We start from the raw sequence: 58,030 nt of genomic DNA on the forward strand, positions 1-58,030 counted from the left end.
CGTATTTCAACTAAAAATTCACATACTACCTAATCTGCATGATTACTTAAAATTTATTGAGATAGATTATGTACCATTGAAGCGATGCATAGTGTAAAAATATCCTAGCACTAGAATATTTAAATGACAAGAGAAAAAAAATTAAAGAAATCCAAGAACACTTTGAGTAGGCATGAAATTGCAGTTATACCTGCACACTTTTTCCCCGATAGACGATGTAGTCAGAGCAAGAAAAGAAAATGTATAAAATTATGAAAACAGAATACATCCATGTAACCAGGGTTCATACGCTCCTTCAAAACTCTTCCAATACTCCTTTGTTTAAGAAATTTTTCGGAAGGGCCCTTCAGACTCCTTCATTTTGGTTTTGACTCCTTCTTTTTCAGTTTAAGACTACATAATCTTCCTCTATGACAGTAACATAAAATACTTTGATCGATAACTTAACTTCGTCATAAGAATGAAGGTATAAGGGCGAATTTAATGTAGTAATTTTGTGTATTTATTTTTTTCATAAAGATGTGATTTACAAATTGATCATAGAAGTGATAAAAGTTGAAGGTGAAAATATTGTTGCATGACTAAAACATTTCATAAGTGAAATAAAACATGCCTAAATAGTGCTTGACTTTTTTTTCCTAGTTTTATGATTATATTGTTTTTTCTCCACCACACTCTGAGCAACATAAGTCAGGTTCTCTAATCATTATTTAACTATTCAAAAATGCATAAGAGGTACTACATTAAGTGATTGTGTTTTAAAAAAAACAATTGTTTAGTAAATTGCAGTTATGATATTGTAAAAAGGGCAATGCTTTGAAGGGGAGACGGGTTTATGAAATTGTGACAAGGGGAAGAGAGAGGGTGACACCATACAGTTATTATATCAATATGAATACAAAAAATATGACATGTCCAAAAGGGGAAAGGGGTCAAATATGTTGAAAAAAAGTGCAACATCATTTAATGACAGCTTATTAATACTCCTTCAAAATCTCATTTTACTCCTTCAAAACTCCTTCATTTTATTTCTGAAATTGAGTGCGAACCCTGTGTAACTCTGTGCTCTTATAAAAAAATTTCATGCCAAATTTTCACCTTTCAAATAACTTTTTTGATCCCAATATAATCTCCTGTATGAATAGTGGAAAAATCAACAAACATTAATTTTTATGACAGTCTTCATTATTAAAATATGTTAAAAGGGTATTGCCGTTTAAAGTTTGTACTGAGACTTTTAATTAAAATATTTTTTTTTTCTTTGATGAAAAAAATTGCATCTCTAAATGCATTAAACCAGGAGAAATAATATCTAGCAATGATTTTCTTAAAACATGTTCTATTTTTGTAATTCTTAGCACTAATACAGTAGGTAAATAAATTACATGATTTGTAACTTCTTTTTAAATCTTTGAACAAAATATGCGTTGATCTTCTGATTTTTAAAGTTGTATAATGTACATCAGATCAGACTTATGATTCTTTGTGGATACTGCAAAATACTTTCCATGTTTAAGAATGCGTGCTTTTAATTTTACTTATATTTTTAATTTCATAGTAGTTAGTTATGATTATGAGGAAATTAATTTGCTAGAATTTATTCTTGGGGATTTGTAATTAATAATGTCTGAACTATCACAGTAAATTATTTCTTTCATTATTTATACCAAGACCCATTTACTTGTATTTTTTGTAGTTAAAGATTTTCTAACAATATCCTCCTATAGAAATCTCTAAGTGTATGAGGAAATGAAATTACCAAATTTTATTCTTAATTATTTAATTAATTACAGAGAAATTAGGTACAAATATGAATATTAAACATTCCGTAACAATTAATTCATTAAATCTTCAGATTTTCCTAAAATAAATTTTTTTTCTTACAAATGGGAATAAAAACCAAATAATCCCGGGTTTAAACCAAAAAGACCTGGTTTAAACCGAAAAGTAGTTTTTTTTTTCTTAAAAAAAAACCGGTTTTTATTCCAACCCTGCAGAGAACGCAGATATGTGCCATGATTTCTGGGATATAATCCACAGGTAGCATGCATTTGAATTTTTACTCATTTACCGGTTTTGAAGATTTCAAGATTAATCTAAATTGGTTTATTTTCCAGACTATTTTTGGGATTTTCAATTTGAGCCCAAGTTAAATTTCAAAATTCGTTGACTCTGAAAGAAATTTTGCTGTCCCCCCCCCCCCCGGGCATGTAACTATTTATATCTTTATTAAGTAATCAACCTAAGTAGTAGGAACTTAATTTTTTTGACAATTTTCTCAAAATATTAAGCTTTAGTAAAAGACCATTTCAAGTTCAAGTTATGATATATGTTAATTGATAATATGATGTATTTGGATAAAATTTAATGTACTGATGTTTGTTTTTGTTGTACAAGGCACTGTAGGCTCTTATGTTCAAATCCTAAATGCATGTATAATATTAACTTAGTTTTTTGGAAAAGGTTTTTGCAATCTTTAGCAGGGTTGTTTTTAACTGGCAAAAACTGATGTCAGCGTCATAAACTGAAGTTTTTTAATTATAAATCAAAGGCGAAACTAGCATCTAAATTCAATTACTGAGTATAAATTGAAAGTACCTTATTGCGGTATTGGCTCTTCAATTATTGGAATCCGAAGGTCCGGGTCTTCTTTCCTAAGGTAAGAAAAAATCTTTTTTCCCCCATTTCAAACATTTAAAACAGTTAACAACCAGCTTAGTTGTTGGAAATACCTAACAGCTTATTTTTACGTTTTTTCAAATGCCATATGACATGCATAATACGAGGATCATCCAGAAATTAGAGAACAATTTTAAGCATGGTTGCAAGGGCGCCCATATAGGGGGCAAGGGGGGGATCTAGCCGCCAGAGTCGGATAAAAATATAAAGTATCTGCGCACGCAACTCAAAAGTATCTGCAAGCTAATAATTGTCTAACACGTTTTAAAAAAATGTGGGGGGGGGGGGGGTCGGATTACGAAAAAAAGAAACATTTTTAATCACAAGAAATTTCTTTATTTTGTAAAAATTCAGTATCTAAAACAACGTTATAAAGCACAAAATTGCAAATAATTGCAAGTAAATGCTTTAAGGTTACAATGAACTAATTTTCATGCCAATTATACGAACCTATGTATGCAAAGACCCAAGTTAAATTTCAAAATTTTAAAACTAAGCTTAATTTAGCGATATCTTTGCATTCGTAAGCTCACATAATTTTGGGTATTATATCTCCACTGCATATTGGTGCATTGTGGGACTTTACTCTTCTTAGTCTGTCAAGTCAAGAAATTAATAGGATACCGTAATTTCTGAGAACAAAGGAAAAACTAGCAATTCCCTGTTTCTGGAAAGTTATTTATGAAGAAGAGAGATGCCACTTGGAGCAAGTTCCCTATTTGCCTCCTTAGGTTCCTTAATAGCTCAATACACACGAAGATTCCAAAATTTTTACCGCATTTGGCACCGTGGCACTTACGAGAAAAAAATGTTTATAAATTGCCGATGTGGCGGATACAGCAGGTGCAGCGAATAAGAGTTTTTTTTTTTTTTTAACAGTTTACAACATTTTACAGAAAATAAACTATTTTTAAAAGAAGGAAAATAAAATGTTTGGAACTTTCTTCGAAATAGTCCGAATTGTGTTCAAAATGTGTTTTGAATATTTGAATTTCTGTTAGAATTATTAAGCACGCTTTTTTCCCCTAATCGATTAATTATGCAAAAATTTGATGAATTCACAATCGGCGTGTCCTGCTTTTTTTGCAGTTTAGATTCTACTGTAATTTAAATCTTTAATTAACGGAAGATAGTATTAAATTATACCAGAATGTGTTTTATTGCTTTAGTTTTTTGTTAAAAGGATTGAGCTAAAATCGAAAAAATGTTCAAATGTTTGAGTATAGATCGGGAAAACGGAATTTTTATTTCGCGATGAAATCCGAATCTCTTGCTTTAAGCATCGTTGTTGGGACTAAAGTGCTGAAATTTAAGCGAGTTTATCTTGTAAGTAAGTTCATAACTTTATTAAACATACATAAAGGCGATTGTTCAAAGTTTTTTTCATGCGCAATGTTAAAATTTTCGGCAGCGATCCGAAACTCGGCAATGTCCGTGGTTGTCGGATTTGGGGTAATTAACTATTAGCAAGTTGTTAAGAAATTCTTTTTTTTAAATACTTAATCTGTTTGAACTGCGTTCTAGATACCTTGACAGAAAAAAAACTAACAGAAACAATTTTTCTTTCACATTGTTTGTTAAACTTAAAGCGCGGCGCTTACGCCGGGTGCGGTGCAAACTTCCAAAAATACGGAAAGTGCGAACTTGCTGGCCTCATATGATAAGTATTGTGCGATGAGGTTTTATCAATGAAGTTATCGCACCGATGACTAATTTAATTAGTGCATTTTTAGATGCAGAGTGTAACTGGAGTCCTTTTCAGAAAACAATACCTGTGTTTGAAATTATGAATTTATTTCCTCTATGATACAGTGTTATCCTGGGTGAGCTATTTACATATGAAATATGATATTGCAAAGTAAGTTCTCTCGAAGCATAGACAGATTTGTAAAACAGGCAAAACCATTATTTGTAAATTTGCATTATGACAAATGAAGAATCATTTATGCAATCGAAGTTAACAGTTATTTAAACTTAAGGTTTGCAGATAAAGTTTACAGTTATAAAATGCCTATTCGAGAGCATGACAGCAAGTAGCCGACTTGGCTGACTATGAAACTAAAATATGGCGCCTTAAAAATAAGAGAGAGAGCAACTGAGCTACAGAAGCAACATATATAGCCAGCCAGAGTCATTTGCATGTGAAATGCGCATTTCCCGATATTAGAACGGCGGCCAATCAAATGGATAAGGAACTTCGTCATTTCATGACGTAAGGCACGCACGTGTCTAAGATCGGGAAATACGTTACATACATTGAAATTAGCATTTGTGACTTTGCAAGATAAAAGAAAATGGGGATTTAATTAATGCCAAATATATCAAAATAAACGTGAATTATTGATAATATTATTTGGAATTCCCAACAATAAGCTTTAAAGCCACAGGTCTTTTGTGATTTGATATAAGCGCCAAAAGAAGAGGAAAAAAAGAAATACTAAGCCACATGAAAAAAATTGCTCAGTTATCACCACTTGATGCATAGGAGAAAAGAAGGGAGGATTAACATTTTAGTAATTTTTTAACACAAGGGGAAAAGGACAGGTGGGAAACTAGAACATTACTCGCAATTACGGCGAGATGCGCATGTCCGCAATGAATGTATCCGCACAGCACCAAATATTTTCTTACAGCAGCGAATGTATCAGCGTCCGTCTATATTATTTAGCTATGATTACTAGTTTTTACATTAACAATTTTAATTTTAAACAAATTAGAAGTAAAGAAGGAGAACTTGAATGATTGTCGCGAGGTGCGCTTGCCCTCAACGAATGTATCCACTGTACGCGCTTACGTATACGCTATTCATTTATAACTTTTACAAGTTAAATAATATCAGTTTAAAACAAATTAGGAATAAGAATTTGAACGATTATCGCGAGATACACGTGCCCGCAGCGAATACATCCACCACATGCACGGGTGTATATACTATCTGGAAATATTTTTTACAATCTAAATAAATAACAACGAATTTAATATCAACAATAATATCAACGAATTTAATATCAACAATAATATCAATGAATTTAATATCAAAGAAATTTAAAACGAATTAGAAGAAAAGAGTATGAACTTTTACGATTATCGGACGACGTGCAACTCCGCGGCGATGTATCGCACGTCAGTTGAAGTATCCGCGCGCGTGCGCGTCTACATTATTTAGCTCTGCTAGCCGCCCCCTAGAAATTAGAACTTCCTTGCTTTTAGTACTTTTTTCTTTGCAAAAATGTAAAAACATTTCTTCTCCAGCCATTAATGAATACTTTATTAAAAATGTCAAGTTTTAATGACTAATCTGGCCTGAAATCAGTTTCCATGGGGGAAAATATCCTGCTAAACCATGATTAAAGTATTTGAGCCCCTCCCCTTACAAATTTGCATATGGGCATCCATGCATGGTTGAATTGAAACAAGATACTGACACCAAACTTGCTTTTTTTAAACCTTAAAAAATAAATTAAATACTACTTTTCTATGTAATCACTAGTTTTGAATACATTTGTTGCAACTTGGACCACTTTTTTTCAACACAATTGTTGTACTCATTTGCCGCTAAAGATTTAAGCCAAGCTGTCATTGTTCGCTAGGAGTAAATAAAACTTCCGGAAAAGATTCATACATCAAACTTATAACTTACTTTTTTCTAGAAACATTTTAATTAATATGTTTAATAATATGTCTTTATGTCATTTGTGGATTTGTGGGAAATATTATCAAAAAAATATCAAGTTTGAGGTTTATACCCTTATTATTATTTATTATTATTTTTTTTGAAACATATGGAAATAAAAAAAAAAAAATAATAATAAAAAAATAATGGTACATTTGCTCAGTTAACATTTTGAACGTCCCAAAATTTTTAGCAAAGAAAACATTTTTAAAAATATTTGAAGAACATTTTTTCCATACTTTATGTCAATTCTTGTCCCTTTACACACAGTAAATTATAATTTTACTCGAAAATATTTGTGTGAATTGAAATAAAATTTATTTGGTGTTAATGCTTCAAAATTTAGTTCTGTGTTTGCTCCCACCTTTTGAGAACTGCCCTCGTAGACTGCTCAAAGTTTAATGTTGGCTCACATGAATTGTGTCATGAACTTTTCCTTTGGTTCTTCCATAACAAATGATGACCTCCACTTGGCTTGTCTTTTCAATTTTTCTCTGGGGAGGGGCGTTATTTAAAAATATGAAATTTTTTCATGCAAATTGCATTAGACAACAAAATAACACTCCCACTTTGTAGATATATTAATTTCTCAAAGTTTGGAGGAGACCCTTCTACATGATAAGAGCCTTTCTTGCACTCAGATCTTCATCATGCATGCTGGTTCTTTCTTCATTGAACATTATGCACCATGTCCTCGCTTATGCCTCAGGCTCATTAATTACATTAATTACGAGTTCATCGTAAACATTCTTTCCTTGCTAAGCACAAAAGTCGTATCTGCACTTTTTATCAAAATTGAGTTACGGCCAATAGGTGGTTCTTTGTCCCATATTTCAACTAAATGCAATGTTTTATGGTCATTTGTCAATGGAAAAACTTTGGATGAAAGTTGCATCTGAATCAAATACAGTTGGCTCTCTGTTCAACGCTCTATTTAACAACTTTCTCTATTTAACAATGGTATTTCACAGTCCTAGATGGTCCACTATAGTGTTAAAAGCATTCTTTTTAAGGACGCTTTCTACTTAAGGACGATTTTTTGTCGTCCCTTGAAAGTCGTTAAACGAGAGCCAACTGTACATGAAATTGCAAAACTTGAAATGGCACTTTCTCATTTTGAACTCTGCTGCAGACACAACTTTTGTGCTTAGCATGGCAGTATAAATGTCAATAGAAATAGACTTTATGTTATGAGCATTCAGAAAATGAATGGCACTTTCAGGGGCCAATCCAGGATTTTTTTCTCGCTACCTATTTTTGTGAAAGTATTGCATCATTCTATTTTTGTGAAAGTTTTTTTTTTATCAGCATTGTTTTTGTGAAATTTTAGCCGCATCCTAATTTTTGTAAAAGAGAAGTAGAACAAGTGAAAATGTCATCTAGTATTATTTTTAACAGATTTCGTTTTTTTGGAGGGGGGGAAGAGCTAAAAACCTAAGAAGTATGAAAAATACCATCGTAATTTCAGCTTAATAGGGTAGGTAGTGTGTATAATATAGGAATTTATGAGAAAAACGGTTTCCCAAAACGGATGTTGAAAGATTGCGATAATATTGCATAAATACACTTAGGCGAGAAACAGCTAAAAATTAGTTAAAATACTACAAAAAGTTTTCTATTTAAGCGATTGTTCATATAAACCTGCTTAGAATTTTATTTTATGAATAATTTTGTTTCAAACAGAGAAAAATTTTATATTTTAAAATGCTAATTTTTGTGAAATGTTCGATGTTTTTGTGAAGCTACTAATTTTATTACTTGATTTTTGTGAAAGTACCGATTTCAAAACATGATTTTTGTGAAGGTACCGAAAAACGGTAGCAAAATCAGCCTGTATTGGGCCCTGACTTTGTATTTTACATTTAGTGGGATTTTCAATTGGCAACTCCTTCTCAAATCCCTACAAAAACATAGCATTCACCACTTAGCAATGAGACTCATCTCACATTGAGGACAAGGAATAAGCTATGTATCGCTAAGACGAGTTGTTGGGCCTGTGCAGAGATTGAGTTTGCATACGATTTTTAAAAACCTTGAAAACAGCTTAAAGGAAAATTATTTTCAAAGGTTTGGAAAACATCAAAATTTTGTGATTATTTTTTAAACTGTATCATGGTCAACTTTTCAAAAAAAAAAAAAATTGCCACTGTTTTTTGCAGGGTTTTTGTCCGATTTTGCGTACTACGCAAATCTGTTTTTTATTCAGAAAAGTTCGATTTTTTTTTTTGAAAAGTTGTTGTCAAATTTAGTGCATTGAAAAAATTAATGAATTTGACTTCCACTTAGATGAATTTTTACAACAATAACACATTTAATAAAAATCTTATTTTTGGAAACTTGCTAACATTGAAATTATACTTTGTCAAAAATTGCTCAGTATAGTGTTTGAGATTTCAATCATTCTGCATGAGGTACTACATTTTTTTTATTTCAAGTTGGAAGCTAATTCAACATGCTACCTAAAATCTGATTATTTGTCTTTAATTTTTAACAATTTATTTATTAACTCGCGAGAACTCGCGCCGTTATTCGTCACACAAGTACTCGCGCGGGGTCGAAAACGACCCCAGTATTTCTTTTTTTTCTTCCTTTTAATTTTTGCACGAATTCTTTATTTTATTTTATTTGTTTATGTTTCTCCACCAACAGAGACTTCTACAATAATTTTTTTTTATTTGAAATGCATAAAGAAAGATTTTTATGAATTGTACTATGCACGAAAAAAAATGTTTTATATGTTAAACAATGCATAAAAAATACTTTTCCTAAGCTTTTACAATGTTTTTAAGCATATTTATGACACATTTTTCAACAACTTTTTCAAAACGTTTGCACATTTTTATTCCTATTTCAGTTAGTATTCAGTTAGCAAAAGTTGTACAAAAAATATAGAATACCTAAAGAAACTTACTTACAGTTGTTGCAAACAATATTTTGATGTTCTTTGCATGCATAATTTTTGCACAATACGCAAATCTGTTGACATTTTTTGTCTTTATTTCTTGGGCACAAAGCACACCTGAATCGACCCGAAACTTTGGCCTTTTTAGTTGGGGGTTCTTCACTAACAACACGGTTTGCTTTTTTTTCTTCAACTAAACACAATGCAAGCTTTTTTAGAAAATGTCTTCGGTTCTTATATTCCACAGGAGGGTCCTTTTTGGACAGCAGTATTATCCGTGCGTTTATAGCAGCAACATTCAGAATGCAAAAAAATACTACCATGGGCCATCGATTTGTTATCCTTGCCGTGGTGTAGGATGCCGCCATTTGATCAACAACATCCACTGCGCACTTCGTCATATTATAAAATGTAATTATCTCTGGTTTCTTTTTCTCAGCTGAATCTTCATCAATAGTGTCATCGTTATGCATCGTTGACAATAGTAAAACACATTTTCCTTTCTTTGGAACATATGAGACGATTGTGCAATCTTTTTGGAATCCAAATAATGAAGAATGTATTTCACGTTTCTTCGTATTTACGAATTCAACAGGGATTTCTTTTTTATTTTTTCGCAATGTTCCTACTATTGTAAGATTTTTAGAAATCAAATCTTTGGCCAAAGGATAACTAGTGTACCAGTTATCTGTGGTAACGTTTCTACCTGTGTTGTACAGAGGCTCTACAAGTCTTTTTACAACGTCAATCGGCTTGTTCGATTTGTTGCTATTTTTACCACAGTAGATTTCCATAGATGAAGTGTAAAAAGTTCTTGCATCGACTAGTGCAAATAGTTTTATTCCATATTTCGCGGGCTTGTTTGGCATATACTGTCTAAAGGCACAGCGACCCCGAAACGGTTCCAGTTTTTCGTCAATGGTCACATATTCCCCTAAAGTGTAATTTTCTTTGCAGTTTGCATCGAAAGCTTCAAATATTTCATTTATTGCAGCCAGTTTATTGTTTTGTTTCCTTGAATCTCTGGTATGTACATCGTCAAAGCGTAAACATCTCATCAAAAAAAGAAAACGGTTGTATGACATTACACAACGAAATATTTCGATTCCGGTTCCGTCAGTAGCCCATAAGTCCCTTACATTTAGATGAGAAGACTTGTGAAGACCTGCTAAATATAATAGGCCAAATAAAGCCTTAATTTCCACCGAATCTGTGCATTTTGCGTCCCTGAGTCTTGAGTAATTTTTTGAAACGTCATGTATAAAAATATTAGTGCATTCAACTATTTGGTTTATCATTTTATCATCGATAAAAACGCTCCAACTCTCAAAGACATCACTGACATTTTTGGCTTTTCCTTTTGGCCCAGGAAGATGCGTAATTATATTTCGAGCTGGAGCACGGACATTAGCTCGGAATTGTGTTTTTTGCCAAATAGTTTTTGCATCTCTTCCAACAAAGGTGTCATCTCTATCGGGATCAGCAGAACTTTCACTTCCTGAAAATTCGCTCTCGCTGTCGTGGTCACTGAAGTTTTCTTGATCACTAAAACATTCATCGTCTGGAATGACCTCTTCATCACTCTCCACATCGGCTAATAATTTGCGGAGACGCTCCATCTCTTGCTCATATGGAGTCGGCATGCTTTCTTTGTAATAATTATTACAAATACAATTGAAAAATATGGATTAGAAAGGACAAAACTAAACTATCATGGTAAACCGCACGCGTGTGCACTCAAAATCATGACTAGAAGAAGGATTGCTGAAAACTACTTCCGTTTCCCAACCTTTTTTTCTAAATTCATTGAATGCATTGCACTGGAAATAATTCCAAACACCTGTTCCGTTTCGAGAATTTTACTGACGTCAGTACTCGTGCGGGGTCGAAAAAGACCCCACTCTCAAAACCCCCCTTGTTTACAAGAATTGAAAGGAGATAAGAAAATTCCAACCACACCCACACATCAATCAAGGACACAATCCCAGCTACTCAGAAAATGATTTTTTTATCTGTCCATGAAATTCCAAGAAATGGAAACAAAAAATGGCTGGGGTCGTTTACGACCCCGTGCGAGCTCTCGCGAGTTAAAAGTAGCACATATTATATACAAGAAAAAGAGCGAAAATTGTCTGATTTTGCATAGGGTGCTTACAAATAACTGACCAAAAAATTCATTTGTGCATAATTTGCATTCAATATGTTCTTTAGTTTTGTGAACACTTAATAGTTTTTGTTTAATTCTATGAGCAATAGCAAAGACGATTTTTTGAATTAAAAACCGTTTTATTCTTTGCATTATCAAGATGGATGCTAAACAGCGTTTGATTCTCAAATTGCATTTAAAATGTAAGCAGAATTGTGAAATTTTTAAAAAATGAAGTATTTAAATGTGTTAAAAGATTAATTGAAAGAACTTTAAAACGGTTTAAAGAAACAGGTAGTGTAGAAGTAAGGCATAGTGATGGAAGAAAACACAGTGTCCAATCAAAAAAAAAAAAAAAAATGTCCGCGAAAAAATTCAAAGAAATCCTGCACAATCTGTCCAAAAAATTTCACGAGACCTAAATTTATCAAAAAATATGGCTGGAATCATCATGAAACAAGATTTAAAATTAAAAGCTTACAAGAAAATGACAGTCCATGGATTAACAGAGAAAAATAAAGTTGAAAGACTAAGAAAATGCAAACAATTGCTGAAAAGACACGCTGATAATGAGATTTTTTTCGAATGAGAAGTTATTTTTACAACAAGCATCTCACAATAGGCAAAATAACAGGATTAAGCAACATCAATGCAGAATTTCCAGTTCAACTAAAAGAACTGTTCAGAGGTTCCAGAAACCATTTTCAGTAATGGTTTGGGTGCTATAAGCAAGAGAGGAAAACTGCCCCATCTTTTTATTAAAAATGGTGTAAAAATCGACAAAAATTATTTACAAAAATTATTGAAATCTCACATGATTTAAGAAGCCCAAAAATTATTTAAAAAGGATTCATTCACATTTCAGCAAGATTCGGCACCTGCCCACAAAGCAAAGATTGTTCAACAATGGAGCAAACAGAATATTCATCCTTTATTTCCACAAAAGAATTGGCTGCATCCAGTAGTGATCTCAATCCATTGGACTATTGCATATGGGGATATATGGAGTGTCAATTGAAAAGCCTAAAACCAATGTCCACAATTAAATTAAAAAATTTACTACTAAAGATACGGAATGAAATTCCATTCTCTGTAGTGCATGCCGCTGCGGAAGCCTTTCCGAAAAGATTGTCATCTGTGATTGTCTGGAAACCATTACTTAAACATTGATCAACAATGAATGTTACTTGATTTAACAGTTATTTTATCATTATAGAAAAACTTGTATTACAGTAATAAATTTTTTTTATACTGTCAGTTATTTGTGGACACCCTGTATACTGAATTAATGCTAATGTTCCTAATTTAGAACATAAAAGTTTGATTATCTTAAAGGAAGTACATTTTTTAAATTCTTGTTTGATCATCAGCATGATCCCTATCATAAGCACTAGGCCTTTTTTTTTTAAATAATTTTACTTGATTTTTTTTCAAGTCATCTAATAAAAATCAACAAAAATGAGTGTTTTAAAGAATTTTTGTGGGCAACTTTTTTCAAAGGAGAAAATCTTTTTTTCAAAAAAATAAGTCTACTTTTGATAACAAATACATATTTTTAAAAATTCTCATAAGCGAAAATTTTTCTTAAACTATTTTTGTTTAATGACACACAAAGGAAAGGGATTGTCAGTTTAACGTGTCTGTGTGTCTATCTGTGGCACTCAAGCTCCCTAAACGGATGAACCAATTTTAAAAAAAAAAAATTGTGTTCGAAAGATGTGTTGATTGAGAGTTCTTAGATGGGTTGTGTCTTCGGATGACATTAATTAACGAAGACACTTAATTAAAAACCTATAAAAAGTTTTTTGCAATTTTTGCAGCGAAAACATACTTAAAAATTTAGTTTCAAAGTAAAGATAAATACTTTCTGCATCTTTCTATTTTATGAGTTTATTGTTGATGAAATCTTGTTGCAAGTAGACATCAGGGTTTTGCAAGATTAAGAAAATTTCAGTAAAAGAAATCGAAATCCTGACTGAGTCGACCCCCCGACTGAGTCGCAAATGTAGAATCAAGAAGGAAAATTGAAAATCCTTTTAATAGCCTTATACTATTAAAAATCAATGCAAGAATTTTATTTGTTAAGAAATTGAAACAGGCAATATATATTTTTTTTTAAATCATTACCCTTTAAAGGCTTTACAAGAAATGAGGATCTTGAGATACAGTGCTGGAACTTCGGCTTCAATGTCTTAGCATAGCGGGACCTCTCAATGTAATTTCTTTACTGTATGTAATCGGCCAACAATGAATTCGGTTACCAATCGTATGAATAAAAACTTAGCCGTGTTTAAAATTGCTTTAAAAAAAGTGTTATAATTTGAATTTTATAAATCGTTGAAGTTCCAAATTCATTCTATCAGATGCAGGAGAAATTACTCTTTATTTTGGTACTGAAATTTTAAATGTTTAAGTATGTTTTCACTGCAAAAATCGTGAATAACTTTTTAGAGGTTTTTAATTAATATCTTTGATAATTAATGCCAGCCGAAGACTCAACCTAGCTAAGAACACTCTTGATCAACTCTCCTTTTGAACAAAGTTTTTTTTTTCCAAAATTGGTCCACCCGTTTAGGAGCTAGAGTGCCACAGACAGATACACAGACATGTCAAACTTATTACCCCCTTCCTTTGTGTATTGGGGTTAAAAAAATATAATGCATTTTAAATTTGAATTGCTTTTACAAGTGCATTGTACTTTACTTTTAGTCAAATAATTCAAATATACCTATGCCTATTATTTCCAAGGTCTTAAGGAGGGGAGGGGGGGGGCAAATGTCTGAGATTTTTAATTAAAAACACATTTTGCATGTTACTATAACTGATCAGGAAGTTATTCAAAATACCTAATTTAAGTCAGGTCATATCTGATTTTTTAAAAGTTAATAGATTTATAGCAAAATGCTTTCTATTCAAAAAGCATCAACTTTTTTTTTTCGCATTTACCAGGGGATACACTAATTTAAGAGTAAACCAGGACCTTTTCCATACATTTTTTTTCTTCAGATTTTTTAGAAATAAATAGTATTTGCGAACAGTGGGGCAGAAAATAGAATGTGTGACAGGGTGGCGACAGATCAGGGAGATCAGGGAAAAGTCAGGGAACTTTATTAATCAGGGAAATATCAGGGAATTTTGAAAAAATAACAAAAAATCAGGAAAAATTGATTTTATGAAGAAAAAAAATTTTTTTTTAAAATTAAGTACTCCAATTCCCTACGCATTTTCCGCCAAAGATTTTTTTCGTTACATGCTGAAATCATTTGAAATAGAGTTAACTTGTGAACTTAAGTAAATATCTTTATTTTTTTATTGTTAAAATGCTGTATTCATTCATTAAAATCTATATTCTTGATTCGAGAAAAGCTCCCTACGAATGGATGTCAAATGATTTCATCTGTTTTGCATAAATATGTCAGTTATATAAGAATAACTACATTACTTCTATTCTTTCACTATTACTTGTTATTCTTGCAACAATTATTATACTGTTTGAAAACTTAGTTCAAAATAATTTCAATTACATTTTAGTCCTATCATAAATCACATATGTTTTTAAGAGTAATTTTAATAGTTTCTTAAAATTCTTATGCTTAGTGGTTTCTGGAAGTAAATTTTTTTTTTTTTTTTTAATTTTCTATAATCTTTCCATGTATATAAAAATTTAATATACTGTTTTGTAGGTTTTTCTTACCTTCCAAAAAAAATTGTCTTTTTTTTAAACCATTTTATTAAAAAAGTAGCATCTTTTTAAAATATATCTTTAGTTCAACAACTTTACACAAAACGTTTAAAATACTGCATTTAATACAATCATACAATGGATTTCAAGTAGAGAAAAGAAAGAAAACCATTATGATTGGTAACGTAAATCAGGGAAATTTGGTGAACTTAATCAGGGAAAAGTCAGGGAACTTTTTTCACAGTTCCTGTCGCCACCCTGTGTGAGCAGATTTTTTTTTTTTTACTGTTTTAAAAAATGTACTATTTGTTGTTCTTTGCAAAGAAACAATGATGGAACCTAAAGAATTATCTTAGTTGAGTTGGAATTTAGTTGAAAGGAATCTCTCTCTCTAGACGATTTTTCTTTTTATATTTTATTCAAAGGAAGAATCCTCTAGTAATTTTTTTTTCTTTCATCACTGTCTTCAAAAAACATATCCTTCGCAAAAGCAATGATCTGCATTGTCTGCTTCCTAACGTCTGCCATCTTTACTTTTGACTGAGCAGCGTTCAAAAAGTAAATGCGGTTAACGAAAAACCGACGAGTTAACGTTCGTTAAGCCAGTGTAAAGAAATATCTTAGTTAAGTTGGGATTTAGTTGAAAGGAATCTCTCTCTCTAGACGATTTGTTTTCTTTTTATATTTTATTCAAAGGAAGAATCCTCTAGTCATTTTTTTTTTCATCACTGTCTTCAAAAAAACATATCTTTCACAAAAGCAATGATCTGCATTGTCTGCTTCCTAACGTCTGCAGGGCAGAAAATATTCTCCCTGCTCATTAATCTCTTGGGAAGCCTCTGGTTAGAATGTCCTATATACAGGGCCGGCTCTAGCAGTTTTGACCAGGGCTGTGGAGTCGAAGTCGGACAGATTTTGGGGTTAAGGAGTCGTTCGAAAACATGCCGACTCCGGGCTTCTTTTTTCTTTAATTTTCACTATTCTCCTTGCATTTTTTCAAAAACTAACTACCAATTAAGATAAATAAATACCTTTGTGCTGAATAGTAAAGTCAGACCAAACAACGTAAGTAGAAGCACAAATTTGTAACTTACAGCAGACACGTGTTTCGGCGTTATAGGGAACGCCCTTTTCAATGCAAAAAATAATGGATGTCTTTTCATCCATAAGCTCATTATTTTTTGCATTGAAAAGGGCGTTACCTGTAACGCTGAAACACATGTCTGCTGTAATTTACAAATTTGTGCTTCTACTTACGTTGTTTGGTCTGACTTTAACTACCAATTAATTTGATTACATGTGTAAAGACCTGCTAATAAGAAAATAATTGTCATTGTAACTACCAGCTGGCTTGATTGTTTATCGAGTTTTCTGTAACAGCTACCTACGTCAACTCCAAGTTTGCTTATTTTTTTTGACTTTATTTAACTGATAGGAACTGTCAGCAAACAGTTTTGTTGCCTAACATTTTCTAAGTGATCGCTTTCAAATAAAAATGATCTATTTTTTACCTCGATCTCAGTTATAAAACAGTAAAAGGAATGTATGAATCACTTGAGCAAGTCCGAAAACTTCTGAGCGTGCTTGGTTAATTCAAATAAGTGTTAGTAGGAAAGCGCAAATCTGAAAGATCCGATATAATATAATTTTTTTAATCTAAAGATTTTATCTAAGAAAGCTTGATTATCACTGAAAAGTTTAAAATAAAATCAATACATGATTTATTGGTCACAACACTGAATAATTGTAGTTGATCCTAAACTCTTCTTATTAAAGTTAATTCTAAAGCTTCCAATAAAATTAAAATAAAAGGATTAGCCAAGAAATGTAAGTATAGTAAAAGCTATTCGTACAAAGCTGTATACCGCCGCATTTTGGGTAAAATTTGCTCCAGATGTACATGTACCCGACCTCTCCCCGCAATATAGTGCAATATTTTTGTTGAAATTTAAGATTTATTGTGGAAAATTTTCAGAATTAAAGTATTTAACTTTTTAGAAATTCTGAAATAAGGTTGAGGTGTTACCCACCAGATGGGTGTCACCCTCGACGGGGGGAGGAAAGGACCGCACTCCCTCACAAAAAAAAAAAGGTTTTTGACTCTTACAGCAAAAAAAAAAAAAAAAAAACTGTCAAGTTACAGCTTTCAAAAATTGAAAAGACAGGATTTGATCAACATCTATTTGTTAAACATTAAAGGGAAGCAAATTAATCCTATTCAATTTTTTTAATGGGATTTTTGAGTATTCTCACTTTAGAAATCGCAAATTTTGGATAATTTGTTTTTCAAATTGAATTTCTAATGTTGTACACATGTTAGGTTTACAATAAAATACAACGCCAAAATTTCATAAAAAAGAATTGATATTTCAATCTCTGTTTGGGGTTTCCCCCCCCCCCCCTTCCCATGACGGGGGTTGGAAAAATAAATAAATATATAAATAAGCCGGAGTTGGACGTTTCAAAATCCAGGAGTCGGAGTCGATAATTTTTCTTCAGACTCCGCAGCCCTGGTTTTGACGCCCTAGGCGAGGTTGTTAGGTATTTTTTTATTGGAAATGCTTAAGAAACTCCTCTTGGACTTGAACTAGCACTTTTCCCGATATTCACCCCCTGGATACTTTTGGCTACATAGCATGGGCGCCCATATGCATAATTTTAAAGGGGGGGGGGGGGCTCAAATATTTTTTCCCATGGAAACCGATTGCAGTGCAGATTCGACTTATTAAAGTTTGACATTTTTAATGAATTAGTCATTGATGGCTAGAGAAGAAATTTTTTACATTTTTTTCAGAGAAAAAAGTACTAAAAGCATAGAGGTTCCAATTTCTGAGAGCAGGGGCTTGAACCCCCACTTGCCCCCCTATATGGGCATCCTTGCTACATAATGCATTTTTTACCAAACCTTCTAAAAATCCAAGAATATCTAAAAAAAGATTACCACAGTTGTAGCCAGGGGTTTTCCAACCCCTAAGAGCAGGAGCCCCCCCCCCAAATGAGAAAAATACCCGTCAAAACCACCCCCTTAAAAATTTCATTGGTCTACGCCATGAACCCCTCCCCCCCAGGTAGGTACCCCTGTTTGTAGCAATTATATTCATGCTCATATTTTACTTCCAAAGACGTCAGCTACATGCCAGGGTTGTTACAACAAAGGTCACTCCAAAGGGGGAAGAAAAAAATGCAAATTAGTGCCACAAAATCGCCAAGAGGGAAATGTATCGCATCTTTCCCTAATTAATTTTATTTTTCGACCGTACTCAATAATTTTTATCTGCATAGGGCTGTATTAAGTTGTCACTTATTTGTAATTATTCTTACCTATTTTTGTTAAATAGGAACTTAAATTTTACTTTAAGCTTAAAAATAAGAATTTTGCAATAATATTTATTCCTCACATTCAAAACGTGAATAGAAAATTACGAGTATCTTTGGGTTCGACCTTGTAATTTTCTTTTTTACACTTTATAAGTAAATAATTAAAAATAAATGTGCCCCCCCCCCAAATTAAGAATACACGAAATTTAATTTATAAGTTGTCTGCTTTTGGTACCACAACTTGAGCAAACAAAAAATGAAGATCAGATAAAAGTGGGTTCACATTGATTTGTTCCTAGTAGTCAAGAGGACCTCCCCCCCTCCCCCGTTGTTTTAAATTCAACCGTCGTATACTTTTCAAAGTTAGTATTCGTTACTGCTGCCAACGTGTGCTTTTTTTTTTTTTTTCCCATGAAATTAGGTCGTTTTGATAAATAGTTTGAAAGTGTTTTCTTGCTTTTTATATTTTATTTTGGGATATGAGGTCTAAAATTAACTAACTTTAATTGTTTTTTTTTGATAGGGAGGAATAGTGGCTTCCTCTACAAACTAACTTGTTTCCAATTTCTTATCTATCTGGTGACAGTTCTTGCTGAAGAAAAAGTGTTCAATAATACCTGTTTTCAAAGCTATGAGGGTTCTAAACACTTCAAAACGTACGTGTTTGTCATTACACGCGCTTCCGGTTAATGCTATGGGCTAATTTTACTGCCCTCTTTAATTTGTACTTTCAGCTGTCCCTGTTACCTAATCGGAACCAGTTGTCTTTGCCTTCGGGGCCATTGTCGTCAAACGTGGAATATAGACTTTCCCTGGAAGAGCCTCTTTTATCAGTGTCTGGAAAACGCTTGCCTTTTTGAATTCTTAGCACAGTTCGTTTTCAAGGCCCTTGCAGAGACACTGAATAATCGTGACTAGTTCTAGCGAAGTGATGAGTTTGTGAGTCGCAAGTGTTCGTGGAAATTTTGCACCGAAACTGAGAGGGGGGGGGGGGGTAGAAAATAAATTACGCCTTTTTTATGTGTCGGAATCATTTTTTCTCTATGCTGAAGGTGTTCCAAAGATTTTGTATAAGATACTTCAGGATTTTTTGCGAAAGTCAGAAGTTGGTACAGGATTTTTCACAAGGTCCCATTTTTGTGAATTAATGAAAAATTAAATCTTTTAGCGAGGTTTCAAATTGTATACTAAAAGAAAATATTAGATTTCCGATTTGCGCACTGTTTGACTAATAAATGAGTTTCTGAAAGGTCAAGTTTCGTCAGTCAGAATTTTGTAAAACCTTTGGTTTAGCAAAACCCAAAAGGTTTTGAAAAACCTTTTGGCTGCATTGAACGCGCACTATATGACGAAAAATATTGGGACACTTTCAAAAATTCACATTTTAACGGATTCCTCGAGAAATAAAAGACTAATTGCTCTGTAATTTTTTTTCACATGAAAGGTATACTCCAGCCGCCATTTTCCAATAAAAATTAAGTCTACTCTTCATTTAGGGGACGAACAACAAATTGAGAAAACAAAAAAAAAAAAGGTTTTGATCATTTTTCTTTGTAAATAGCTGAAAATAAGCTATAAATTTCAGAAATAAGTTAAAAACATACTTGCCAACTCTACTGTTTTTAACGGGAGACTCCCATTTTTTGCTTTCATCTCCCAATTTCCCATTTTTTTACGATTTTCTCCCGTTTTTACAGTTTTTTCAGCCAATCATCAAAAACTTTCACTTTCTTCTCAATAGATGGCGAACTTTTCTAGTCTACCAATGTCAGGAAATAAGAATTTTTCCAATTAATAACACATTTAGTAAAAAATAATTTTTAAGAAGCTTTCCACTTTGCAAGTTCAACGAAGCACGTGCTTTGCCGAAAATGGCTGCAGATTTCAATCTTTTTGCATCTTGAAATTATTTCAATTATTTTTAATGTTTGAAGTTATTTTAACATGTGTGCTACCCTGTACCTATTTATTTTACATTGTATTTTCATTATATATTGATTCTCCCCTCCCCCCTTTTTTTCGGATTTTAGTAATTTTTTGTAGCTACTTTGCCGATAGAGACTGGAGAATGTACGAAACTTTAAGCAAATTCACTCCTTATTATTTAGTTTTTCCTTTGCAGTATATTTTTCTTGCTACTACCAATTTGCTTACATCTGAAAAAAATCCCCACTTCACTTTAAAGTATTCATGTTATTTAAAAGCATAATTTAATAATTCTGTAGTGAGGATATGTCGATGGTGAATCACCTATATACCTCTAGTAAAATCTCCTGTTTTTTTTCCTTCGAAGTTTGGCAAGTATGTAAAAACCTATTTAGAATTTATTTTTTTATTTTCGTGAAATTATCTCTTATACCTACAGAGATATAAGCCAGGGATCTGGCCAGAGGATATTTGGGTCCGTTAACGGACCCTTCACAAAAATCCGATCAACCAAAACGGACCTTTCACAAAATCCCGACCAAACAAAACGGACCTTTCACAAAATCCGGATCAAACAAAACGGACCCATCACAAAATTCTGATAAACAAGATCGGATCTGTCACAAATTGTTTATTGAAAGAGCAAATCTGAAAGCAAAATAACGCATATTTCTGTGTATAAACCGATAATTTTTGGAACCTTTTTTTAAGTCAAATTAGAGGGATCAGCTTATACAAAATCGGCTAATTTTGAAAAAAAAAAAAAAAAATCGGCACTCTTGCGATTCTCTTGCAAGCGATAAATAATTGCTACTGCCAAATAAATATCATGGTTGTTTTGTAGTAAGTTACAGGCCCTAAAGCTCCGGATGGAATAACTGAGCTGGCGGTGTAGTTTATAATAGTTGTTTGTTTTATCACAGCTAATTAGCAGCGGTGTTGTAAACTTTTCTGAAAAGGCATTGGTAAGCATTTTTCTCCGCTCATGATTTAACAAACAATAATAATATGTATCTGCGAAATGAACTTAGAACTGCAAAGGGATAGTAAGGGTGAGGAAAAAATATGATCGCTTCAGATAGGGTTACCAAATTCAAAATTATCACCACTTCGCGTTTGGCGTTGAACCTTTATAATGACTTGATTAGAAAATATTCTCATCATTTTGCCAGCTTGTCAATAGTTGCGTTTTTACGGTGCGGTGCGATGTTTAATTGTTATTTTGGGAGAAAATTATATGGGTTTTGATTTTTCGATGCTAACAAGGATGATTAACTTTAAATAAACTCTTTTAATTACCGGTTTTTTTTTCTTTAGATGTCTACATTTTGAAATATGCAATCTTTTAACATCCGATATGAGAATCATATTTTGTTCTTTTTTCAAGCTAACTTCGCTTTATTAGGAGTCAAATAAATGAAAAGTCTCTTTATTTCTGTTAGAACTCTCATTTCAAGTTTTTAAAGCAAAATTCCATTTTCTGTTATGAGTCAATAATGAAAATGCTGAGATGGTTTGTTTTATTTTATTTTTTGGGTCAACTGTGTCCACAGATATTAATGAAATGGTTATCATAGGACTCTAAAATGCAATTTTAAAATAATTTTATCAAAAATATTTCTTTTACAAGCCGTTTTTATACTTTTGATGCCTTCACTTTGAGAATTGCGATCTCTTTGCATCCGATATGGGATTCCGATTTTTCGAATTTTTGATGATTATTACGCTTTTTTAAGAGGTAAACAATTGAAATGTCTTTTTATTTTTGTTAAAATCAGGGAATTTATAAGTTTTAAACGAAATTCTGTGCTTTTTAACAGTGTCTTGGGTCAAAAAGTTGAATGCAGAACCCTATTCTGTATTTTATTTCATTTATTTATATTTTTGTTACAATTATTTTAAATACTATACAGAAATATATCTAGTATAATTTAACATAATGTAGAATGTTAGATAAATATTGATACCTGAAAGAGCGATGACCCCCCCCCCCCCCCGCCAAATGTCTGAAAAGAATCCAGTATGATTTTCTCGACATAGAAGAGGAAAACACTCAACTTTAAGTTTAATTGATGCAGTTTTGTGCCATCTCTAAGTTCTAAAATTTCGTTTGAACAAAAAAAAAATTTACTTTTTTTTCTTATTTATTTATTTATTTATTTTTATTTATTTATTTTTTTTTTGCGAAATTTTTTTGATTTTTTCACAAAATTAATTCATTTTTCACAAAATTATTTGATTTTTCACAAAAAACGGACCCTGTGAAAACTCCTGGACAGACCCCTGTATAAGCATTTCTTTCAAAAATGCAAAAATTTTTTGAAGGTTTTCAGCTTATATCACACAGAGTTTTCCGTCAAACGTTATTAAATTTCAGAATATTTGACAGCATATTTGAGAAACATAATAATGAAATTTGAAGTTAAAATATTGAAAATTTAATGAAATATGAACGTTTAAAGCAATTTTTTTTTCACTGAGCGTGCGCGAAAAGTAGCAATTTATAACCTTCATAATCGAAAGTCAAGATATATTCTACATCTCATAAAAAAAATTCCACTTTGATATCTTTAAAAACTTAAAATTTATCACAGATGTAATGAGCCGAATTTCTATAATTCTTGGATATGCGACGAATAGTAAGGGGTCGTTTGTTTTACTGGCAACATTTTCCTGCTATCGTCGCAGAGTGATTCATGATAAGACGAATTATTTGCGAACGATCCCTCACGATTCGTCGTCTAGTCAAGAATTATTAAAATTCGACTCATTAGATCGCTGATAACTTTTAGATTTTAAAGTTATCAAGGTGGAACTTTTTTATGAGATGTAGGATGTATCTGGGCTTCCGATTTTGATAGTTATAAATTGCTATCTTTCGCGCATGCGCAGTGAGAAATTAATCGCTTTAAACGTTCACATCTCAATAAATTTAAAATATTATAACATCAAATTTTATTATTATGTTTCTCTAATATTCTGTCAAATATTCTGAAAGTTTAGTAACATTTGTCGAAAAACTCTGCGTGACATAAGCCGAAAACCTTTTAAAAAATTTTACAATTTTGAAAGAAATGCTTATATCTCCGTTCACGAAAGTATAAAAATAATTTCTAGATAGGTTTTTAATTTATTTCTGAAATTTATAGCTTATTCCCAGCTATTTACAACGAAAAATGATCAAAAACCCTTTTTTTGTTTCTTCAATTTGTTGTTCGTCCCCTAAATGAATAGTAGACTTAATTTTTGTTGGAAAATGGCGGCTGGAGTACCTATACTTTTTATGTGAAAAAAATTAGAGCAATTAGTCTTTTATTTCTCAAGAAATCCTTTAATATGTAAATTTTTGAAAGTGTCCCAATACTTTTGGTGATGTAGTGTTTGCTTCTCGATTTAACGATATCCTTGATTTAACGATAACTTTTCCAGCCCCAGTCGTTAAATCGATATTATACTGTACAGTAGACCCTCGTTTTACGCGGGGGTTACGTTCCACGGAAGTTCCGCGTAAATTGAGACCTAATACTAGTGTTAAAATAGGGGTTAAGTTCCGTAGATAACAAAATACTTCATTCTTGTGATGACTAATTGTATAATTTTTATATGTACTTATATCGACTTTTATGCACAACATGCGTAAAGAAAACATAAATTAATTTTGTGTTCTGTTTCTAAAGAGGAGCTGGCAATGATAGTCTTATCAGTCATTAAGAATTTTTCTCTAATTCTTCGCAGAACATTAACATGACCACTTGCATCATTTCCATGATAGAATCTTCCTTCACTAACAAATCAAAAAGATCATTTCTATTGTCTAGGAATGGCTCAAAATTTTCAATGTGAACGTTTTTGGTTGTGTGTCACCGATATCGATATCCTCGTTGGTTTTGGCCGCCTTTGTCACTCCTTAAAGCTCTTCTTCCAGTGAGCTCTAAACTGTGTGAGTTTAATAACTTTACTTCTAAAAGATCTCTGGAACCAATCGCATAAAAGGTTTCCAGTAGCCCAAGCTTGATTATTAGCACGCCTAAGTGCAATCTATAACCTTTGCCTTGCCGCATCCGCGTAAAACCGAAACTCATCCGCGTAAAATGAAATAAAGGTGTCAAATCTTAAACCGCGTGTATAATCGAAACCGCGTAAAACGAGAGTCTACTGTACTATATTCAAATTAAACGTCTTCATGTTATACCTGAAAATTTTTTCTCATTTTTTTTTTTACCTCTATCCTATTTTGATCCATTTTTACTGAAGTTTACCTTTGAATTGGAACCAACGTGAGATAATATAACTGTGTGGGAAAAAAGAAAAAGAAAAAAAAAAAAAAACTTAAGAAATCTAATGGGGAACTTTATTTTTGCACTACTTACAACTGCTTCAGCTTGTGTGGTATTTATTATTTTGTAACGTTTATGTAATAAAATGTCTCAAGTGTTTTTATTTGTTCAGTCTAACCTGCTTCCCCCCTCCCCCTAGTGTCACTTGAGTTTTGAAATACTGGTCTGATCTCCTCAAAGTTTTTCAGCCGATCGATATTGCTGCTCATACTCTTTAAAAACCGGAAGTTAATTTTTGTTCTCATGATAGGGATTTTTTTTGGGTCGTCTGTCAGCCACTAATGATCATATTTATAGAAGGTTTTGTGTTGATGTTTTGACCTTTGAAAATCTCAAATGACGACGACGCCATCGTTTGAATGCGCTGCCACTTTGGGTGGATGTAAGAAACCAACAATAGAATGTTGGAAAATAGGAAATGTGTTCAAGTTTTTAAAAGGATTATTTTATTTGATTTCTTATTTGTTGAGTTGTTAGAGCATTTTAAAGTCGCCTAAATCGCTTTCGTACGTGATCTTAGTGATGGGTCTTAATTTTTGGAATTCCTCAAAGATTACCTACGTTTTTATGTATTTAAAAGATTTGTTGTGGACAAAATGGGTATCTAAACCTTCTCGCTATCCCTTCGAAATGTCTGGCACTTGTGTAAAAGTTTTTAAAGATGTGTGTGTGTGTGTATATATATATATATATATATATATATATATATATATATATATATATATATATATATGTGTGTGTGTGTGTATATATACACATATGGTGGGGGGGGGGGGGGGGTATTATAGCTTTTGTCGTTTTCATCAAATTAATTATATAAATAACTTTTCCGTTATAGGATGCGTCTTAAATTGGTTGTGAGTCATCGCTTTTAACAATGAAATCCCAACTTCCCTTGACCCTCTAAAATGGGAGTTGAAATTCTTGTTTGTTTCCTAACCTTTTTACAGCTAATTGCCATGCATCTGTGATAACTTTGTCCAGTTCTGTAGTAGGGAAACAATATTGGGGAACTCACCTTGGGATTCGGGGTTACGCACAAAAAGAAAAGGTGGTTTGAAACCAATTTACATTAAATTTGCGTTATTTTTATATTAAATTTTTTTTTTGGGGGGGGGGAATGACCTTCTCCCCTCCCCCTTTCTCTAGGTGTGTTTGTAGTCCGAAAATTTTGGGTTGTCGTTTGCAAAAATTTTGGGCTGACAACACACTCGAAAACTGAAAAATATTCTATTACTGAATATGCATATTTGAAGAGTTTTTACGGTTGGTCTCTTCCTCATAGTTTTCGAAAATTTCATACTGTTTTTAGAAAAATGAATGAATCCACTAGCACCTCTGCCCCCCCCCCCTTGCCCCCTAACTTCAGCCCTGACCTTGTCCTCCTCTTCATGGTTACTTTCTAGATCGAAGGGGTTGATTTCACCGTCACAGAAAATGAAGATATGAACAAACATCATACCATGGGTCTGTTCCAAGAAGAGTAAAATTTCTTTTCATTGCAACAAGGGCTGAAAAAAAAAAAAAAAAAAAACACTTGAGAAAGCATGCTTGCTATGCTAACTGTTCAGTCTCTCAATCGAGCTAGTACCGATCTGTAAAAGTTTAAAAGTTCCCTTTTTTTACTCCTGGCTGTCGCAGAAAGAAATTGGAAATCGTTCAAAAACAACATTTGGGAGACGGTGAGGTCTGCGAGTCATCTTTTCAAAATAGCAATTAGACGAAAAATTAGAAAATGCAATTTTTATGAACTGCTACTAACTTTATATACTATAAGCCAATCATTTCTCGAATTAATATATTTCTAATTAAAAGAAGTTGTTGGTGTAACGTTCCTCCTTTAATAATATTTTTGGAAAACGTTTTAAAAGCATTTTTATTGGTAAAATAAATAGTTTTGAATTGAATGCTTTTTGTATGAAATTTCTCTTGTTTTAATCGTTATGATTCGATCAAAATAAACCGCTGTGCCCGAAGCGGCGCCATCCATATGGTGTAAAAGGCCACCCTCTTTTAATCCGAAATACCGTATTTGTTAATCTCCTTTTTACTTAACTTCATGATAGACTTGCCTACCCTTAAAAGCGTGAACCCATCACTCTTCTTTCAATAAAAAAAAAAAAACGATTAATACACCTTTGAATAGAATTTCCCCCCCTATTCACATCTAACGTGATTAAGAAGATCCTAAATCTCTTTTTTAAAAATCGCAGCTGTTTTAGGGAAATCGCTTGTGTTAAAAAAAAAAATTGATCTTGTTAGTTTTATTCTTTCTAATATATTTCAGTGATAAAATGTTTTTAAGTAGCTAATCATCATCCTTTTAACTTGAGGACTTGTTGCTGTGAATCAGGGATCTTCAAATCTACGACTCGCGGATCATATTAGTCTCGGTGGTAAGTTGTTTCTGGAACATTCGGGATACACAACTATTCTAGCGGCTGTGCTCGTCTGCAAGGAAACCTACATTTCTCTTTCACTAGAGCCCTTGATCTGCATCATTGATTTTATCAGTTGAGGAGTCAAACATGGGATGGAATTTTGATAAACATTGGATTATCGGAAGTTACATCACTCTTATTCATTGATAATTTTCGATTGTAGACTGCCACGATCTACTTAAACTTACTTGTCAGAAGTGGCTTATTAGGTTGAAGGTTACGACCTTTCTTTAGTTCCTACCTTATTTGCATAATTGAGTCGCCAGTTCAGTTTAATTGCTCGTGGCCAATTTGTTTTCTTTTCGTTTCGATGACCTTCGCGATATCGATTTTAATTGCTTGTTTTCATTTTTATTAGTTAATCCCAATTCAGCGAGTTTTAGAATTAGATTGAAGGAATAAAAGAAGGACTGTCATCAGTTAGATGCAATTTACTCGCTTCGGGTGATAAGATTTTATATTTTAATGTGTGTATGAGCAGTGGGGGGGGGGGGGCAGAAACGCAATTTGTGCATATATTTTCGCAAAGTTTGAAGTGGTTTGATCAATGACATTTTTCTCATCAATAAATTCAAAAATGCGAAAGATGAAAAAAAAATTATTAATAAAAACGAAAGAAAGACTATTCTGATAATTGCGAATAATACAGTGCCTCAGGTTGGATTCACCATGAAAATTCTAAAATTTAATCTTACCTTTTAACAAGCAATATGAAGACAAATTGTTGCCTTGAAAAATCCTACTATTCTTTAAATGAAGCACTTCCTATTATTTTTAGCTCTAAAAAATTATATGGGGCAGTTGTTGATTTGGGAAGGGGGGGGGGGGGAGCTCCAAATCGAGTTATCTTGACGCAAAATGCAGCAGACCTGTTGTGAATAAAATAATGCAGTTTTGTTCAAAACATTTTCCTTTCGCTTTTTTTTTTATTATTGAATTTCATACACTAAATAAATAAAGCTGTTTCGTATTTCCCTGTGCATTTTAAGAAAAAGTACTTTTGAATTTAATGATGTGTGGGCAAATTCTTATTATCCATTTTAATATTCATGTTAAAAGTTAAAATTGAAAAATGTTTCCTATTTTGTAGAACAGTAATAAGAAGTTTCTGAATTTTCTTTTGTAAAAGATTGCAACAGCAGCTTTTTTTTTTTTTTAAACTCAGTATTTGGTAGTTTTGAAGAATCTTCGTCAACTACCAAAAGATGGCGCTAGTGTACTACGTAACGAGAGGTTTATTTAGTACAGCAAATTTTGCACAATCTTTGAAAATAGATTTTCAGTTTTGTTCTTTGAAAAATATATTTTATTATTCACTCTTGATTCCCTGTTTAAAATCTCTCCTTCTGTCGCTCATTCTTTCTTAGTTTTAATAGTCATTTCGTTCATTCGAATACCTTGGTTGCAATCTGTTGTGTGCACGGGCCTCTAAAGAAAGCATGGAATTTTTTTTTAAGGGGGCACTCAGCTGTTACCGAAATCTTTGAGAAATAAATTAATTAAACGAATTAATAAGTGCGGAAAATAAAAATCAGTAAAATGTCATCGCTAGGGTATTCGGGTTTGCTTAATTGCCCGCACTGTATTTTTAATGCCACCACGGTTTGAGAAAATTTGAAATCAATAATAGCCGACCCGTCGCTTTAATACTCTATTAATAATACCCAAATTCTTTAGTTTAAAAACCTATCTTTCTGTAATTTTGTACGATTGTTTAAATGTAGTAAAACTATTAATACAATTAAACCTCTATAATCCGGACTAATAGGAGATCCAGGTCGTCCGAATCAATGGAAGTACGGATTAAACAAAATAACCTATAAATTGCGTCAAGGCACATAAAAACTACCGTACACGGCAAAAATCGTATTTTTAATTCGAAAGAATGAAATATAAAACTGCATAAGATAAAAATACAAAATTCGGCCTACAAAAATAAACTGCTCTTACTCGCCTTTTTATTTATACAGTATGTTCATCTAAATCGCTGTCCGGATTCAGCGAAGTCCGGTTTAGAGTGTTACTGAACTCACTCACTGTTGCTTATAAACTACTTAACATAACATACGGTATTGCTTCTCAAATCCATTGAACAAAATGTAACGCCAGGATAGCTAGATAGCATGTAAGAAATCAGATTATTGCGGGAATGAAAGAGAGCAGATTTTTTTCCCCTGTGTGGAAAAGGGGGGAAAGGGGATGCTTCAAAAGTTTCGAAACTATTGCCTTACTAGTAGTCTTAAATTTAATAATCATGAGCTATTGTACGTATGCAGTGTGCTACATCTGTTTTCGTCATTTTTGTAGATATAAACAAATATGATATATGTTATTTTATTCGCCTTTTACATTAATTGTTTTCGGCTGAGAATTGGGAGAAATTGCTCATTGTGTTACGTTACACAACACTCACTAAAAGTAGTAACGTGTTTGTGGAGGGGGTTGTAATAACGGTGTAACCCCGGTCAATTGAATGCCGATGCTGAGTTGAGTACGTACTCCGTAATATGTGTGATGAGAAAAATACCTTGTTTCACATCTACTACGCGGATTCCACCTTGATAAAGAGGGGAGCCGGGGTAAAATGGGTATAGTTGCATTTTTCTTGATTTTATTCTACTGGACAACATTTTTTGAAAATAAAAAAATATGATGAAAATGTTTACATATCAAGCAACATTTTGACTTGAGGAAAAAAAATCTAGCAACTTATTTACCAGGCTTAGCAACAGTTTTATTTTTCAGAACACAAAACAATGCGTTTATAGTGAGTGATAAACTTCTTTCTAGAAAAATTTACAGGAAGAGTTTCGGAAGTTTTTTATTTGGATTTGATAGAAAAAGAATTTTTCTAACAGAAAACTCAAAAAATAAGTAAATTTTAATATTTACAAAAATTTTATAGCACTTTTAGTTGCACGGGGTAAAATGGGTATAGCCAACATTTTCGAGTTAAAGACATTGAATGCATGAAGAATAAAAGACTTAAACTATCTTTGCAAGACAAATGTTAGATATTATTCATCTTAAACTAAAAGTATGTTTTTAAAAAAGTTTTATAAATAATTACTCTGCATTTATTGGTTTTATTTTAATTACTATAACTTATGCCAATTAGTACTTAAAGGTATTATATTTTTCGATTATTATCGATATAAGATAAATAAATACCTTTGTGCTGAATAGTAAAGTCAGACAAAACAACGTAAGTAGAAGCACCTACTTACGTTGTTTTGTCTGACTTTATTATCGATATAGTTCATGATTACTGTAGGTTAGTAATTTACTGTAAGTTTATTATGTATATGGTTCATTGCTACACATTATAAAACATAGTAAGTATTGATAGCTAATATGCTGTCTTTTTAATTTCCTTTTAAAACCACTAACCATGCCCAGAACATATTCTAAGTACAACCTCATATACAATCACAACAGCATCCTTATGCCCCATAGCAAAGTTGTACTAAATAACTAAATCTTCCTGCTATTCCTCTTGGTTCAAAGCCATTTTTTAGCACTGGTAAGGAAATGAAAAACTTACAAAAAAAAAAAAAAAAGGAAGAGTCTAAACAAAGGTGGGAGAAGTTTTAATTACAGAGCAGGTGACTGCAAGATTATACACGAACAGGCAAGAAACAAACAAAAGCAGAAAAAATAAATAAATACACATAAAATAAATAAATTAAAAAAAAAGACATTAACAATAATTGATAAAATAACTAATGAAGTAGAAAGTAAAAACATCTAGAAACTTGTGGATGGATGCGAAGGGTTTTTTTTTTCCAGCAGCAGGTCCGTGCAAGTTGGATAACGGTAATAGAGGTAAGTTTTTACCTGGAATAGATTATTGATTCCGAGTTCTACAACAGGATTTAGAAAATTTTCAGAGAAGTTCAGTAAGTGCGTTATTCTAAATCGAAGCTATGCTGCTTTGTACCACTTGCGTTTTTCTTGATCTCAAGTCGAACAACTCTGGTTTGGAATCGAACTCATCTATAGAAAAGTTGCTGGATAGTTTAAGACCCGACTTAGGTTGACCTATCCGAGTTCCCTCACAATTTATATAGACAAGTTAAAAATGCAAATAAAAATATTACAAACACGATTGAATTGTGTTTTCCGAGCAGGGCTATACAGTCTTTCTGCTTTTTTTGTTTGAAGCATTTCCCATCAAATTGCTGTATTGCAAAGCATGCACTTTGGGCTTTTGTAATTCAAGTATCCTTTTTTGTTCATTTTCGTGAAAAGTGAAATTAATGCTTGGTAGAGTTTAACCTTCCCCCGAAATAATTGTTATGTGCAATAAAATATCGATGCTTGCCTATGCAACAGGTATGTTATGATTGCCTTTTGATTTTATGTTTTTTTTTTTGCTTGCATGAACTTTGCATGAGCATAATTGTTGATCTAATGTTTCTTCATAGGTGCCATAGTAGAGCACTTTTGCCTAGTCTGGTCTTTGTTCCCGGAAGGGAACGACATATTGAGAATGCGCCGCAATTAGTAAGTAATAACTGAAAATGATTTTAAATAATAATTGCTTTTTTTTTAGCTTTCAGTTATGCTGCTTGAGCAATTATGCTTATGGAATGCTGCATTTAACTTCTTTATCTGCTGCATAATATAGGGTCTGGTGAGGTAAAGATGGTCATAAAATACAGGTTTTTCAACTTTGGTAAATAATAAATACAGAAATTTCTTTTAAAACTTCAATTTTTTGGCGTTTTTTTTTAAACATTACATTAATAAAGAATACACTGCACTGAATTTTAGGATGAAAAAAAAATTGAGTTAAATGGCATTTTCTTTTTCAGTTTGTTAATGATCTGAGTTGGGGTAAAGTGGTCATTGTTAAAACAATTGATCTAAAACCATCATAAATAACCGTAATTTTTTTAATGCTCAGTATATACCTAGGTCTTTTGAAAATTTTAACTTTTTAAATAAATTTTTGATGGCCAACTATGGTCAAAAGTTGGATTTCATCAATTAATATCATTAAGATGATATAACTTGCTATTTTTTATTTGTTTAGGAATATATTAAAGATAGTGTCTGAATAATGTCTAACCTGCATAATAAGAAAACATTACATTCAAATAGAGTTCCGAAAAAAATATTGCTTAATTAAATAAAAAGGGGGGGGGGGGGGGAATTATCGAGCTTTATTTATTCAATGTATGCGAAACACTTCTAGTTCTTAGTTTCTACTTTTTACTAATATTTTCAAATGATTTTGGAGGGGAGGGAGAGAGGGGTAGTGAAGTAGCATAAAATATTCTACTAGAATAAATTGAAAGCTGTGGTTGCAGAAAAAATTCTATGATTTGTTTTCAAATACATTATAGGATTACAATTTTGCTTAAATTCAATCGATATGCATTATCAGATTTAAACTCAGTTGTATTTAATTCAGTTTACTTTAAAAACAGTAAATGGTTAGTAAACGTATTATTTAGCTGATATCTGCCTTATAAATGATGATTAAATTATTTTAGATGAAGGATATATGTTATGCTTAACCTGTGAACACTTACCCCATCTTATTTGAGTTGATCCAAAATATTATATAAAATGAATCCAGCTTAGCTGTTTATACACACGTTTTCTAAGAGACATCCGGGAGGCTGCATGCACAACTTATCTGCTAAAAATTTGAAACGAAATTTTACCAAGATGTTTCAAGAGGTTTTCAGATTTTAAAATGTTTCATGTGCACACAATGGACTTCAAACGGTAAGATTCCTGGATCAAATCTCAACGTCACAGTTGTCTTCGCACGCAACTATTACGCATAGTTCAAGTGATACAAGTACTCGAAAGGAACATGAATTCGATTGCCTAAATAGTGCAGAAGTGACAACCCACACTGGATCTGAACATTACTTTGGAGATGATTCCACGGGTGGGAGTCAGCCTAGTCTACTATTTTCAGAGAACATCTGGAATTTCGGTTAGCGAGAATCTAGCCCCCCCCCCCCCCCGTCCCTGTATAGTATCAGTAACATTATATGATCCTCACACATGTACCTCCAATAACATCGATTCCATTCGTTGATAAAAAAAATGTTTGACTTATTTCTACGTAGTTAAAGCTGATGTTCTGGTTCGGAAGTCGAGTAGATCCGTAATTGTATTTATTTGATGCAGGCATGTATCGATCATCTCCGAGCTTTCTTGTAACTGATAACCTCAGAAATGTACCGATAGCTCTACACGTTGGTTTTAATAGCTTAATCAATACTACTTGGTATTCTGACCGCAAGAGCGTTGAGGCTGCAGCACGTGGCAGAGGGCCGGTCTCCGACCTAATTAAGTGGGACCTTTTCTGTGGAAGAAGAGCACTGTGAGGGATTAATGTGAAAAATCGTTCCGTGATTCCCTTTGTGTGGGCCCCAGGGAGGCCGACAATTTAACGACAGTCTACTAGGCAGGTGCCCTGTATTTTGTACGCAGAGTTCGAAGATATCATGATATTTTGGAACAAATCCGATATTTTGATATATATCCGATATTTTCAATCAGCTAAAACTTAAGTCTTCAAAATAGTAAATGCATCCTCAAATCACTTTTTATTTTCTTATATTATTATTACATTATGTAGACTTGAAATTAAGGTTTCTTTCATTACTTATATCTATTTCATTTTACATTTTTACAATTTTAATGAAACTAATTTAGCATTAGCTATTTTACTCATTTTTCTTCTGGTAACTACTTTTACACAGTTGGTGAACAGTCATAAGACATTTCCTGACATGACCTTTTCATTTTTTTCTGACCAACGTTTAATATTTAATCAAGCACTTTTAATATTCATAAATTAAAATTGCTAATTTACTAAATTTTTTATGAATATAAAATAAAAATGAATATTGTATTACTTTTTCATATTAATTATGCATTCATACATCATAAAAAGTAGTACATAACTTTTTGATTATTTTTAATAATAAATAGACATTATTACTATGATTAATAATTTTTACATTGAAAATTCGGTAGTTGAAAAAATAAATATCGAAAATATCAAAACATCATGTTTTCAAAATAAATATCGGATATGTATCGTGATATATATCAACTGATATATATCGGCGAACCTTGTTTCTCCAGTTGTGAAATTAGAATCTTGTTTCAACAGAAAATATTCACTTAGAGCGCCTATTCCCACTTTTATTAGAACCGTAATAAAAGATTCATTTTAATAACTCGTGCTGAAATTACGTTTTAATGTATGAAATTATGGGCTACATGCTACATTTTAATTCTCTCGAGACAGTTGCTCTTAAAAAAAATAAATAATTATAAAAAAGACTAATGATATAGATATGATTTTGAAACAAAACCCCTACTTTCCATTTTCTTCTGGAACACAATAGGGAAGTTTTCGAGTTTTCAATTTTATTTTTATATGATAAAGTAACATGTATGGACATCATAGGTGAAAAAAATTTTGCGATACGATAAGTAGTTTTTTTTTTAAATTAATTTTTAAAGTTCAAGCGCTTGTGACGTCAATGTCATAGGAAGTGACATCATGCGCTCTTCCGATAGGGGAAAAATCGAAGGACGTGCATTCGACTTCGAAGACAAACTTCGAAGACTGCTTTCTCCTCGCATTTAACTCCTCGCGTTTCTGGAACATTAAACCTCTCATCCTCTCGGAAATATTCGAATATTTCATTGGTCTTACTTGAGGAAGATTATTTAGATTGTGCTTTAACAAATTCGGCCTCCATAGTGTGTTCAAAAGGATTATTGAATTTCTAAAAAATAAAAATGTCAGCGCGCTCAAAAACGTCCCTAGCGAAAACAAGGGATCTTCGGCGGAAGGCTGCCCATTAGTGCCCTGTGACGTAAGCTCGTGACGTTTCAGAAGAGCACCCTTTTTGCGCGTGGATTTTAAAAATTCATTATAAATCAATCACGGTGTTTTAAAATTCGGCGATGGTGATGTTTTTAGTTTTGAGGGTCAATTAACAATATCCAATAGCCAAAATATGAACATTTAATAGGTTGCAACTTCCCTATTGAACCTAATATAGCCTCATGTTTCCATTACGCGTTTAAGAACTTGGACTTTATTTACTTCGCATTTATATGTCTTAAATTTTATTATTTTCGTGATATACGTGTGTAGTTTCTATTCGACTGAAAGTCGAACATTGCAAATGTCATTTTTCTTCTTACCAACGGAGTTTTCCTTACCATACCAGTGGATCAGTATCATGTGTGTTACTTGTATGGGGAGGGAGTGAGAAATTTACACCGTTCGATTGATTTCTGATTTTTCCCGTTTCTTTCTTTTCCCCTTTGAAAATTGCGGTTTTTTTTTTTTTTTTTTGAGCAATCACGTTTGCTTATCGTTCTCACTTGACCCTCTTTGGTGTCCCTGCCTTTCTCAGCTTGGACCAGGAACCTCTGCAGCACCACTGTCCTCTGCAGGCGCGGCTCCTCTGGTCCTGAGCACTGTCTCCCGGAACCCGCGTCTCCTGGTCGGTGGCGTTCATGTCCTACACACAGGCACGCTCACACATACCTTCACACACATACACACAGGCCTACGAGCGCACACACACAACTATACAAACATAACCGCCCAGGAGGAGGGGCAGACTTGGGGTACAGGAGCCGGTTCTAGAAACAATAACTCCAATGAGTAGGATCCTGTCGCAACTCGTGATTGCGAAAAACATAATATAAATTCAAAATTTCAGAATTCAAATTAATTTCTTTTTGTTTTATTTTTATTTCTTTTTTAATTTCAAAATTTTATAGGCTTGATAATTTAATAAGAAATTTTCTAATTTTCTGAAAACTTCAGAAGGGGGGGGGGATGCAAGCTCTTTTCCAAGAATTCTACAAGTGGTTCTGTGGCATCCAACAACATTTTTTAAAAGGTAATTTTTTAAATTGTGTATCGGCGTTGAAAGGGGAAGGGAAGGGGGAGATTTTTCTGTGAGGAACTGAGAAATTTCTGCCGCTTAATAGCCTAATTGGTCGCTCATTTTTGAATCTATATACTCAAAATTAGTCATACAGTTGATTTAAAGTTAATTTTGTCATGTTTATTTGTACGTTGCATTTGACACAACACCCCATCTCTCTTTGTCTCGCTTTCGATTCAGTAAGCTGCACCTGATGCCTGTTTTGTCATATCTTGTCCCCCTTACCACTCACTGTTCACGGGCAACTTTTCTCCCCTTTCTTTTCATTAATATTTTTGTGCGCTTCGCTATTGTGAATGCCTGGCTACAGACACAGGGGGAACCCTTCCAAGTCCCATGAATGTTGAGGGAAGCACCCGGGCACGCCGTATTTCTATTCAAAATACTATTGTGGCCGATGTGACTTTTTTTGTTAAGAGCATGGTTAAACGTGAATCCTCTTCATTTCTCTACTCCCCCTCCCCTGTTTATGATGAGTGGCTTGCTATCAAATCGTAAATATACTATCGTAAATATACAGCTAACACTTGATTTTGCAAAATTCTAGTTTACAAACACTCGCGATTTTGCGAATTTTTCACTATTCCAGAAAAATCATCCATTGAAAACAATTTTTTATTCTTTTTTACGAACTGGAAAAGGCAGTAATCTCTTGTTTACTGAATGAGTGGCTAGAGAGAATGAGCTGAATGAGTGGCTTCAGGTCAATGTTGCTTTTCCCCTAAAAATACCATCACCAGGAGCAGGAAATCTTGAGGAGATAATCCCTTTCATTCAAATTGTAATTTCATCTTCCTCCGTCTTTGTTTTATATTTTTTATTATTAAGAACTAGAAGAGTATGACGGGTGAAAATTGCTTCTACATTTGAACGAAGCCATTGCCTGTTTGGTGATATTTTGATAGTTGAAATTGTAACTCCAGTAGGTAGTGTTTATTGTTGACCATTTTTTCGTTTCTTCATTCCCATGAAATGACACAGTCTTACCAGTGAAACAGTTAAGTTGCCGGATCGAATTCAGCCTTGTCACAATAAATCCTTTCCCTGCATGTTAACTCTACCAAATCGTATTATCAAATTATCATGCCGTGGCGAGAGTTCCATTGTTAAAGCACGCGGGTTACTCGATCATGGCTATTATTTATATGAGGATTACACTAGTTTAAAAGTGGTCAGTGAAACGTTATCTTGATCTTACGATCTGACTCTCTGGATGTCTGTTGAGACACTTTTTTTTTTATTTGGTGTAAAACAAAAAACAAAAATATCTGTTCGAGAATTTGCCACCGTTTTGATTTTACGAACTTTTTTTTTCTTTTGCGAACTTTTTTCGTGGTCCCAAGAAGTTCGTAAAATCGAGTGTCAACTTTATTTGCGTTTTAAAAAGCTTGCTGGAAACCAATGTGAAGTAACAATTTTGGCCTGCTTCTTTGTTTTTACTCTTGTCTCTTCTTCTCCTTTCTCTCTTCTTAACAATCAAAATTTGCCTATTGTCAATCGAAGAATTATTGAAGTTATCAACATTGCTTTGCAAAATAGAGTGATGCGAAATAAAATACCTTGTAATCCAGGATCTGACAGCACTTCTGTGGGAAAGTTCGAGTAGGGAGAGTTTCTTTTTAAAAATGTTTAGTAGGTGTCGTAGAAAGTATTTTGGACTCGGGTGAACATCCGCCACCTGGTCACTTCTCCTGCTATGACGTCATCAAAGATGGCGGCCGCTCGCTTTCATAAATGCTCAGTACTTCGATAGGAAGATTCAGTACGGAGAATTTTTCTTCAGAAATGTTTAGTAGGTGTCCTAAAAAGTATTTAGAGTTTATGTGGACTTCTGCCATTTCGTACATTTTTTAGCTATGACGTCATCAAAGATGGTGGGCGCGCTTTCGTCCCCAAATAAGCCCAAATATATGTTAATACTTAACCAATAAAAATGAAAATTTGGCCAGTAAGTTACAATTAGTATTTTCAAGACGAATAGCAATGTATTTTTACTACTGCTATAACTTAATAACTATTTTTTTATTTTTTGTTGCACTTAATTAAATTATATTTAAAAAGGGTTGTTACAACTTGGTTGCAAACCCGTACTATTACACTTACAGAAAGAGCAACAGGTTTCTTCATTTGCTCTACAAGCACAGTAAGATTTGGCACATTTCACGCAATTACACGCTCCAATAAAATCAGTTGTTAATCTCTGTAAGTTCTTTTCTGGCATCAAATCATCATCTACCACTGCAAAACCAAATTCACAAGAATCTAAGTCAACAGCAACATCGTCAATACAATGTCGTTGTAGGTATGTGTAAAAATATGGTCTTAATAAGTGGCCCTTAGCACTTCTCCTAGTAGGTGGCAAGTTATCAGAGTCAATATTTTTCGCACGATGATACAGTCATATAACCTTAGTTCATCTAAAGATTTACAGAATGACCCTTTTCGCAGTACTTGCACTAAGTATTCTTCTGCAGATTTAAGGCTTTGCTTTATATAAATCCAGTCAGATGATATACGCCAAAACTCTCCAAATACTCTACAGATGCACAAAGAAGCGCAGATTTTTCGGTACCAAATTTATTTATACAATCTGATCCAGATAGTGTGTGGATGGCAGGAAGCAACGTATATAAGTTTTCACCTTTTTTTCGATGAACATCATTAACAGATAAGAATCGTGTAGAATCACCAACTCCAGTACGCACAAAAAAAGTTCCTCAACACCAAATCGTTGAAGAGTAAGATAGTGAAACAAAGCTAAAAACATTATATCAGTGTCGGCGCTAACAATAACGATTTTAGTGAACCCACACAGAGATGCATGTTTTGAATGAATCAACATTCTGAAATCAGCTTCCTTTACTATCAGACAGTTTAATTCTGGGTGATTTATCTGTTTTCCACTTTGGACAGATGTACAGTTAAATATTACATCACCCTCTTCATCACCATGAAAGGCACTAAAAGTGTGTTTGGTATTATGTGGTGTTTGAGACAAAGAAGCTGTCACTGTATAAGCAATGAACTTTTGCAACATCAGTTTGTTTCTTGAAGATCCCCAAAAGCTGCTGAGTTTGACAGGCAATGGAATATCTTCTGAGATTTTGACCACATCTATAACGATGCTGCTACCTTGTGTTTGCACCCTTTCAGATTTTTTAGGAGAAAATTTGCGATAACTGTCAAAAATGTAATCTACTCTTCCAGTTCTTGGTGATGCTCCCGATGTATGACGAAAAAGCTGAAACAGCTCCACCAAAGGTTTGTTTTTTCATTTGTCATAACCTTTCGTACAGAGTTCATGACGTCGACTATAAAACAGGTTTTATCGTCAGACTTGAACCATCATCACTGGTGCTACCATAAGATGTTTCCAGCTCTTTTAACAATGCACTTTTTTGCGGTTTTACCATTAGCCCTTAGTCATTGAACAATGAACAGTTTTCAGATAGCTCATAACGAAAGAAATCTTGCATGTCATGCGAACGAGCCTGAGCTATTTGTATCATTCGGTGAGATGACTTGTTCGATATTTTTTTAGTAACTTTCCTTGTAGCAGCTATACTTTGCGCTTTGGTGCAGTGAAATGGTGGCAACATGGCTTTATGGATGGTGCTTGATATTTTTACTGTTTTGTCCTCGTATCGTGTTTTCCGCAATGTACAATACATCTTTTCGCCGGTCTTAAATAATTTTAATATTTTTTCCTTTGTATCTTTGGAAATCAGTGCTTTTGTTAGCAGATTGTGCAATGGATTAGGAAGCATATGCATATCAAACGGATTACCTTTGCGTAATATATATTTAAACATTGAGACAAACCTGTGCATCTATGTTCTGAGTTTGTTTCTTCGAAAATTCATGGTAAATGTTCAAACCTTCGAGAAAAGCAATAGAGTCTGTTACCTCTCGAAATAGATTTGATACCATCCAACGTTCATGATGCGTTATTTCCCATTCTGCTACAAAATCTTTCTGTTTAGTTCGCCGTAAGATGCCAGATGAGATTTTTTGGGATCTATTAATGGTTTGTTCTAATGCCATATACCCAGCAACAGCTGAAAAATTATGATCATATTGTTTCACTACATGTTTCCCGTTCATGAACATTTCATGCACCTCTGGGGCTGTCTTGGTTAGTCTCCTCATGTCTTCTAAATACAGATCGCTGATAGTTGACATAGTGAAATACGGCAAATACTGGTTGAAGTTTCTGCACTGTATCTAAATGTAATTCCTAAAGACCTTGTCTATCTGAACGAATCAAATTTCGGAGAAGTTGGACGACTTTCAAAAAATTGTCCCAGTACAAAAATTGCTCTGACATTTTTCTTCCTCGGCTGACAAACCCCTCAAAGTCCGAGAAGAGTTTTTCCTCCTTACCATCTACATCTATATGATCTGATTTTTTTCCCATGCCAGAGAAATATTCCGCTGAATGTTCTGTAAGTTTTCAAACTTTGTAGCGTAGGACTCAATGGATTCTTCCAAAAAAGATTTCACTTGCAATATGAACATGGTTTCTCCAATATGAACATCCCCTTGACACCTCTCACATAATCCTTTTCATGTAAAACCGATTGTAGCACATTTACTCTAAAGACGGAACATTCAATAAAAACATCGGATATTCCACTTCCTCGAAGATATTTACCTAAACAACATAGCACAATTTTAGCCATATGGAATGCACCCAAAACCAGTACAATATTTGAAAATTTATCTGGATTGCTAAGTTGCACTTCGCGTGCAATAGCGTATACACCTTCGTTACAGGTTACTGGTAAATAATTTTGATCCAACTGGTCGAGAACACTATTGAAATTCAATGGAGCAGTGTAAACTGTGCTGATTTACTAGGTTTGGAATCACTGGTAGAAATCCGAGTTGTTGTTGCTAGAAATTTTCATCTGTACAAAGTGCATTAAAAGCGCTTCAGGATGGGACAAGCTGTTCAAGGTTTTCTTCTTGATTACAATGCTCGTAATCAACAGTAACATCAGAACTGTGTAAAAGAGGTTGTGTAATTCTTAAAAACTGCCATAACTTGTTTGAATATTTTCGTATTTCTTCTCATTCTCATCTATTCTAAACAAATCTGAGGAAACTTCATAATCGTTTGGAAGATCAGGACGTTTCGCCGGTTTGAAATACAATTGTATCTTTTGGCATGGAAGTAGTTCTTGAATTGCTTTCAAACCTCGTGTGATACCAGTTTCCGATAAGCATGGTTTAACTGATATGTCTTGCTGTTTATGTTGAAATAGTACGCACACAGTGTCATGAGCGCCTCCTATACCGGATAAAGTAGATTTTTGCTGCCAACTTACTACTTCAAAGAATAACAACGCACTCGATTGTTATGTCTGCGCCGCCTATAGTTGCGCGCCTAAGTGGAGAGAATAATAAACATTCTGACTGATTAGTCACACCAGGTAAAAATGGCAAAAAAAAAAAAAAAAAAAAAAAAAAATTGTTCACATAAATAGTTTTTGAGTATAATTTTATACGGTTATTCAACGATTGACAGTTGAAGAAATAATTTTTAAGAATGAATTTAAAAAAAAGGAAAATAAATAAAAAACAATAAAATAAATTGTTTTCAAACTACTTTTTCGGGAAAACTTTAACACTGCAACTTAAAAGTAAACTAGTTAATGTAAATTAATATAAAAATGTGCAAGAATCACGCAAAAAAGTCAAGTATTCAAATAAATATGAGCATTTATGTGATCGAGATGCCGCCATCTTTGATGACGTCATAGCAGGAGAAGTGACCAGGTGGCGGATGTCCACCCGAGTCCAAAATACTTTCTAGGACACCTACTAAACATTTTCGTAAAGAAACTCTCCCTACTCGAACTTTCCTACAGAAGTGCTGTCAGATCCAGGACTATTGGGGCTGGGGAATAGAAACAAAATTGTTGTCGGTAATGAACACTCTATTAACGTTTTCATCAATTTCAAATGATGCGGTTAATTTCACTGTTCTAATGCTGCTTTTCTCCTTCATTTTTTAAGTTATTTTTATTGAAGAAAAGTACTTTATTGTGTAAAATGTAAATAAGCCAATTAAAAACGTTTCATGATGCGTTCTTTACAGCGTAGACATTATTGTAAATATTGTAGACATTAATGCGTTATATTTTCTTCAGGAGCGGTGAGGGGCCAGGAGGGGGGCGGTCACGGTTCTAAAGTAAAAGTAAATTCAAAAGTATTCAAAGAAACTTCATGTAATGCATGCCCTGAAATTGTCTTGTATGAAGACCACATTTATTTTACTGTGGGCGGACGTTCTGCGACGCATTTTGTGTGCATTGTGTAGTTACACAATACAACTGTGTATCCAAAGAAGAAGAGATAATGGAAAAACCCATCCTACTGAGGCGTGAAAGTTGTAAATGCTCTAAATATCGTTTACTACAAAAAAAAAATCGATCCATCTTTTCCCCAAATAAGTGTGCGACAACAGTTTTTGTGTTCCTTTTTGCAACGGTTGAATAAAGCGGCGGACAGTCATCGCATGAGCTGCCATCTGTGGGACAATTTTTTAGTTACGGTTATGTATCGGGTGCAGTGAAGAGAATCGATCTTCAGACTGCTCTCTCTGAAAATGAAAGAGAACGAAGATGCTATCATAGAATTTATAATGACAATCACTGAGACATAAAGAGTGTGGTTTATGTTCTACATTGAATTTGCTTGTGAAAATCGTAAGTTATATTCGGAAATTTGGCAGTAAAAAGCTAGCACGAATTTCCTTTAGATGCATTTTACTAGAAAAAAAAAAATATATATATATATATATATATATAGATAGATAGATTACCTCCTCCCCAATCTTCAACAATTGAAGAATGAGCTGCGTGGAACTAAATTTTAAAATCCAGCTTCTTTTAGCATCAAAATACAGTTCTCAGAGAAAGCACTAGTTATTAAAAAAATGTGAAGATGCTCCAAGTTATAATGTCTCTTTTCCCCAAAAGCGAGATTATTATTATTATTGGTCAGAGCAAAATAAATATTTTATATTCAGCTCATTGACTTATCCTGTCACATTTAATGGACTAAAGAGCGTCAGATTTCGAAAATCAATTTAAGATATAAATTGTAAGAAAGCCTTTCTACACTAATGAAAATTAAAGTGGGGTTGGTTTTTGATGTCAAAGACCTGTTTTTGACGTGGCATGTTGAAAATTCGTCCAAAATTGACGAAAACTCAACTATTGACACAATTAATCAAATATAGTAGTTATTGACGTTTTTTATAAACACATAAGATAACCTGATAACTATAATTTACACACCATATCAATCAATGCACATCATATTCAAGTTAATTGAAAAATTAAATTTAATCAATTTGTTTAGTAATTTCAAATTAACGAAAGTCCGCTACAGCGAAATAATTTATTCCTTCAACTTCTTTAGATGGGATTCGACTATCTTAATTTTTACAAATTACCTTGATATACTGCGGCCGTCGGAGGACACTGATTTGCACCAGCGCCATAATTTAACTGCAATTTATTTTTACCGAATACAAAATAACAGCATTAATACAGGATAGTACTAGTAAAGATGAGTCGAGTTAGAATTTTAAGACTTTTAAGTAGGTGAATGTGTATGTTTTATTTTGTTGTCATGTCTAACGTATCACAAACTGGCGTACTTACAATAAAAACTCAAACGCCAAGACGCGTCCGCCATTTTTTTTTTTTTTTTGCTTGAAAAAGGGGGGGGGGATATAGGGTTCAGTTTGTAATGTTAAAACTTAGAATATTTTTTTAAAAAATATCAGTCGAATGAAATTATTCTTTACAAATTTAAAGGCAACTTAAATTCCGAAAAACTTAAAATATTGTGACAAGATTTTATCCGCAATCGTATTCGATTATTCGGCGGTATAATGCGATTCAAATATTTTAATTGAATTTTTCTTTTCATTTCAGTTTTTCCTTTGCCGAAAACGAGGTATGCTGCTAGTCTGTCCTCAGCTCTTTTCATTGGTTCAGTTTTCGTTAATGTTCAGATATGCTTAAGTATTTTAATGTATAACTAGCTATGCGTATACATGAAACGAAAACTGATGTATATGTCAAAGACCGAAAAATCTGATTAGTGTTTACATACATTTCCGAATGTCAATCGCAAAGCAAATGCAAAGACCGATTATTTAGTTATATTTTTGCATATTCATTGGTGAAAGTTGTCATTTTCCCATTACAATCCTATGTATCTGGGTGTTCCGTTTTAACCTGCAAGACCTAAATATTCGCAACCGTTAATCCTAGATGTATACTTCTTGTTGCAAAAATGTTCAAAATCTTATGCAAAGCTAAGATATTGAAAGTTTGAAGTAAAAATTTAAATTAGTCAAAAAATTAAAAAAAATCAACTTTTTATACGGGCCACATGCTTAAATGGTGCTTGGCTATTTTTTCAAGTTTTATGATCATTGCTTTTCCTTCCACCGCACTCTCAGCACCAAAAGTCAGTTTGCCTAATTATTATTTAAGTATTTAAAAGTACATAAGTAGATGTACTATATTAAATGATTTCGTTAAAAAAACAATTGTTTAGTAAATTGCAGTGTTGACATTCTAAAAAGAGTCATCCACAACTACGTGTCATGCCTTGACGGGGAGACAAAAAGTGACATTACACAATTATTATAAAAATATGGTTATGGAAAATGACATGTGACAAGGGAAGGAGTAAGGTGAAGTGTGACGAAAAGGTAAGGGGTAAAATATGTTGAAAAAAAGTGTGACAATTATATAAGAATATCCCAAAAGTAATCCTTCAAAAACTCATTTTACTCCTTCAAAACTCCTCCATAACTCCTTCATTTTATTTCTGAAATTGAGTACGAACCCTGAAAAGTTAAATTTTGTATTTTTTGACTAACTTTTATTTTTACTTCAAACTTCCGTTATCTTAACTTTGCATCTGATTTTGAACATTTTTGCAATTGGAAGTATACATCTAGGACTAGCGGTTGCGAAAATAAAGGTCTTGCAGGTTAAAACGGAACAACACCCTGTATAATATCCCCATTCATTGTTCTAAAGCATTCTTACTGTTTTGTTTTTTATTATGGAAAAAATTCGACGTAGGCATGAAATATGTTAGTCATACTAGGCAAAGCGTTTAATGCTTTGCAGCATCACATTGTAGGCAGTTTTCAAACACAAATTATGCAAACAGTCGAACGATAGACGACACATTGTTAAATATATTTTCACCGTAGAGCGCTTACAATGCGGATATGACAAACATTAGTAATTGATAAGGGCTTTAAAAATCAAAAGAATACCTCCCGACACCTTTTATGTCCACCTCCCCCTTCTCATTTTTTCCGGCCCATCCTTTTGTGCCGGAACAAAAGCCAACCTCCATTCCATGGAAATGGAATTGATCATCATTTTTCCTCTTTTGCCGCTGCGAAGACACTGTCCATATTTTGTACGGGCTCTTAATGCAAGCACCACATTATAACACCGACGCTTTACAAATGGGAAGCACAAAAGAAGATTTGGGACACGAAAAAGGAGAAGAATGAACCCTCTTTTAAATCTCTCTCTACTATTTCAATTTTTAAGTGACGTCATTTGTGCTCTTCGAATATTTTATGGTAAAATTCATCTGCTAAAATTAATTTTTGTTAAATAAATTGAAATGTCCGTGGTGAACTTAACAAGGGTGCAATAAAACGAAAGAAATTGCAATATGTTATTAACGTTTGCATAAAATTAACATAAAATAATTATTCTGAATACTGCCCTCATAGGCAGGACTTGTCTATAAGCCAAAAAAAAAAAAAAAAAATGTTTGAAGGGAAATTACCTTGGTTCTATTTGTGTCCAATTCGAAGAACTAATTTAAAAAAAAAACCCAAAATAACAATCGAGAATTGATTGTAAATCCGAAGAGCTCCCCTTCAAGTTTAAAATTTTGGCTTCTTTGAAAAAAAAAAAACCCTACTACTTATTATTTTAATTTAAAAAAAATATCTTTCGTTGATATTATATAGGATTGCTAACCTTGGAGGAACAATTTGAGGAGCAGTTTGAAAATTTGCGGAGTAGTTCGGTATTTCGTATAAAAATCAATCTAAAACCGCTTATCGAAAAATGTTTTAGAGCATTATTAACCATTTTAAGCACTATTATAAAAACAATCATTTATAAAACAGCTTTAAACATTTTTCAATCTTTGAGTGTAAGCATCTTTAATTTCCCATATTTTCGCAAAATGCGGAGCAGTTGGCAACCCTGATTATAAGTCATTTTATGTTCTTAATATTTGTTACTTTTACTCTATTGAAAATGGATTCTTGACCGGAGCAAAATCATCCGCAACAATCACTAGGAAATCTCAGTTTTGATAGAAGTTTGCTTCATGTCACGCTGTATTTTGGGAGCGATTGAAGAGCTTGGTTAATGATAATACTAGTTGCCGTTTAAGATAATACTATTTGCCGTTTTTTTTCTCTAGCTTAAAATTGAGCTGTTATCACTACTAGACGGGGCGTGATTACCAGGTAGGCTAACATACCCCTAATTTTTAGAGGCCTCTAAGTGATCAAAAAAAAAAATTTAATGCATTATTTTAAGAAAAGGAAGGAGAATTATGATTTTCTCTCTTTTTTATTTATTTATTTTTTTTCAATCTGCTTGCATTAGGTTTCAGTTGCTTAGTCGTCCCATAAGTATTATGAGCAAATATTAAACCCTCGGTTTACCTCTGAAGTCGTCACTGCTGGTTTAGGTGAGCTTAATTGTGTATGAGGTTTGACTATAGAGGGCTCAGAAGAGTGTTAGGCCTAGCCCTCTTCCCTTCTCCATTTCTTAATCGGGTTTAGTTTAGTGCAGAGACAAGAACCTCTCTTAAGTAAAAAAGTCGAGTGTTGACGACCGTTAGCCAAAATTGCCAGTTGAAAATCAAAAGAATTTGGTATAACTATTTCTGAACATAATCACTGAGCTATCGTACTAAGAATGCCCTGTCTGCGTGAAGCAGAGAAAGAATGGAGCTAAGTAGAAGACTTATGACTGACTTTTTTTCACCCAGCCGTCACATAATTAGTTCTTCATTTGCAGTGAGGTAAATAGAAGAGCATTTGCTTTTGTTGATGCCTTGAAATATCTTTACAGTAACCCCTCGTTATATCGCGCTTTTCGGGGGACAAAGAAAAAGAGCGATGTATCCGAAAGCGCGATATAACGGAGGGCATTAAAAATAGTTATGTCTAATACACAAGTAAATTGGCATTCGTTCTTTTTGACATTAGTTTCTAATGGTTTCGATGTGGGTACTATCACACCTATTGAAATTTAAACAAGATTGAAATTTAAGTAAATTTTCACCGTCAGAAAGTTAAAATCATCAAATTGCGAATGAAGACGATCTTTCTGAGCTACCGCGAGATAAGAATGAGCATTCCAATACCCTCTTATTCCGAGTAGGTTTTCTAATCCGTTTTACTTGCTGTAGAAAGGATGTGAAAAGTAAAAGAAACCAGATTGTTTCCAGGAAACTATTTCGCCCGTCCAGATCATTATTCCCTTCTTTGATGCAAATCCTGGTTTGTGCAACCAAGTACAAATCTTTTCTGTACTAAAAGAATGGCATATGTTCTCTTCTACATGGGCTACTCATGACACTTGCTTGATGTCTCTCACTCCTTGTAAAGGCAATGTATCAATACAAAAGAAGATGTCAAGTAGTTTTACAGATCATCTTAAACTGAAATATACTGTGCGGGTATGTACATTTGGATGACAGGAATTGCTGCTGCTTTTCCAGCGAATTCAGAAGAATTGCTTCCTTTTGTTCATTGACAAAATAGAGAAAAAAGAGACCTTCTCTGTGCAATTCCATATGTTTTCAGGAATGGGTTTCAGAACTTAAAGCAAAGTTTTTTTCTTATTGTAGGCTTTAATATTTCGGAAGAGAGAAGAAAAGAGCGATATATCCGAATGAGCGATATAACGAGGGGCTACTGTATTTCTAGTTTGAAGAAGAGATATGTTTTTAGTTTAGAAAAAAAACAGCTACTAGATCTATACTCGACTGCAAGCTTACTTGACTATGGATAAATGAGCTAAGCCAAGCGAAGGAAATAGTTCCTAGCGCCTTGTCCGATATTCGGGGCAAATTACGCTCTTCGCTTTAGAAATCGGATTAGTTAGTTAAACCCACGCACACGTAACCTTTTTTTTGTCATAACTTCTGTCAATCGTTAAATATTTTCAATTTTACTAGCGAAGCAGCGCGGAGCATTTATCGATTTGAATCAAACTCGCCAACCAATAGTAGCTCATACACAGGTCTCGATGTCCTCTTATTCGCTAGTAAGTGTGACATTTTATCTGTTAACTCGTTTTTCCTTCCGCGCGTCATGACGTCATAGTCAACTTAAGTTGCAAGTGAGTATAGATATGGGTAAAATTAACTTCCCTTGTGTGCTTCTCAGTTTAGTTATTCAAGAGAAGTAATGAATTTTATTGAACAAAAAAATTAGATTGATTTGATGTTGTAAGCTTTGTACCTATCTTTTGAAAATTAAAATTTGGAGCTACCTCATCTTCAGAACAAGACCACCATTGTATTAAAAATAGAAAAATCAATGGATTTAGAAAATATTCTTTTCAAACATAGTAGAAGCTTGATTTGTGCTTGACTGATTTCATTGTCACCCTTTCCACATAGAGCAGGTGAAATTTTTTGAAATCATTTTTAACTAACATCCAAGCTCCATGCCTGGAACAGGGACAGAAAAAACACCCTCCCGAAAGAATGATTTTTCCTGTTCATTTGTCGACAATGGAACCTGATTTTTACAACCAAACTGCCTACCCGAATCAAGCGATCTTTTAATACTTGATAAATGTCTGTCAGCTACGCCTCCTGTCCTACGCATCACTGGACGTACACGTGCAGCGGGAACGTTTTGTTTAGCACGGGAAGGAGTCAAGTGTCGTTTAATTTCTGAACTTCGTGAAACACGTACGCTGTGACAGTTGTTGCGTTTTGATTGGACGAAAAATCCAATAAACGGACTGATGATTTTGAAAATATACGTATTGTATGAACTAGAAGGTTGTTTAAAGATCAGCGCCCCCCCCCCCCCCCGAAAAAAACTTTTTAAAAATAAATACAGTTAGGCTTTTTTTCCCTCTGTAAAAATGTTGGAAAAAATGAGTTGAAATTTTGAAAAATTTAAAGGTTTTTGTAAAACCTCTTAAGAGGATAATAGAATTAAACTTCCAGCAGGGCTTAATTTCTGGCAAATGATATGCTGGACCATAAAGTCTTCAAAACGTAGTTTAACCCGTAAATTACCTGGATTTCATCGTAAAAAGTCGGAGAAAATTGAAGGAAGTGCTGGAGCTAAGCTTCCTTGAGTTCCCATGCCATGCAAATTTAGCATTGCTTCCTGTTGCAATAAATTTCTCTTTCGGTAAATTTCATTTTTTACAATCTTTATTTATATATATATATATATATATATATAAGTAGTGAAATGTCTGAACGATTTTGTAAATGTGTCTTCAATTAAAATTAGCAAAGCTACATAAGAATCAAACTTGCCGCTAAAAACAATAACTTGCTTGGATCGGCTATATTTATCAGTAAGTCTAAGTGATTTCATGATCACAGCATAATTACCATTGAAGCATTGTTTAATGATCCATTTTTGCTATATCACCCTTTCCTGCTTAAATCATAGATAATGGAATTATGGATATAGGATAGGAATGGAATATATCGATAAAATGAAATGTACTCTTGTCGACTTTTACTAAAAAATAATCATAAAAATAATAGAATCTAAAATTTCCTTGTTGACTTTTACTGAAAAGGAATCGTAATAAAAAATGATGGAATTGATTGTTAGAAAATTTTGAAAAAAAAAAAAAATAGAACCGACTTCAAAATTGCTCTAAAAAGTGAAAAATAATTTTATTCTTTAAACACCATCGATAATGCTTTTAAACATAATTTTTGAAGTTGGCGCAAAAACAAAACCTAAAATGCAGTGTAACCATGCTTCGTTCATATTTTTTTTTCAGAAAAGCATCCAAAGTTACGAACGAAACATTTATATCGCTATTCAAATATGCTGTCATCAATGCATAATGTATGTGATAGTGAAGAAACTGGTCCTGGTTAAATTTATAGTTGTATTTGAGTTATGACTGTGAATGATTTTATTTATCGTTTTTGCGCTAACTTCAAAAATTATGTTTAAAAGCATTATCGATGGTGTTTAAAGAATAAAATTATTTTTCACTTTTTAGAGCAATTTTGAAGTCGGTTCTATTTTTTTTTTTTTTTTTCAAAATTTTTTTATTTCATTCTTTTTAGTGTAAATGTAGGTATTTCAGATAATAAGAAGTTACCATCACGAAACTTCACATTTTTTTCTTAAAAATGCTCCATAAAAATAAAAAAAAAAACTATTGACACGCGTTAAACTTTAAGCGATTGGCACTAAAAACTTATCTTTGTTCCTCTCTGGAAATCATGTGTAGTTAATTTAATTATAACCATTTAAGTATTATGTTTTTCCTAACTAATTTACATTCCACAGCATCTAAGTTGCTCATGATGCAATCCTGTATTTTCTTATTACTTAGCCCCGATCATCTGTAATCGGCATAGGTGATAACGATAAAAATACTACAGAGTAGTTGAGTCAAACCTAATGGTAGCATTGTGAAGGCTAAGCAGATCCTAATCACTGCATCACCTCGCTTCCAGGTTAGGTTTACCCCTACTATGGAGCAATAGCGCTGAAGAAAGGAAGATTTTGATAATTCACATAGGGTTACTATAAATCAGCAGGGTAACTAAAATAAAATTATTTACGCCAAAAATGAGACGACAGCGCCAGATTCCCCATTATCGAAGTATCCCTTGAAGAAATTTGATGCTTGCTTCAGAGAAGCCTTCATTCAAAATTATCATTACAATTACTATTAATGTTACTGTTATATGGCACCAAACTTTTATAACAATGAATTTCATTTTGTCGCGTAGATGAAGATAGCGAAGACAATGTGAAAGCCAAATGAAGCGAATACTCGTTAGTCTCAACTCGAGATCTTTATTCAGAACCACGAATAAACGTTACATCTCCTTATATACAACTTGAGAAAGTGCTGGAACTTTCCAGACTTGGAAAGATACAGAAATTAATAGAAGATTCGAGAAAATACGGGAAACAGTAGAAACGAAATTTTAGTAAAATTCACTTTGTTCTAGTCGAGATTTGAACCCGGGTCGCTTGTGTGGGAGGCGAGAATTCTACCACTGAGCCACCGTTATCCACGGATGAAAAGTGCGAACTTCGCTACAATATCATTTTAATCATTTAATAGGGAAATTGCATAAAATTTACTGTTTTTTGCCCATAACTTTTTTTCTAAAGAACAAATATGGTCAAACGAAGTAATGGGACCTAAGTTGAGCCATCCCCTATCCATTAAAAAAAGAATCATCAAAATCGGTTCACTAGGTGAGACGCTAAGAGTGGACAAACAAACAAAAAAAAAAACATACTTACGGTATGAATTGATAACCGCCACCTTTTTGAAGTCGGTTAAAAATAATATATTTTGTCGTAACGGAAAGCTTATTAACGATTGGAACGTATTTCAGACGGTATATTTTAGTTTTCCGGCGTCGTATGATGTTTTTGAACCTCAGAAAATGTTGTTTTCGGAAGGTACCTCGTAATTATGCCAAATATTTTTTTTCAACTGTCGGGCGATGTTTTCTGTTCTAAAATTAAAGATTATAGTTATGAATTGAGATAAATGAGTGGTTTTTAATCACTCAAGCAGGGCCGACGAGAGGCCATGTCAGCCTAATCGGAAACCAGGGACCCGGCCCTTGCGGGGGGGCTCAGAATTGGAGCAGTATAAAATTTGAAATTTAGGGGGAGGGGACACCTGGAGACCTAACTGACTAGGGTCCCGCCTTGGCTGTCGGCGACCCTACACTCAAATCTTAAGAAATTTCTCTAGATGAAAATGAACTATAAATAATCTGAAAAGTTGGACATTGAGAACTACTTGTTCTGTTGACAGTGCGTAAATTGATCAAGCAGTTCACAAAACGTAGAAATGCCGCCATTACACAGCCAATTAGCAAAGCCAAGAACCCTTTCGTCGGACAGCTAACATTGACTGTCGGGGAGCACGCGCACCGCGCGTGTCAATGGGCTACCTCCCGCGGCTTTGCGATTGTGTCCGCTGCCTATTGTCACCGAGAGCGGCTGCGTGCAGCTGCTTGTCGGTGGTTTATCCGATGGGGTCTAGGAGTACATCATGCATTTTATTAATACCGTTTCAAACAAAAATTAAAAGAAAAAAATCAATTATGTATATTAACTTATTTATTTTCTTTAGCATTGATGAAATTTATTGCCGAACTTCACCTTAACATGCATTACAAATCGTTTCTCCTCAAACATCTTTCAATGTGTCGATACCAACACACGATAGGAAAGGCGGAACCTTCGCATAAATCTCGATTTTAAAAACCATTTTTTCGAAATTTTTAGCAGTCATTCTAATTAGAAAGTTTTCACCGTGAAAAGAAACATCGTTGAACGTTGAAATGATAATGTGAACTTCGCATAGTCATTCCCATCCTTGCGTCATTTATTGCTTTAGTTAACACAATAATGAAATAAATTAGAAAATTTGACTGTATGTGTAAAATATCATTTTATTTGTTTGAAAAGAATAAAAATTATGGGAAGCAGCAAATATTCAAAAAAGAAAAAAAGTTTGGAATTAAATTTAGCCAAAACATTAAAAGATGTGACAACTGGGGAAAAGCAACACAGAATGTACAGCATTTATTTGTGCTAATTTAATCAAAATTTGCTGGAACCTTTAAATTAATTCAAAATATGTGTATTTTGTGCTATTCATTACAATGAATTGCGAATTTGTAAATGAAAATTTGGGTTTTAATGGGGAAACTGCTTATTAATCTTTCATTTCCTTTGATGTTTTCAAATTCAGTTCTAACTTTATATACTGGGATATTTTTCTATTTTAAAATTTTGTTCGATAGACGTTACTACATTAATATTTTTAAATTTCTCATGTAAATTTAGAACTGAATGTTACTTATTTCGATCCTGACATTGACATTCAACTTTCCAAAAAAAAGAAGAAGAAAAAAAAAACTTTGAATTGAACGATGCATCGCCAAGATTAGCTTTCAAAAAAGATACAAAATGTAAATGTTTTGTGCGAGTATTTACAATTCGTCGAACTTAATGACTATTTTCTTTGTTTAGTAAAACATCGCATCTGAGATCTGAGAACTCGATCTTAAACTGTTTTTGGCCATAGCCGCCTCCATGTTACAAAGCATGCCCTCTCCAGTAGCTATGGAGTCAGGTACACAAGTTTTTATTTTAAAAATTGGTTTGCCTCATTTTGCACGTTTTTTTTTTTTTTTCAATTTTTTGTGTTTATGTGGTATGATAATAGGGAGAGAAACTTAATTTTATATATATTAATACTAAAAATATTATATTTATTTAAACTAAAATTGGTGGTGGGATGTAATGTCTTTCTTAAAAAGTAAGATTATTTGCAATAGTTAATAGAATACTTTTTTTTTTTAATCTGATATATTTATAATTTATTAATGTGTGTTTTGTCGTTTGGTGTATTTTCTAGTCATCTTTGATGTTTCACATTTTAACTGCTATATTTTTTTTAATATAGTTTTTGTGCATAGTATCTTTCAGTGGAGAAATAGCAATTGTTTTTGATATTAATTTATTTTAGGGTGGAACATTTTCTTAGTGCTTTTTGTGATGGAAAAAAATTCTTTTAATAAACCACTTTCTCCCCTCTCTCTCCTCAATCCTTTTAGAAATTTCATAAATCCTTTTTCTTGACTCCTCTTATATTTTTTCTATCAGCACATCTGTTATGTTTTTGGGTATGTTTAAACCGAGCAACCGGTTGCACCGGTGACTAACCAGGTACTCTAACAGTTGCTACCGGTTAGCCAATTGTATATGAAAAACACATTATTAGACACACTAACCATTGTCATCATCAAATTTAATAGTTCCTGTAGTGTTGTTGAGGTGAGAAATTGCAATCGTTTTCTATTTATTTATTGTTTTTTGATAGGAATATGTTGCTAGTGCTCTTTTTTGGTGGGGGGATGTTGTTCTGAGTAAGTTTTAAAAAATCATGAAGTTATCTTGTGTTTAAACAATAAAATATGCATGATTTTTCTAATTTCCATTTTTAATGTTCGGCATTGAAGTTGTAGCATTTCAATAATATTCTGCATAGTTTTTGCTGCTTTCAACCTTAAAATTAAATGAAGTCATTGCTGTAAGCTTTAATCAAAAGTTATTTTTGCTATACTAGTTGAGAAAATATATACTGTCACAGCAAATGGGGGATAAGAGCTGTCTCCACCCTCCACTGCTTCGTTGTTTTCTTTAAACATTCTTTTTCCTTATTGGGTGGTTGGATTAACAATTCCTATATCTTTGATGATCTAAATTTGTAATTTTTTTAAATGCACTTTGTGAGCTTGGCATACCAATACAACTGTGTCTGTAAATACAATTATTGTTAGCAGCCTGCATGAACAAACTAATTTCTGTTATGTTGTGAATACTGCTGTAGTTGTTTGTATTTTTTTTCTTTCATCTCTTTCACTGCAGGTGATATTTTACAAGTATTACCAAACCACAAATTACATTTTAACTGAACCAATGAGATCAAAGACCACACATCTCCTTTGGTAAAACGCAAAAGAGAACAGGTTTACCAACTCATTGATCCAATTGATTTTTTTTTTTTTTTTCAGTTAAATCTGCAGAAATGTGATCTCTGTTGTTTCCCACCTTCTCTGCTCTTAATCTTTTTAAAATTTCTTTCGATCTGTTGCTTGTTGCTATAAAGAAAGATGCAAAATCTTTCTTTTTATTTAATTAGATGGAGCTGTTATTTCAGTGAATAGCGTTGTATATTTAATTTACAAGCCATAATGTTCACATGGTTTGATACAGATCGCTCGTACAAGTGGTTCATCACAAAAAGAAAGGTTAAATGCTCTACTTAAATGTAAAACAGATTCTCTTGCTTATTTTGAGTGCGAAGATGGATGACACTGAAGCTAATTTTGCACTTTTCTTTTCTTTCTAGATCATAATAACAACCTAACAGAAGTCTCAGCTATGTCATTATCCGTGCCAAAAGATATGAGTCCATCCAAATTCAAGTTCGTCCAGCGTAGGAGGGGAAATCTCCCCAAGCAATCTGTCAGAATTCTCCGCGGTTGGTTGTGCGATCACATGTACAATGCCTACCCATCAGAACAGGAAAAATTGAAGCTGGCCCAAGCTACTCAACTGACTCACTTGCAGGTGAGCAATTGGTTCATCAATGCCCGGCGCCGTATCCTTCCCGGTATGGTGAGCAAGGCCATCCGCGAAGGCAATCCAGATCTTGTGAGGCTCATCAAAAGGCGGCCCAAGGGGGATTCTTTCAACGACACAAGCTCTAGCCATGGTTCAGTTTCTCATACCGATGACGGCTTCACGACAGATGTGGATACAGACAGCGAGGAAGGCAACATAACCTCCATGCAGAATGGCATGCCTCACGGCAACAAGGCACGAGACCGGATTCCTACTTCTCATTCGGCTGTACCGGGCAAGCGCAATCCAGATGGAGGATACCGGGAACGAAATGGGAAAAGGAAGATGTCATCTGCTTCTTCGTTCCACAATTATTCCTTCAGTCCCTACTCCTATTGCAGAGGCGATTCTATGCCCACTTCACCGGATACTGAAGATCGAACGTCTTCTCCAGTTCCCGTCCAACGTGATGAGATGTTCAGTCGGTTTCTCAATAACTTGCTGATGGGCGAAGAAGCTCCGACGGAAGCTAATGAGGTTCACTCTCCGAAGAGCAGTTCACCGGCCGAACTTTCGGATCGTCCTTCGGTGTACGACACGAAAGAAAATGCCTCGGATATGCAGTCGCCATTGCACGTCTTGGCCAGTGTGGCATGTGCCTTTCTCTTTGAAGAGAAAAATTGCTCCTAATCTGTGATGACCTACCTGAATTACATGCCTTCAGAACATTGAATTCATTGTGCTTTAACAATCAACATCAAAATATTTCAATCATTATATTTTTGTATCTTGTATATGCTGTAAATGTTAAAATGCATCTCTTTTAACTGTTGTTGTTCCTTTTCGTGATTAAAACAGCTTGATTTTTTAACCAGTGCCAAATCCTTTATTCCTTAAAATACTTTGAACCTCATTTTGACCGATTAAAAGTTATACAATAAAGGATTACTTGCTAGAAAAAATACTTATGCCTCCATTAACATATAAAAGAATTTCATAGTGTGGAGGGGGAATTCGCCAAAATTGACCAGTTTTTCATGAACAGCATTAACATGTGTAACAAGCGAAGACGGATACAAGGGAGGGGCAATGAGGGTGATCCCCCCCCCCCGGAGCACAATGCACTGGTAATATTTTCTGAAAGAAAGTGTAGGCAATCTTTGATGTGATGTTAATGAAAGTAATCGGATTCAAAAATACCTCCTGCAAGATTTTTGGGATTGAAGTTTCAAAAAGGTTAATTTCACGACATGTGGTAATGTTTGGAGAAGAAGTCTGGAGAGCCTCCCCCTGGCAGTTTTCAAAATTTAAGTCTTAAAGACGCGGTTGATGGTATCCCAGGTAGTGATAGAGGAAGGAATGAGTTCAGGGACTTTTTTTCCCTCCGGTAATTTTTGAAAACTGAACTTCTAAAAAGTGCAATTTTAGACGAATTTCGATGATGTTAGGGGGAGGGGTTCTCGAAACATTTCCCCCGGAAATATTACGAAATTGAATTTTTAAAACGCTATTTTAGAACACCTCTATCAACAGAAAAGGAAAGACATAGGTTCGAGGATCGACCTACTTCGATAAATCTCTACATTTTAAATGCTATAAAGAAAAATGATGCCCCCCCCCTCCCCAGCAGGTGTACATAGGATATGTAGTAAGAGGTCAGGTTAAAAAACAGTCACCCCCTAAAATTTTCTATATCCGCCCTTGCTAACAAATACCATAAAGTTTAGACCCCGAAAGGGAAGGAGGATACGGATGCATTCACAGTAAAACGATGACCAGAGGAAAAAGAGTACTTAATGGCATTCGGTACTTTTTCTTTATCCTTGGAGAGAGGGATACGAAAGGTAAAAACCAGTAACTGAAGAGTGACTCTTTGGTAACAAAAGCAAGTAGTCCTATAGTTCTAAAAAGCGCATTTTATGAATTTACCTCATTCTAAAACTAATGTGGCCATCACGAAACTTTCTTTTATATCTTTCTTAAAATTCTGATCCTTACCCATGCTTGACGGGAAAACAATATTCCCAACAAAACAAAATCACAGACGCCAAAACTTGACCTTCCCAATTCCCGATTTATTTTAAAAGCAAAGAATGAAAATAATTTAAAAAGTCTTGCTTAAAATAATTACAGACATTTATTTGTTTAAAATAAAATGTCAGCAAGTGTGCTAGCATTTGTATCCAAAGAGTATCGAATGTGCAAGAGACAAATGAATAAATGAACTAAAAGCGATTGAACTTATGACTTTATCTCTAACAAACATGTTAAATTTCTGCCATGACAGCATTATTTTCACGAACCCACTTTTGCACATCTCGCGAACCCCCGGTTGCTCTTACAAATAATTATACATTTAGAAAGACAGCGGATTTTGTATGTTTATACACTGCTTGACAATTGCTAAGGAACAATTACATTTTCTGGAATAGTTAAAAATAGATAATGATTACAGAAACAGAACGAAAAATATAGTTAGTAGACAGGATGTGCCTTTATTATAAGTACAAAATAATACAGATATTACTGCATTCATGAATTGA

At 33.5% G+C, this 58,030-nt stretch overlaps 1 protein-coding gene across 1 annotated transcript; it reads left to right on the forward strand.

Moving 5' to 3' along the window:
• The first annotated feature begins 31,532 nt into the window (after positions 1-31,532).
• LOC129221221 (homeobox protein TGIF2LX-like) lies at positions 31,533-56,337 on the forward strand. Its single transcript, XM_054855675.1, has 3 exons — positions 31,533-31,610; positions 53,388-53,490; positions 55,273-56,337. Exons 2-3 carry the CDS (start codon positions 53,451-53,453, stop codon positions 56,175-56,177), a joined length of 945 nt encoding a protein of 314 aa, XP_054711650.1. The 5' UTR covers positions 31,533-31,610; positions 53,388-53,450; the 3' UTR covers positions 56,178-56,337.
• The last annotated feature ends 1,693 nt before the right edge of the window (positions 56,338-58,030 follow it).

Source organism: Uloborus diversus, chromosome 4, assembly GCF_026930045.1.
Source record: "Uloborus diversus isolate 005 chromosome 4, Udiv.v.3.1, whole genome shotgun sequence".
Taxonomy (NCBI): domain Eukaryota; kingdom Metazoa; phylum Arthropoda; class Arachnida; order Araneae; family Uloboridae; genus Uloborus; species Uloborus diversus.

Excerpts from the sequence above, each read along its gene's own strand:
- LOC129221221 (XM_054855675.1), top strand. The coding sequence starts at position 53,451 with ATGTTACAAAGCATGCCCTCTCCAGTAGCTATGGAGTCAG. Across the intron at positions 53,491-55,272 it reads TCCAGTAGCTATGGAGTCAG|ATCATAATAACAACCTAACA; the intron begins GTACACAAGTTT and ends TTTTCTTTCTAG.